The sequence below is a fragment of the Odocoileus virginianus genome, chromosome 24 (genome assembly GCF_023699985.2).
Source record: "Odocoileus virginianus isolate 20LAN1187 ecotype Illinois chromosome 24, Ovbor_1.2, whole genome shotgun sequence".
Lineage (NCBI taxonomy): Eukaryota > Metazoa > Chordata > Mammalia > Artiodactyla > Cervidae > Odocoileus > Odocoileus virginianus.
Window position 1 is genome coordinate 28,798,532 of NC_069697.1, and position 71,590 is coordinate 28,870,121.

The following is a 71,590-nucleotide window of genomic DNA, read 5'->3' on the forward strand; positions in this document are numbered from 1 at the left end:
TTGTAACACTCTTTGGGCAGGTAACAATACCTAATATGGACTAGAGATTCTGGGGAGGAAAGAAAAAGTGGGGTGAAATTACTAAAGGAAGCTAGCAGGCTCAATGTTTCTTTGTTGGTTTGGCTGGCCTCTCTCGTCATCCTCTTCCTGGATGTAAGGCTTGATGCCAGGGCCCCTGAGGCTTTTTCCACAAATAAAAGGAGGTGAGCAGTGTGGTGACCCCATTTCAGGATCTTGGGGGGTAACCAAAATGATGTCCTTTGTCTCTCTGCTCCTGGTGGGCATCCTATTCCATGCCACCCAGGCTGAGCAATTAACAAAATGTGAGGTGTTCCAGGAGCTGAAAGACTTGAAGGACTATGGAGGTGTCAGTTTGCCTGAATGTGAGTACACTGCTATTTTGCTTTGTCACATAATTCATCTTCTTCACTCTTTCCCTCCATTCTCTTCATCCTCTTTCTTCCCCTCTACTTTTAATTTGATTATTGAACAATTCTCTTATTTGTTTACTCTTTTGTCACATTTATTTATCTATCTCTCCTTTTCCCCATTGTCTGATCCTTTGGAACTCTTTTCACCTTATCAAGAGATACTCTGTGGTCTGCCATATTTGGAGATTGGTTGGAAAGCCTTTTTCGGTCTGGGAATACAGGTCCCCATTTATGCTATACATGAACATCCTTGTGAAATCTCTTTTTCATCTTTCTTTCAGGGGTCTGTACCGCATTTCATACCAGTGGTTATGACACACAAGCCATAGTACAAAACAATGACAGCACAGAATATGGACTCTTCCAGATCAATAATAAAATTTGGTGCAAAGACGATCAGAACCCTCACTCAAGCAACATCTGTAACATCTCCTGCGACAGTGAGTGACTTCTTTTTACCCTGTTCCTATGTTTTTCTGGAACCTACTCCTGGGATAACCTTTTTTTTTGGTGTCAAGTACGCTTCTGGCTTCACTGCCTTGGACTCCAAATTAACTGTGGGACTTGACAATACCAAGTAAGAGGCTCTTAGAATTTTTCAGTAACATCAAATTCCCAGACAGTTTCTTAAAGTTCATGGGTAGGTGACCTGAGCTGTTTGGGGATCTTGATGTATTTTCAGACTAAATTGGTTGATGAAGTTGGTAATTCCTAAGGCGCTGCCCCAGAGAAGTGAAGGGAGTCCTTACCTAGGGCTAGGCATTACTGTATTAGATTTCTCACATAAGCCTCTAGTTCAGAGAAAACCAGAGAAGAGGGAAATTCATTACCTTTCTGGGTAATACTTAGTTCTCTCATTTTTTCCACCTATAACTCCTGCCAGAGTTCCTGGATAATGACCTTACTGATGACATTATGTGTGTCAAGAAGATTCTGGATAAAGTAGGAATTAACTACTGGTGAGTCACCTTTCTGTTTTCTACTTAATCTTTCCCCTCTTTCTTCTCAGTCCTTTCATCCCAGCACTATACCCCTTTCTATTTCCTGGTCTTTTAAACTAGAATGTAATCTTCAAAACAAAAATCATCAAGTAGACTCAGGTTTCCAATTTTGAAGCTTCACTTACTTCACTCCTGTTAGCAATTTTTCTACCTAAGGTTCCCTAATAGAGGGCGGAGATGCAGGATTTCCTTCACCAGGACTTGAGCATATAATTCTGCTTGTTCAGTCCTACATCCTAAGGCATGCCTTTTATTCCACTGCCCCACAATTTTCTTGGAGTTTTAAAAAATGGACCTTACTCCACTAAGTGGCTCAGTGCCTCTAGCCATGTGGCTAGGAAAGTCTGTCTGTAATTTTGACTCACAATCTTCCACCTCAGCCTTCCTGGGGATAAAGCTATTTGTAAATCTAACCAAGATCCTGTCAGTCAACTTGCCTTGTCTCCTTCTTCATGATCAGGTTGGCCCATAAAGCACTCTGTTCTGAGAAGCTGGATCAGTGGCTCTGTGAGAAGTTGTGAACACCTGCTGTCTTTGCTGCTTCTGCCCTCTTTCTGTTCCTGGAACTCCTCTGCCCCATGGCTACCTCGTTTTTCTTCTTTGTACCCTCTTGAAGCTAACTCATCTCTGAGCCTTGGGCCCTGTATGACAATGGACATGTAAGGACTAATCTGCAGGGATGCATGAATGGTGCTCTGGACTTTTGACTCTTGCTCAGTGCCCTTGATGGCACTTTTAATACCACAGTGCATTCCACTTCTGTCCTGAATAAAAGGCTTGATTTTGAGTGACTGGCTGTATTTTCTTCCTGGTGGGAGAGGGAGGAAATAGGGTGAGTAGGTAGACCTGGCCATGCGTCAAAGACACCTTCACCTTTACTAAAGAAGAGATAGACTGAACTTATAACAACTCAAAGATGGAGATTACTTTCTGTATTAAATCAATTCAGCAGAGTTTTATTGATCACCTAGCATAATTCAAAGTACTATGGAGGGGATCTAAAGTTGACTAAAAGCATCTCTTGCCACAACTAGTATAATACAAACATTAATAAATAATTATAATACAAGATTCAATGGACATGGACTTGGGCAAACCCTGGGAGATGGTGGGCTGCAGTATGGGATCACAAAGAGTCAGACATGACTTAGTGACCGAACAGCAACAACAACGACAACATAATACAAGATACAGTGTCATGAGGATCATTAGAGAGGTTAGAAAAGTGTCAATATCTTCTAATTCCCTCCTCTTACCTCTGGGGCTTTTGGCATTCAGACCATATTTGTCTTGTCTCAGAGACTAGCAGCTCCCAAATGAAGCTGCCATAATCTGTTTAGGGACATATAGGCCCTGGCAAGCAGTGAACAGGACATCTTTCTCTTACACTTAAGAAAACAAACTCTCAGGAAATAACTTAGTATTCATCATACGATTTTAGTCTGAATTTGAACACAATGTGACACATCTCCCAGGGGTACTGCATGCTATTCCTTCACTAATTATGGGACAAAATGCTTTTCCCCAAGTCTACAAGGTTTTAAGAATAATCCCTGTTCACAGTTGTATGTGGAAGGGCAGGATTGAATGACCATTCCTCCCACCAAACTCACACATCTCCTTACTATTTGCTTCAGTTACAGTCTCAGGAAGGCATCAAGTCAGTTCAGTTCAGTCACTCAGTCGTGTCCAACTCTGCAACCCCATGAATCGCAGCATGCCAGGCCTCCCCACCCATCACCAACTCCCGGAGTTCACCCAAATTCATGTCCATTGAGTCGGTGATGCCATCCAGCCATTTCATCCTCTGTTATCCCCTTCTCCTCCTGCCCTCAATCTTTCCCAGCATCAGGGTCTTTTCCAATGAGTCAGCTTTTCCCATCAGGTGGCCAAGTATTGGAGTTTCAGCTTCAACATCAGTCCTTTCAATGAACAACCAAGACTGATCTTTAGGATGGACTGGTTGGATCTCCTTGCAGTCCAAGGGACTCTCGAGTCTTCTCCAACACCACAGTTCAAAAGCATCAATTCTTCGGTGCTCAGCTTTCTTTATAGTCCAACTCTCACATCCATACAGGACTACTGGAAAAACCATAGCCTTGACTAGATGGACCTTTGTTGACAAAGTAATGTCTCTGCTTTTTAATATGCTGTCTAGGTTGGTCATAACTTTCCTTCCAAGGAGTAAGCGTCTTTTAATTTCATGGCTGTGATCACCACCTGCAGTGATTTTGGAGCCCCCAAAAATGAAGTCAGCCACTGTTTCCACTGTTTCTCCATCTATTTGCCATAAAGTGATGGGACCATGATCTTAGTTTTCTGAATGTTGAGCTTTAAGTCAACTTTTTCACTCTCCTTTTTCACTTTCATCAAGAGGCTCTTTAGTTCTTCTTCAGTTTCTGCCATAAAGGTGATGTCATCTGCATATCTGAGGTTATTGATATTTCTCCTGGCAATCTTGATTCCAGCTTGTGCTTCTTCCAGCCCAGTGTTTCTCATGATGTACTCTGCCTATAAGTTAAATAAGCAGGCTGACAATATACAGCCTTGATGTACTCATTTTCCTATTTGGAACCAGTCAGCTGTTCCATATCCGGTTCTAACTGTTGCTTCCTGATCTGCATACAGGTTTCTCAAGAGACAGGTCAAGTGGTCTGGTAGTCCCATATCTTTCAGAATTTTCCAGTTTATTGTGATCCACACAGTCAAAGGCTTTGGCATAGGTCAATAAAGCAGAAATAGAAATGAATGATTGCTAGAGGTATTGTGACAGCTGATGATGCCACAAGACCTCTCTGTGTCACTGTAATTTTGTGAATAATTCCCTTGGGTTTCTCGCTTAAAAAAACTCTGGGAAAAACAAGTGGTTTCTAAAATCCATTTCAGCTTAGAAATTCTAAGGTCTAGTGGCCGAGACTCAGCAATCCCAATGCAGGCAGTCTGGGTTCAATCCCTGATCACGGAACTAGTTCCCACATTCTCTAACTAAAGATCTGGAAAGTCACAAAACAAAGGCTGAAGATCTTGCATGCTGCAACTGAGACCCAGTGCAGCCAAATAAATAAACAATAATAAATATTTTTAAAAATTTGGGGACAACATTCCTTAGGTTTCTCTGTTACTAAATGGAAGCCCTCTCCCTTTCTGTGTCAACACAAGCAGAATTGGCACAGGAGTAGTCTGGTTTCATGGAAGCCAGGCAAGAGGAAGCCCTTAAATGGGAGGCAAGGGCTGTGCACATCAGTTACTCAAGGGCTTCTGTGAATTTATAACGTCCACTGTTTGCACTATAACATCAGAACTTAATATTAGAGCCCAGGAAGACCATACTATTCTCTGAGTTGGTACTAGGGATTTGGATGAAGCCAAGTCAAATTTGGACCACTTCCTGTGCATAACAGAGATGGAAGAAGGAAAAAAAAAAGCAAAGGAAAAGACTGTACAGAACACCTGATAAAATAAAAAGTTAGAGGGTTTAGTATAGAGCAAAGGAATGTAGCATGGTCACCCCTCCCCCCTCGAAGGGTAACAGGAGGGTGGTGCATGAGGATGTAGTTACTATTTATGGCTTGTACACTCACAAGTTCCCAGAGTGGATAGTCTCCATTGGCCCAGCGTGGCAGTTAGGAGGGGGAGAATCAAGGGTTATTTCAGCTAGCTCCTCCTGAGTTATTATGGTGCTAGTGGATAACTTAGCAGTGGTTTTGCTAGAGTGTGGTGGTTTTCTTCTCCTGGGCAGCAGAAGGTTTTCTCACTTGTTTTTCAGGCTCTGGAGTGGCTGGATTTCACTGATCCATGTCTGAATTAGCAGTGTCGGTCTGTAGCTACAGTTGAACAGGGTTGTCTGCAATAAACATTTAATACATATTTCCTCAAGAACCTATATTGCAATATTTTTGAGAATTTTACCCAGATGAAGAGTATCTAGGACATAGTTATGTGTAGGCATAGTTTGATCAAATACTCATGACTTGGAGAGGTTGCTGGTGGCTTAGCTGGTAAAGAATCTGCCTGCAGTGCGGGAGACCTGAGTTTGATTCCTGGGTTGGGAAAATCCCCAGGAGAAGGGAAAAGCTACTCCAGTATTCTGGCCTCAAGAATTCTATGGTCTGTATAGTCCATGGGGTCGCAAAGAGTCAGACATGACTGAGTGACTTTCACTTTCACTGGAGAGGTTGCAGCTTTCACTGTAATCCTTGTGGGTTTCTCTATCACAAAATACTTGCCAACTGACTAATATTTGGTCATCTATCAGGTGTGGAGTGTCATCTCTTTGCTGTTTTAAATTATGACATTAATAACTAGTGAGTTTGAGCATTTCCCTACACATTTTTTCCATTACCATTTATCATAGGATATTGAATATTGTTCCTTGTGCTGCACAATAGGACTTTGTTGTTATCTATTCTCTTTATAATCTGCATCTGCTAGTCCCAAACTCCCAATTCGACTCTCACCCCGCTCCTACTTCTTGGCAACCATAAGTCTGTTCTCTATGCTTGTGAGGCTGTTTCTGTTCCATCCCTTCTGTAGTCACATGCGTTTCCTTTTATAGGAGTATATGCATCATATCATTTGGTGTCACACTTAGAACAGCAGTGTGTATCCCAATTTTATGCTCATATTTCCTATGTTTAAAAATCTCATTTTGTATATCTCATCTGTAATGCATCTGAACTCCTCTTTCAAGTAACAAAAATGCTATTTCAGATAAAAATAAAAATAAAAATCAACCAGTTACTTCTTAAAATATGTGGACAGACACAAAAAGCCACATTTTAAATCATTTCATTTATAGGAAACATTGAGAATAGGTAAAGAAACAGAGAAAGAGGAATTCCCTGGTGGTACAGTGGGTAAGAATCTGTCAATGCAGGAGACACTGGTTTGATTACCTGGTCTGGGGAGATTACACAGGCCAAGGAGCAACTAAGTCCAAGCACCACAACTACTGAGTCTGTGCTCTACAACCCACAAACCATAACTACAGAGCCTGTGTGCTGCAGCTGCTGAAGCCTGCAAGCCCTAGGGCCTGTGCTCCACAAGAGAAGTCACTGAAATGAGATGCCTGTGCATCACAATGAAGAGTAGCCTCCACTCACTGCAGCTGGAGAAAGCCGGTACAGCAGTGAAAGCTCAGGGCAGCCTAAGATAAATAAATGACCCAGGAATCCCATTGCTGGTCATACATACTGAGGAAATCAGAATTGAAGGAGACACGTGTACTCCAATGTTCATCGTGGCACTGTAATAGCCAGGACATGGAAGCAACATAGATGCCCATCAGCAGATAAGTGGATAGGAAAGCTGTGGTACATATACACAATGGGATATTACTCAGACATTGAAAAGAATACATTTGAATCAGTTCTAATGAGGTGGATGAAACTGGAGCCTATTGTACAGAGTGAAGCAAGCCAGAAAGTAAAACACCAATATAGTATACTAAAGCACATATATGGAATTTAGAAAGATGGTAACGATAACCCTGTATGCGAGACAGCAAAAGAGACACAGATGTATTGAACAGTCTTTTGGACTCTGAGGGAGAGGGTGAGGGTGGGATGATATGGGAGAATGGCATTGAAACATGTAAATTATCATATGTGAAACGAATCACAGTCTAGGTTCGATGCATGAGACAGGGTGCTCAGGGCTGGTGCACTGGGATGACCTGGAGGGATGGAATGGGGAGGGAGGTGGGAGTGGGGTTCGGGATGGGGAACATGTGTACACCCATGGAGGATTCAAGTCAATGTATGGCAAAACCAATACAATGTTGTAAAGTAAAATAAATAAATAAATGAATTAAAAAAAGAAACAGAGAAACAAAGAGGATTATGATTGTCAGAGTCTGGGAGAGGAGGAATTGGGAGCTGCATTCTTTGGATATAGGGTTTTATTTGGGGAATAAAATGTAGAAACTAGTAACCAGGCAGTGGTGATGGTTGCACAGTATCATGAGTGCATTTAATGCTCCCGAATGGCAATATGCAATATTAAAAAGGCTTAAATTGTATTATTATAAACTTAAAACACAAAATCTACAATGTGTAAATAATATGAAAGACAAAACAATAAAAACTGTAACACAAACAATGACCGGAGACGGAAAGTAAAGTTGGGCAATGGTTCCTGACCTGGCCCAGAGTCTCCTGCAGGAGCCAGAGCAGGATCCCCTGCAGCAGTGGTGAATCCACATGGGTCTGCTGCAGGAGCAGTTTTCAGTCTTCAGGGGTGAAGGTTCCTGATGTGGCTCTGCAGGGCAGGAGCAGCTTCTCCATGAGGAGTTCTATACCCTGACCTGGTCTGCGTCTCCTGCAAGAGCAGGAGCAGGTTCAACCTACCCGGGTGTTGCTTTCTGACCTGACTCTGTTCTCTTCAGGAGCAGCTGTAGGTTCAATCTGCGAGGATCTTGGCCCCTGACCTGACTCTGGATTTCCTATAAAAGCAGGCACTTGTTGGTTTCTGACATGACTCTGGGTCTCCTGCAGGAGATGATGTAGATTCTATCTACTAAAATTCCACTGTTTCTATCACATCCAGGTTATCTACAACACTGATGCCTTTCCTGTATGGCTTCTTTCACTTGGGGTGTTTTCAATGTTCATCCATGTTGTAACATGTATCAGCATTTCTTTCATTTATTTCATTGTGCCTAAATATACAAACATATACTATCCAAACCATTTAAAATATACAGTTCTTTGGGTTTAATTACATTAACATTGTTGTACAACCATATCCCCCAACAACCATGTTCAGAGCATTCCAATTTTCACTAGTGAAACTCTGTAGCCATTAAACACTAATTTCCAGAGTCCCTGGGACTGACATTCTACTTTCTGTCTTTGAGTTTGACTTCTGTGGATACCTCATGCAAGTGGATTCATATATTTTTGTCATTTTGTGACAGGGTTATTTCACTTATCATAAAGACTTTAAGGTTAATATACATCAAAGCATGTGTTGGTGTTCCCTTTGTTTCTGAGGCTGAATTATATTCCTTTGTGAATGCCACATTTAGGTTACCCATTCATTTATTGATGGATGCTTGGGTTGCTTCTACTTTTTGCTCTTGTGGTTAATGCTGCTATGAATATGAGTGTACCCATTCTGTTCCAGTCCCTGCTTTCAGCCTTTTATGTATGTACCCTGATGTGAAATTGATGGATCATTCATTAATTCTATATTTAAGCTTTTGAAGAACTGCCTTAGTGTTTTTCACAGAGACTTTATTCTTTTATTTTACTCCTCCTATGGTGAATAATACGTCTGTTTACAGATCTACACAATTTTGTTTATTCATTTACCCGCTGATGGACTTTTGCATTATTTTTGTCTGTTGGCTATTGTGAACAGTGCTACTGTCAATATATGTGTACACCTGTTATCAATTCTTTGGGAGTATATTTCTAGGATGGAGTTGTTGAACAATATACTAATTATATCATTATATTGTAAATGTGAACTTCCTTGGGGGTAAGCCCATCTTCTCAGATGGTAAAGAATCTGTCTGCAATGCAGGAGACCTGGGTTTGATCCTTGGGTTGGGAAGATTCCCTTTAGAAGGGATTGGCTATCCAATCCCGTATTCTTGGCTGGAGATTGCCATGGACAGAAGAACCTGATGAGATACAGCCCATAGGGTCACAAAGGGTCGGAAGTGAATGAGAGGCTAACACATCACATTGTAACTATAGGTTGCACCCTTTTCTATTTTTACAAGTAATGTTTAAAGGTTCCAATTTCTTTACATTGTTGTGAACCATTGTTATTTTTAGATTTCTTTATTTTAACCATTTTAGAATATGTGAAGGAGTTGCTGTATTGTGGTTTTAATTTGCATCTCCATCATGACTAATGATCTTTGACATGGTTTCATGTGCTTGGTGACCATTTGTAAGACCTGTGTGGAGAACAGTCTATTGAAGTCATTTATCCATTATTACAATTATTTTTTTGGTCTTTGTGTTGGTGAGTTGAAAACATTCTTGAGATACTTTGGATAATGATTTATCAGCTATATAATGTGCAAATATTTTCTTAAATCCTGTATGCTTTAAATGAACTCTAGAAATGTGAAGCCTGTGGATATTGGATGTTGACTGTAATTTCACTTCTTACATTTAAGCCTTTTATGCATTTTGAGTTATGTTTTGTATGTGGAAGGAGGAGAGAGTCCAGTTTCATTGCTATGCATGTGGATAACCAATTGCTTAGCACTGTTTGTTGAAAACACCATTTCCCCCCCCAATTTAATGTTGTTGGGTATTGTCTAAAATGAGTTCACCTCAGATGGTTGGGTTTATTTCTGTGATCTCCCTTCAATTTCATTCATCTCTTTGTATATCTTTATGCTAGTCTTATAGTGTTTTATTTAGTGTTTTTTGTATTAACGTGTAAGAATGAGAAGTGTGAGCATCTGTAGGAGATAGCAAATTAGCCAAGATGGTGGTCAGTCTCTCTTGCCCCACGTTTGGTAAACACCTGGTTATGGTGCTCGCTTCGGCAGCACATATACTAAAATTGGAACGATACAGAGAAGATTAGCATGGCCCCTCGGCAAGGATGACATGCAAATTCTTGAAGTGTTCCATATTTTTTGGAATTTAAAAAGATGGTAATGATAACCCTACTTGCAAAACAGAAAAAGAGACACAGATGTGCAGAACAGACTTTTAGACTCTGTGGGAGAATGTGAGGGTGGGATGTTCTGAGAGAATAGCATTGAAACAAGTATACTATCAAGGGTGAAACAGATCACCAGCCCAGGTTGGATGCATGAGACAAGTGCTCAGGGCTGGTGCACTGGGAAGACCCAGAGGGAGGGGATGGGGAGGGAGGTGGGAGGGGGGATCGGGAAGGGGAACACATGTAAATTCATGGCTGATTCATGTCAATGTATGGCAAAAACCACTACAATATAAAATAAATAAATAAAATTAAAAAAAACACATGGTTATGTAACAGCTGAGGTCATTTATAGCACTGTACATGCGTGTCACTGTACACTTGGCTACTTTGTGCAATATGCCTATAGAAGCACCATCTGAGAAGTCCTTGAGGCCGCCTTATGGCTCCGTGTGACTGCCTATGGTTATGTTGCTGGATCAGCCATGAGAGGAGAGAATACAGTGTATCTGCTGCCACGGCTGCTGCGCAGCCAGGAGAGAATGAACGTGTCTGCAGTTCCTCTAGCTCCTTGAGTTTTCTTCCAGCTTCCCGGCTCACACCTTGCCTACCATGGGTTCAGCGAACAGTGCACATCGTGAAATGCAGTGAGACAGCATCTGACTTTGATCTTCTTTTTTAAGATTGCCTACTTCCGGGATAAATTCTTTTTTTGGGGTCAGGCGCACATCTGGCTTCACTGCCTAGGACTCCACATCAAGTGTGGGACTTGAACTGATATTATTAAGAGGCTGTTAGAAATTTTCATTATCACCAAATCCCCAGGCAGTCCCTTAAAGTTCATGGGTAGATGATCTGAGTTGTTTGGGGATCTTGAAGTCTAATACTCTGCATTTTCAGAGGAAGTCAGCTGATAAAGTTGATAATTCCTCCAGAGATGCCCCAGAGAAGGGAAGGGAGTCTTTACTGAGGGGGAGGCATTACTGTATTGGATTGCTCACATGAAAGGCAACAGGCTTAAGCGTCTAGTTCAGAGAAGGACCAGGGAAGAGGGAAACTCATTACCTTTCTGGGCAATACTTAGCTCTCTCATTTTTTCCACCTATAACTCCTGCCAGAGTTCCTGGATGATGACCTTACCGATGACATTATGTGTGTCAAGAAGATTCTGGATAAAGTAGGGATTAACTACTGTGAGTCTCCATTCTATTTTCTATTTTACACTTCTTCTCCCTCTTCTCAGTCCTTTAGTCCCAGCACCATACCCCTTTCTCTCTCTTTCCTGGTTTTAAGCTAGAATATAGTTTCCAAAACAAAACTCATCAGCTGACTCAGGTTTCCAGTTTTCAAGCCCCACTTACTCCACTGCTGTTTAGCAACTTTCCTAACAAGGATTCCTTAGTAGAGAGCTGAGTCCCAGGATTTCCTTCACCTGGACTTGAACATCTAATTCGACTTGTTTAATCCTACAAACCCTTGTTACCACTGCCCTACAATTTTCTTGGAGTTTAAGAAAATGGACCTTATTCTGCTAGGTGGCTCAGTGTCCCATGCTACCTGGCCAGGAAAGTCTTTCTGTCTGTAGTTTTCACCCACACTTCCACCTCAGCCCCCCTAAGGATAAAACTGAATGGGAGTTTGAGCTAAAATCCAGTCAGTCAACTTGCCTTGTCGCCTTCTTCATGATCAGGTTGGCCCATAAAGCATTCTGTTCTGAGAAGCAGGATCAGTGGCTCTGTGAGAAGTTGTGAACACCTATTGTCTTTGCTTCTGCCCGCTTTCTGTTCCTGAAAATTCCTCTGCCCTCTGGTTACCTCATTTGGCTTCTTTGTACCCCTTGAAGCCAATTTGTCTCCGAGATGCGGGCCCTCCAGTGGTATTGTTGGACATACAAGGACTATTCTCCAGGGACGGGTAAACAGTGCTCTGAGGCTTTTGACTCATGCTCAGTGCCCTCAATGGCACTTTCACTACAACAGTGTCCTGTGTCCTAAATAAAAGGCTTGATTTTGAGTGGTGGCTGTTATTTTCTTCCTGGAGGGAGAGGGAGGAAACAGGCTGAAAGGTGGACATGGCCAAGGGTCATAGCCACCTTCATCTCTACCAAAGAGGAAATAGGCTGAACTTACAACAACTCAAAGATGGAGATTCCTTTCTGTATCAATTTAATTCAACCAAATTTTATTGATTACCTAGCATAATTCAAAGAACTTTGGAGGGACTCTAAAGCTGGCTAAAAACATCACTTCCCTCATGGACTAGTTGGACTCATAAGATAAACATTAATAAATACTTATAATATAAGATATAGTATCATTAATATTATGAGAGGTTAGAAAGGTGCCTTGAGCATTGATAAGAGGAAAGATAATTTATATTTGGTGGGAGGCTGTGAGAAAAAGGGCTCAAGGAAAGATTCATGACAAGAGTGAATTTAAGCTCATTTTGAAGTGTTGGTGGGATTTTGACAGGTAGAGCTGTGGAGTGGGAAAAGGACAGGAAGAGCAGGGGCTCCAAGAATCTGAAATGGGTGACTTGAGGGGGGTTGAGGTACTTCCTTACCCCTAAGATAAGAAAATACCCTTCACAAATTGGTTACCATCTAGATGTACCATACCTTCTTTATCTGTTTCTCTGTTGATGGAAATTTAGGTTGCTTTCATGTCCTGGCTTTTGTAAATACTGCTGCTATGAACATAGTGGTGCATGTGTCTTTTTGAATTATGATTTTCTCTGGGTGTATGCCTAGGAGTGGGATTGCTGGGTCGTATTTTTGCTAGTTCTATTTTTAGTTTTTTAAGGAAACTCCGTATTGTTTTCCACAGTGGCTCTATCAATTCACATTAGCACCAACAGTGTAAGAGTTTCTCTTCTCCACACCCTCTCCAGTGTTTATTGTTTGCAAATTTTTTGATGATGGCCATTCTGACGTGTGTAAGGGTGCACTTTACAGTAGTTTTCTAGTAATTAGTGATGTTAAGCATCTTCTCATGTGTTAGTCATCTAGAAAAATGGTATAGATGACCTTATTTCTGTTGCTGGCCAAAATCTTGACTTTCTCTGTCTACCAAAGCTGAATAAAAAATACGGAGACAGTTTGGAAATAGAGAGTTGATTTAATTCTCAGCTGGCAGAGAGGGGAATATAGTAGGTTCATGCTCCCACTCCATGAAGATTCTAGAGGCTTATATTCTAAGATGAGGGTTCCCAGTCAGGAATCTATGATGAGGAGCAAGGATTTTAGGATCTTGTCAAAAGCAGCCATAGGCTGGCGCACCTGTAACGCAGCAACTGAGTGTGGCAGTTCAGTGGCTCTGTGGCCTTCTTTCTAATATTTAACTACAAGGGGAAGGGTGTTGTAAGGGTAAACACCTAAATATTCAGGATGTATTGAGCACAGAGACAAAGGAAAATAGGTGCGAAGTGTAGCTCGTGCAGAGTTAGGGGCAGAAAAACAAACTTAGTTATAGACATGCAGAATTAGGAGCAGTTAAAGTGAAAAAAACAAAACAAAACACTAGAAATGTTCAGTCCTGCTCACTGTTCTCTTTATCTTCTCTGTTCTCAGGAAAGAGAAAGAAAAAAACTCCTTCTCTTTTTTTTTTTTTTTTCTTTTCACTGCCACATTTCCAAAGCAGAAATAGAGACTTAGAGAACAAATGTATGGAGATCAAGGGAGGAAAGGGGTAGGGTGGGAATTGGGAGAATGGGGTTGACACATAAACACTTTGGATACTGTGTACAAAATAGACAAAAGATGGGCACATTTTGTATAGCACAGGGTACTCCAATTAATGCACTGTGGTATCCCAAATGGTGAAATCACAAAGGGAAGTGATATATGTGTATGTAGGCTGATTACTTTGCTATGGAGTAGAAACTAACACAACATTTTATAGGAACTATACTGCAATAAAAATTAATTAATAAAAATAAATAAAAAGAATAGATTAAAACAGCTCAGTAACTGAAGAATCTGGACACTTAGGGCCTTTTGGTTGGGACCCTGCACACTATTACTCATCCTTGCTGCTTCTCTGATTTATAGGAGGATGTTTGCAGAGCTTTATTCTAATTTGATTATAAGGAATGTGAAAGATGGGGAAGCAGGAGATATGAGTCCTAAAGTCTGTTTCTGCTTCTTACTGATGGTCTAAACCTGGGTAAGTCATCTTTGTCTCTGTGGCTCACTTTCATCATTTTTAAATGAAGGTTTTGGTCTAGTGATTTTTATGAGATCTTTTCCTGCTTTGACAATCCAGCCTACCAAAACTTCAATTTAAATTATCCCATTTCTGTATTAGCCAAGTTATATTTTCTAATTCCCTTTTCCTACCCTGTATACCCAATAGGGCTTTTGGCATTGACCATATTTCTCTTGTTTCAGAGTCCAGCAGCTCCCTAATGAAGTCCCCATAGCCTGTTTAGGGACATATAGTACTAGGCAAGGGGTGGCTAGGACATTCCTCACCTGTTTTTAATGAAAACTAAGACTCAGAAAACAACTTGGTATTCATCACATAATTTTAGTTTGAATTTGAACCCAGTGTATTCCCATGCTTTTCCTTCCCTAATTATGGGACAAAAGGCTTTCCCCCAAGTCAACAGGGTTTTAGGAATAATCCTTGTGTGTGTTTGTATGTGTGCGGCCAGGATTAAATGGCCATTCCTCCACTGATCTCACACATCTACATATTATTTTGCCTTAGTCACAACCTCAGGAAGGCATATGCTCTGGAAAATGTAAAGGACCAGCTTCACCAAGTGTGCAGAGCAGAAATGCTGCTGAAGCTGGGACTGTTTGGCTCAGTTCCACATCCCTGGCCTTCATCTCCAGAGAAATAGCCTCATCTTGGAAATTTCTCCTGTGAGTGTACCACATATGAGGCCACGATTTTCAGAGGGCTTTGCTGAAGGAAACAATTGCAGAGAGGATCTTAGCCTGAGGGTCAAAGGATCAAGAACAGATAGAATTCAGGGAGCTGGCATGGAAGTGGTCTTGGCTGATGTGACCTGTCAGTTTTTGGGTAGAACAATTGCTGCTGTCTTTCTGAGAATTCTCTTGAGAGCTGAATGGGAGATGGGGTGGCAGCTGAGCATTTGTTCTGCATTCTCTAATTCCTTCTCCTTCTTCTATGCCTGGAACAGGTCTTGAACCAAGTCAGGGATCAGAAATGGTTCAGGGTCAGATAGGTGATGGAGAGACTCTGGGCAAGGGGTCAGAGTGCCCATGTTTTAGCAAGCTCTTGTGATAATGACCTTGGGTGGTGAACTGAAATTTGGACTCTTATCTCTTTAGATCCCGATCTCTCCTATAGTACTTCCCTCTGACATATGTATTGTCATGAAGGACACACATTTTTTTTTTTCATATGCTCCTTCTCTCACCCCCTTCTCTCTAATTCATTCTTTTTCTTTGCACACTATTCCCTGGTAGCCCAGCTGGTAAAGAATCTACCTGCAATGAAGGAGATCTGGGTTTGATCCCTGGGTTGGGAAGATCCCCTGGAGAAGGGAAATGCCACCCACTCCAGTACTCTGGCCTGAAGAATTCCGTAGACTGTATAGCTCATGGGGGTTGCAAAGAGTCAGACAGGACTGAGAGATTTCACACTTCATTAACACTAACGGAACGTACTAAACATTGAAGATACAGAGTCTGTTAGACAAGGTTTTAAAGGAGGATATGTGCATATGTGCTAATTCGCTCAATTGTGTCTCTTTCTGACGCTATGGACTATAGCCTGCCAGGATCCTCTGTCCACGGAATTCCCCAGCAAGAATACCGGAGTCGGTTGCCATGTCCTCCTACAGGGGAATCTTCCCAGCCCAGGGGTTGAACTCACATCTCCTGTGCCTCTTGCATTGACTTTACTACTAGTGCCACCTAGAAAGTCCTTAGAGGAGGATGCTGCTGCTGCTGCTGCTGCTAAGTCACTTCAGTCGTGTCCGACTCTGTGCAACCCCATAGACGGCAGCCCACGAGGCTTCTCCATCCCTGGGATTCTCAAGGCAAGAACACTGGAATGGGTTGCCATTTCCTTCTCCAATGCATGAAAGTGAAAAGTGAAAGTGAAGTCGCTCAGTCATGTCCGACTCTTCGGGACCCCATGGACAGCAGCCTACCAGGCTCCTCTGCCCATGGGATTTTCCAGGCAACCCAGGAGTGGGGTGCTATTGCCTTCTCCGTTAGAGGAGGATAGTCCCTCCTATTTCCTAGGACCATATAAGAGAATGGACTCCTCAGACAGGTCCACTATTCATTCCTTCATTCATTCCATAATCAACAAATAGTTATTGAGGATTTACTATTTGCAGTGTTCTACTTCATGTGTTACTTATTAAGGACAAAGACAAAAGGAGACATTGATTTTATTTCATTTCTTTCCAAGTTACTCTGGAGCTCTAGATTTTGCCAGGCAGTTTTTGGTATGGGAACAAAGAAGTTCTCAGTACTGAGATGGGACTCTCACGGAATGAAGTGGGGTATTTACTAGTGGTCAGATTTCTACTTTGTGCATAGACAAAAGTAAAACAAGTGAGGGAGAGGCAAAGAGGAGGTGTGGAAAGGGCAAGAAATAGGAGAAAAAGCAAAAACTGTGGAAATGGCTGATGGGATTGTAAAGATTGTTTTTACCTTTCCCCCCTAGTTTTATGGAGAGATAATTGACATAAATTAATGTGTAAATTCTAGGCTTACAGCATGATCATTTTATAGATATATATATATTGGAGGAAGAACTGGCAATCCACTGCAATATTCTTGCCTGGAGAATGCCATGGACAGAGGAGCCTGGTGGGCCACAGTCCATAAGCTTGCAAAGAGTTGAACACGACTGAAGCGACTGAGCATGCATGCACATATATATATATATATATATATATATATATATATATATATGTATATGTATATATATGCATTGCAATAGGTTTAATTAATATGCATCATCTCAAAACAACTAATTGGGAAAATCCTGAGAGTTCTCTCAGATGTAGAACATTTTCACACATTGAGGTAAGGGGAAGTTTTTTTGGTCCCTACATGGTTCAGCCTGAATTTTGCTAAACTGGAACAGCCTGTCAAACTCACAGAGCATATCTGTTTTAACCACTGAGATAAAGAATGTCTGTTTTGAAAATAAAGATAATAAACTCCCTTCACATGACATACACATTAACATCCTCAAAAATATGGTTCCATTCCCAGACACTAGGGTCCTGCTGTCTCGCTCTATGTGGACTATAACTGTCTCTTTTTGGACACTTGAGGAATATACCCCTGTTATGTTTGATGTATGTTCTTTGTTCTGATAAGGTAGGTGATCATGCTAAAAATCATGCTTCAGTGGGGAAGTTTCTCAGAGTTATCTGAGAGGCTGTCTCCTGGGCTATAGTCCTAAATTTGGCTCAAATAAAACTCCCCTATTCCTAAAAAAAAAAACCCACTGTCTCATAAAGATATCATATAAATAAAAGAAAGAATAAAGAGGAAAATCTTTTCTCTTTGTGATGAGACCTCTTAGGATTAACTCTCTTAACAGATTCCCTGTATATCATACAGTGGTGTTAATTATATTCACCATGTTGTGTACATCCCTAGTACTTATTTTAGACTGGAAATTTGTACCTTTTGACCACTTTCCTCCCACCCTCCATTCCTGATAACTACATGTCTGATATCTTTTTCTATGGGCTTGGTTGATCTCTAGGTTCCACATGTATGTGACACCATATTGCATTTGTCTTTCTATGTCTGACCCATTTCACTCAGCATAATGCCTTCAAGGAACTTCCACATTGTCACAAGTGGTAGAATTTCCTCATTTTTAAGGCTGAATAATATTCCATTGCTTTATCCATACCTTTTTTTAATCCATTCATCCATACCTTTTTTAGTCCATTCATCCATACCTTTTTTTATCCATTCATCCATTAATGAACACCTAGGTTCTTCCCATGCCTTGGATACTATAAATAATGCTGCTATGAACTTGGGACTTCCCCCATGGCTCAGTGATAAAGAATTTGCCTGGAATGCAGGAGGCACAGGAGACAGGGGTTTGATCCATGGGTTGTGAAGATCACTTGGAGGAGGAAATGGCAACCCACTCCAGTATTCTTGGGTGGATAATCCCATGGACACCCTAGATAATATACATGTTTTGATGCGGACCTGGTGCACTGGGAAGACCCAGAGGAATCGGGTGGAGAGGGAGGTGGGAGGGGGGATCGGGATGGGGAATACATGTAAATCCATGGCTAATTCATGTCAATGTATGACAAAAACCGCTACAATATTGTAAAGTAATTAGCCTACAACTAATGAAAATAAATGAAAAAAAAATAAAGTAACTCACACACACACACACACAAAATCCCATGGACAGAAGAGCCTGGAGGGCTACAGTCCATAGGGTCACACAGAGTCAGGTGTGACTGAGCATGCATGCATCAACATGGGAGCTCATATATTTTAAAAAGATATTTATTATATATTTACTTATTGGCTGTGCTGGGTCTTTGTTGTGGCCCCTAGGCTCAGGGAGTTGTGCAAAATTTCTCTAGCTGAGGTGGCTATGGGTGTATTTATTTGCCCTACACAGGCTTCTCTCACTGCCCTCCAAAGGCTTCTTGAGGGGCCTGGTTTCATGGGCTCTAGAGTGTGCAGGCTCAGTAGCTGTAGCTTGTTGACCTAGTTGCTCCTCTGTATGTGGGATCTTAGTTCCCTGACCAGAGATAGAACCTACGTCCCCTGCATTGCAAGCAGATTCTTTACCACTGGAGCACCATGGACGTTCTTGCATATATCTTTTTGAGTTAGTGTTTTCAGTTCCTTTGGCTCTATTCCCAGGAGTGGAGTTGCTGGGACATTTGGTGGTTCTATTTTTCACTTTTTGAGAATTCCTCTATATGGTTTTTGAGAAAATTTTCTTGTGTAGTGACTGGGTCACCTGTGGATGGATGCCATCAATTTTGTGGAGGTTCTTCCATCTCACTTGACTAGGGGACGGCACAAGGATCAGAGGAACTAAGACTTCCGTTTGGACAAGAATTCATGCTGAGATATCTAAGAAATGAAGCTATCTCCTCTTCCTTCTCTTGATTTTTCCTCCAATTATGAGGAGGCAGTAAAGCCTGGCTTAGAAGGTAAGCCTGGGCTTCCTGGCCAGCATCCTTCTTAGAGCTGCCTTCACCTCCTGGTTCTTCAAACTGTAGATAAGGGGGTTCAGTAGCGGGGTCACCACACTGTACTGCACCGATAGAACTTGCTCCAAGGCTGAGCCAGAAGCTGGAGTCATGTACCTTGAAGGGAATTGCACAAAGGCATAAAATGAGCTCAGGACAATGGACACATGTCTGTAAGCAGCCAGGGTCCATCCCATCCCAGACTCTGCAAAGAGGGTCCTCTGGGCTGAGTCACTATCACTGGTAGAAGCATCTAGAAGTGACTGTATTATCATGAGAAGTCAGTCATTTCTGCCTTCAAATGCCTCCATACATGAGTGATCTTATGCTGAACATTATAAGAGCTGCCCTGAGGAGAAAAAGGAAGTTGTGCAGCATATGAAGTGTTCCAGGTTAGAATAGAACTAAAAATGATGTCATGCATTTCTATAGTACTTCATACTTTTCAAAGCATCTTCCCTTAGTAGTTATGTAGAGAATATGAGGAATGTTTTTTCTTTTTTTTAATATATACAACTGTATGTTCCCATCTTGTCATGATTGTTCCTTACAAAACTATATGCCAGTCCAATAATGCTGCCACTTCCCCCAACATTTATGGCTCTTGGAATTACCCCAGAATGACAGCACATTATTTTTCTAATGCTCAGTGGAACAAATATTTGTCCTTTTTGGAACATTTATCAAATTTGGCTTAGAAAAGAAGCCAAGATCTGGAAATAAAGTGCAAAATAAAACTGTGTTTAGTATGATATGAATGCTAAATGATTATGAATCCAATAATGGTAAGCTAATTGTGCAAATCCATCTCCAAATTCACTAGTAGAGAGTACAGGCCAGTAGTAACTCTATTTCCTGGGAACCAAGCTCTCATCAACCAGAGCTGTTTATGTTTGAGAGAAACATGGTAGAAAAGAGCTTGAGGTTTTCAAGCCAGTGAGACTCAGTTTATATTTTGCCTCCATTCTTAGCTTGTTCTGGCAACTTTGATAAAGCACCTGGTTACTCCTGAAACTCAGTTTTTTTTTAAATCCAAAAATGAGGTTAATAACATTTATCTTGTGGTATGACACATACTAAAATTGGTCTTGATTGTGCAAAGCAGTTGTTGTAAGTAGCTGCCTAATCAATAGTTACAGGACAAATAGGCTTTGGATCTTTCAGTGGGAAAGAGAAATGGCATCTGTTTCAAGTATGATATATTTTATATGTATTTTGTCCAACTCTGAATAAAAGCCTACTAACGTCTCTCTGATTTCCTTCTGAAACTCCAAAATCATAGGTTAATGAAATTAGGAAACCCGTTAGTCCTTGTATAAGCTTATTTTTCAGAGTTAGACAATTGAGGTCTCAGAAAGAAAATAAATTTTTAATACTTCACATCAGAGCCAGAACTAGAGCTCAGGGCTTCCGAATTCTTGTGCAGTTCTTTTTTTACAACTTTGCAGTGCTCTGTTCTACAGATCACCATTGATTTCAAGTGAAAAATATCCTACATCCAAATTCCAGAGGTATAGCAATGACATACCTGAAAACGCCTGAGCCATAAAAAATGGTGACCACAAGGAAATGAGATGAGCAGGTAGAGAAGATCTTGTTCTGACCTGAGGCAGAGTTGATCCCCAAGGCTGTCATGATGATATGGGTGTAGGATCCCAGGAGTAGGACAAGGGTGCCAAGGCCCAAGACCACCATGGTGGTCAGGATGGAGGCAATGCTAATGTAGGGGTCAGAACAGGCCAACAGGAGCACTGGAGGAAACTCACAGGCAAAGCTGCGGATGAAGTTGGGGCCACAGAATTGCTGTTCAGCCAGGAGAATGGTGTTAAGTAGGCCAGTTCCCATTCCTATGGCCCAGGAGGCTCCCACCAGGCCAGCACACACCTTCTTGTTCATAATCACCACATACAACAATGGGTGGCACACAGCCTGGTACCGGTCATAGGCCATGACTGAAAGGAGGCAAGCTTCAGTGGCCCCAGCAAATATGACCAAGGCAATCTGGGTGAAACATTCAAGGAAGGATATAGTCTTCCACTTGGAAAGCAGGTTCTCTAGCAACTTAGGCACAATGACTGAGGAATAGAAAGCATCCAGGAAGGAGAGTTGACTGAGGAAAAAGTACATGGGGGTGTGGAGGTGGGAATCAGTCCTGATCACCAGGAGCATCAGCAAGTTCCCTGTGAGGGTCAGGAGGTAAATCACCAGGAATGTTACAAATAGTACTATTTGGATGTGAGGGTTGTTGGATAGTCCTTGGAGAACAAACACAGTGACTCTGGTTGTGTTGCCAGCTTCCATGGATCATTAGAGAGTCCCTTCAGTGGGACAAGAACAGAAAAGAACGCTCCAATGTGCTATGAGTCTCAGAGAATGTCTGGAGATGAGATGCTATGAATAAAGCTTCAGCAGAGGCAACCTTGCCATGTCAGACCTCATCACGCCTGCCCAGCTCAGGGCAGTAATCTACTGGCTAAGGTGGAGATGTGGGAAAGAAATAAATAGAGAATCAAACCTAGAAAGAAAGGAGAAGAGAAAAGAGTTCATACAGGCTGAAGAAGGAAATGAAGGGAATGGAAATAGACTCCAATGCCCTGAGAATTACCATTCTCCAGTTTCAAAAGGAACAGAGTTCAAACAACTGGAAGGCCCACTGGCATAGTGTGTATGCAATAAAGATATTGACCGATCATCTGGCTGATAGTCTATGATGCATGTATGAATGACTGGCAGAGGTATTGTGACAGCTGTTGATGGCACAGAACCTTTCTCTATCACTGTAAGTTCATGAATAAGTAACTTGGGTTTCTCATTAAAGAATAATCTAGGAAAACTAGATGGTTTCTAAAGTTCTTTCCAGCTTAGAAATTCTAAAGAATGGGGGATAATCTTTGGGTTTTTCTAGTACTAAATGGAAATTCTCTCCCCTTTTGTGTCAACACAAGCAGAAGCAGCACAGGAATAGCCTCATTTCACAGAAACCTGGTAGAAGGAAGCCCTCAAATGGGAGGCAAGGGTTGTATATTGCAGTGACTCCAAGGGCTTCCCATTCCAGGATTTTTGTGAATTTATAATGTCCACTCTTTGCACTGTCATCTCTGTACTTAACATGAGAGTTCATGAAGACTGTGCTATTCTATGAGTTGGTACTAGAAGATTTGGATGAAGCCAAGTCAAATTTGGAGCACCTTCTGTGCATCACAGAGATGGTAAAAGAAAAAAAGAGGAGAGATAAAAGGCCACCTAGAACATGTGGCTAAGTGGAGAATTAGAGCATTTAGTATAGAGCAAAGCAAGATATATTTACTTTTCTCCCCTTGAACTCAGGAGGAGTTGTGACTCAGGAAGGTGATAAAGGAGAACCTGATCTCTATTTATGCCTTGTACAGTCATGAGTTCTCAGAATGGAGAGTTTTAAGATAAGATGGAGCTGAATGAGAATAATATTTGTCTTTACCTGGGCCCCCTAGGCCAACAAGAGATGCTCTCAGTGGAGGGCACCTGATTGTCATTCTTTCCAACACTGGAGCAAAAGCCCCAGATATGGCTAGGGCTTCATGGAGGGCACCTGATTGTCATTCTTTCCAACACTGGAGCAAAAGCCACAGATATGGCTGGGGTTTCATGAGCTTCCCTGAACTTTGTCCTTCCTTTAGAAGATGCAGAGGTGGTGCTTCTGAGCAAGGAAATATCCCTATAGTCCTGTCCAAGGGGAAGTTTTCTTGACTTTGCCTCTAAAATAATGACCAGTGGGACTTGATTTCAGCTCTAGACCTTGGAGAGTGTTGGTGGTCCCTGGAGAGGCCTTTAAGCAGGAGGCATGTTCTCCAGAGCCAACGTTCCTTCCCTGTGTTATTCTTGTTTCAGTGAGTTGCATCATCCAGGAGTTACCCTTGAGTGGCCAATAATTTCTAAAAATAAAAGTATATATAGAGTCCTAAGTTTTCTTAGTTCTAAACCTTGGAATTCCTTCTCCTCTTCCCTCCCTCCTTTCTTTCCTTCTCTTTCAATACACACACACACATTTATTTGTTTAAATTTATTTTTGGTTGCAGTGGGTCATTGTTTCTGAGTGTGTGCTTTCTCTAGATGCAGAGAGTGGGGGCTACTCTTCATTGCTGTGTGGCTTGCAGGCTCTAGAATGAATACTCAGAAGTTGTGATGCAGGAACTGAGTTGCTCCCTGGCATGTGGAATATCCTGAACTAGGGATAGAACTCATGTCCCCTTCATTGGCAGGCAGATTCCCATTCATTGCACCACCAGGGATGTCCTCTTTTTTCCAAGTTTAAATAATATTTATGATATAGAAATATAATGATAATATCTATAATAGGAGAAAAGATATTTTAGGTATTATAAAATTGAATAAGCATACTAAAGATATTTTCATGATAGCAAGAGAAAGTACAAATTTATTATGCTACCCAAAATTAATTCTTTTATTTATTGCAACTCAGAAAAATCCAATAGATTAAAAATCATAAAACTGTTTTGGGTTAGCAGATGCAAAGTAGTATGTATAATATGAATAAACAACAAGGTCCTACCGTGAGCACAGGGAAGTATTGTCAATATACTGTCATAAACCATAATGTAAAAGAATATAAAAAAGAATATATGTATGCATAGCTGAAGTTTTTTTATGTACAGCAGAAATTAACTCAATATTTTAAGTCATCTAACTTCAATTAAGAAAGGAAAAAAAACTTAATGTTTTTTTAACTGTGATAAAAACTTTTTATTATGGAAAAATTTAAATGTATTAAAATAAAAAGAATACTATAATAATCCTTCTGTATCCATTATCCAGCTTCAACAATTATCAACTCATTGACTATTATCCATCTTTGACCACATGGACTGAAAAATGTGATCTCTAGCTATATGAACAGTCAAGCATCTAAACATGGACTTGTTCAAAGGAAGAAGGGAAGGATAGGTATTGAAGAGCCATTATCAGTCTTCGCCATGGATAAGGACCTAATGGTGGTTGACTGAATAAATCCCTAGGAGATCAGTTCAGCTTAGCTCAGTCACTCAGTCACGTCCAACTCTTTGTGACCTCATTGACTGCAGCACGCCAGGCCTCCCTGTCCATCACCAACTCCAGGAGTTTACTCAAACTCATGTCCATTGAGTAGGTGATGCCATCCAGCCATCTCATCCTCTGTCGTCCCCTTTGCTTCCTGCCTTCAACCTTTCCCAGCAACAGGGTCTTTTCAAATGAGTCAGCTCTTTGCATCCGGTGGCCAAAGTATTGGAGTTTCAGCTTCAGCATCAGTCCTTCCAATGAATACTCAAGACTGTTTTCCTTTAGGATGGACTGGTTGGATTTCCTTGCAGTCCAAGGGACTCTCAAAGAGTCTTCTCCAACACCACAGTTCAAAAGCATTAATTCTTCAGCCCTCAGCTTTCTTTATAGTCCACCTCTCACATCCACACATGACTACTGGAAAAACCAAAGCTTTGACTAGACAGACCTTTGTTGGCAAAATAATGTCTCTGCTTTTTAATATGCTGTCTAGGTTGGTCATAACTTTTCTTCCAAGCAGTAAGTGTCTTTTAATTTCATGGCTGCAGTCACCATCTGCAGTGATTTTGAGCCCCCCCAAAATAAAGTCAGCCACTGTTTCCACTGTTTCCCCATCTATTTGCCATGAAGTGATGGGACCAGATGCCATGGTCTTAAGTTTTCTGAATGCTTAGCTTTAAGCCAACTTTTTCACTCTCTTCTTTCACTTTCATCAAGAGGCTCTTTAGTTCTTCACTTTCTGCCATAAGGGTGGTGTCATCTGCATATCTGAGGTTATTGATATTTCTCCCGGCAATCTTGATTCCAGTTTGTGCTTCATCCAGCCCAGCATTTCTCATGATGTACTCTGCATGTAAGTTTAATAAGCAGAGTGACAATATACAGCTTTGATGTACTCCTTTGCCTATTTGGAACCAGTTTGTTGTTCCATGTCCAGTTCTAACTGTTGCTTCCTGACCTGCATACAGGTTTCTCAAGAGGCAGGTCAGGTGGTCTGGTATTCCCATCTCTTTCAGAATTTTCCACAGCTTATTGTGATCCACACAGTCAAAAGCTTTGTCATAGTCAATAAAGCAGAAGTAGATGTTTTCTGGAACACTCTTGCTTTTTAATGATCCAACAGATGTTGGCAATTTGATTTCTGGTTTTTCGGCCTTTTCTAAATCCAGCTTGAACGTTCGGAAGTTCACGATTCACATGCTATTGAAGCCTGGCTTGGAGAATTTTGAGCATTATTTTGCTAGCGTGTGAGATGAGTGCAATTGTGTGGTAGTTTGAGCATTCTTTGGCATTGCCTTTCTTTGGGATTGGAATGAAAAGTGACCTTTTCCAGTCCTGTGGCCACGGCCAAGTTTTCCAAATTTGCTGACATATTGAGTGCAGCACTTTCACAGCATCATCTTTTAGGATTTGAAATAGCTCAACTGGAATTCCATTGCCTCCACTAGCTTTGTTTGTAGTGATGCTTCCTAAGGCCCACTTAGTTCACATTCCAGGATGTCTGGCTCTAGGTTGGTGATCACATCATCGTGATTATCTGGGTCTTGAAGATTTTTTTTGTATAGTTCTTCAGTGCATTTTTGCCACCTCTTCTTAATATCTTCTGTTTCTGTTATGTCCATACCATTTCTGTCCTTTATTGTGCCCATATTTGCATGAAATGTCCCTAGGAGATAATAAAGAACAGTATAGAAGGAACTTGGATTTTTCACTCTGGACTATCAGGTACATGTCTGGGGTTAAGAGAAAAATAATCTTTCATTTTGTTTGATACACTTTATTTTGGAATCTCTTCTGTAATAGCTTAAGTCTTTATCTTTCTAAAACAGATTTCCTAACTGACCAATTACCTCCAACTTCCCACTACAAAAAATAAGGTTGCATTTTTTTTTAGTGTCTATTATGAATAGACACTAGAAGCAAGTCTATTATGTTTGAGAGGTACATTAGATGCTCTATTAAGCTACAAGGATAGGTATTGAAGAGCATATTCAAAGTTGGGATGCTCTGGATTTGACTTTCTGCTGGGCTTCTCCTGTCACCTATGTGTATGTGCTCATTCTTTAGATCAGCCAGGAATGAGTGCACATGTGAGCAGCTTCAGCCAGGAACACCCTTACTTCACACATGATTGAAGCTGGATGTGCTCAACTGGGCAGCTGATTGGTGGTGGTGGCAGTGATGGTTACAGCCTGCAGTAGGGAGCTCAAGGAGAACCAGGAAAAGCTGGCAGAGATTGAGTAGGAGCCCAGGGCAAGCCTGTGAGGCATGGGTGGTGGCCGAAGGAGGAGCACAAGCAGTCTTGTAAAATATTATGATACAGGAAGATGCTGGAACCCACCAAAAAAAAAAAAAAAAAAACCCCAACATATCCAAAGAGAAAGGAGAAGCTGAAATGAGACCATAGGAGGGGTTTAATCATGTTAAAATCAAATCCTTTTCTAGTCAGGTGGGCGACCCACAAATTGGAGAATAATAATACCAAAGAAGTTCTCACACTGTTGTGAAGGTTCTGAGCCCTATGTCAGGCTTCCCAGCCTGGTGATCTGACAGAGGGACTGAGAATCCCCAGGGAATCTGACTTTTAAGGGCAGCAGGATTTGATTACAGAACTTTCACTAGACTGGGGGAAACAAAGACTCTTGGTGGGCACAAACAAAACCTTGTGTATGCCAGGATCCAGGGCAAAAAAGTAGTGACCACACAGGAGACTGAGGCAGACCTGCCTGTGAATGTGTGAGGGTCTCGTGCAGAGGTGCAGGTCAACAGTGGCCTGCCACGGGGACTGGGGCACTGAGTTCTTCAATAGCCCTACTATAGAGCCTGTAGACTCTGTAGACTGGGTTGCCTCAGGACAAAAAACTAACAGGGAGGGAGCACAACCCCACCCATCAGCAGACAATTAGACTAAAACTTTACTGAGCATAGCTCTGCCCACCAGAAGAAGATTCAGCTTTTTGCACAGCCAGTCCCTCCCATCCTGGAAGCTTGCATAAGCCTTGAATTCTCATCCACCAGAAGGCAGTTAGAAGAAGCAAGAACTACAATCCCACAGCCTCCATGATAAAAACCACAATCCCCGAAAGCTAACCAAAATGATCACATGGATCACAGTATTATTGTGGCAAAGGGACTTGTGTAACTCAATGAAGCTATGACAAAACATGGTTCACTGGAGAAGGGAATGGCAAACCACTTCAGTATTCTTGCCTTGAGAACCCCATGAACTGTATAAAAAGGTAAAAAGATATGACACCAGGAGATGAGCCTCCTAGGTCAGAATGTGTCCAATATACCACTGGGGAAGAGTAGAGAAATAGGTCCAGAAAGAGAACTGGGCCAAAACAGAAATGACACACAGTTGTGCATGTGTCTGGTGGTGAAAGTAAAGTCCAACACTATAAAGAGCAATATTGCATAGAAACCTGGACTATTAGGTCCATGGATCAAGGTAAATTGGACATGGTCAAGCAGGATGTGGCAAGAGTGAACATCAACGTTTTAGGAAACAGTGAACTAAAATGAACAGGAATGGATGAATTTAATTCAGATGACCATTTTATCTATTACTGTGTGCAAGAATCCCCTAGGAGAAATGGAGTAGCCCTCAACAAAAGAGTCTGAAATGCAGTACTTGGGTTCAATCTCAAAAATGACAGAATGATCTCAGTTCGTTTCCAAGGCAAACCATTTAATATCACAGTAATACAAGTTGATGCACCAACACTAGCGCTAAAGAAGCTTAAGTTGAATGGTTCTATGAGGACCTACAAGACCTTCTAGAACTAACACCAAAAAAGATGTCCTTTTCATCATAGAGGGTTGAAATGAAAAAGTATATAGTCAAGAGATACCCAGTATAACAGGCAAGTTTGGCCTTGGAGTACAAAGTGAAGCAGGGCAAAGTTTTGCCAAGAAAACCTACTGGTCATAGCAAACAGCCTCTTCCAACAACACAAGACAACTCTATACATGGACATCAGCAGATAGTCAATACTGAAATTAGACTGATTATAGTGTCTGCAGCTGAAGATGAAGAAGCTGTATATGGTCAGCAAAAAAAAAACAAGACCTAGAGCTGACTGTGGTTGAGATCATGAACTCTTTATTGCAAAATTCAGACTTAAATAGAAGAAAGTAGGGAAAACCACCAGAGTATTCAGGTATGATCCTTATGATAATATTATCAAATATCTTATGATAATACAGTGGAGGTGACAAATAGATTCCAGTGTTGTTGTTCAATTGCTATGAAGTATCTAACTCTTTGTGACCCCATGGACTGCAGCATGCCAGGCCCCTCCGTTCCACTGTCTCCCGATGTTTGCTCAAATTCATGTCCATTGAGTTGGTGACGCTGTCTAACCATCTCATCCTTCACTGCCCCCTTGTCCTTTTGCTTTCAGTCTTTCCCAGCATCAGGGTCTTTTCCAATGAGTTGGCTCTTCACATCAGGTGGCCAAAGAATTGGAGTTTCAGCTTCAGCATCAGTCCTTCCAATGAATATTCAGGGTTGGTTTCCTTTGGGATTGACTGGTTTGATCTCTTTGCAGTCCAAGGGACTCTCAGGAATCTTCTCCAGCACCACAATTAAAAAGCATCAATTTTTCAATACTCAGGTTTCTTTATGGTCCAACTATCATATCCATATATGACTACTGGAAGAACCATAGATTTGAATATATGGATCTTTGATGACAGAAAGTAATGTTTCTGCTTTTTAATACACTGTCTAGGTTTGTCATAACTTTCCTTCCAAGGAGCAAGCAACTTTTCAAAAAATTTTTTTAATTGAAGGATAATTGCTTTACAGAATTTTGTGGTTTTCTGTCATATATCAACAAGAATCAGCCATAGTACACCCATGGCTCCTCCCTCCTGAACCTCCTTCCCATCTCCCCACCCATCCCTTCAGCCTGTCACAGGGTCCCTGTTTGACTTCCCTGAGTCACACAGTTAATTCTTAGGCTATCTATTTTACATATGGTATTGTAAGTTTCCATGTTACTCTCCCTATTCATCTCATCTTCTCCCTCCTTCCTTCCCCCATATCCATAGGTCTATTCTCTATGTCTATTTCTCCATTGCTATCCTGAAAATAAATTCATCAGTGCCATCTTTTTAGATTCCATATATATATATCTATGTGTCAGAGTATAATATTTATATTTCTCTTTCTGACTTACTTCACTCTGTGTAATAGGCTATAGGTTCATCCATCTCATTAGAACTGACTCATGTGCATCATTCCTTTTTATAGCTGAGCAGTATTCCATTGTATAGATGAACCACAGCTTCTTTGTTGATGGACATCTAGGTTGGCAAGTAATTTCTAATTTCATGGTTGCAGTCGTTGTCTGCAGTGATTCTGGAGCCCAATAAAATAAAACCTTTCACTGCTTCCACTTTTTCCCCATCTGTTTGCCATGAAGTGATGGGACAAATGATCTCAGTCTTTTGAGTGTTGAGTTTTAAGACAGTATTTTCACTCTCCTCTTTTACTCCATCAACAAACTATTTAGTTCCTCTTCATTTTCTGCCATTAGAGTGATATCATATGCATATCTGAGATTGTTGATATTTCTTCTGGCAATCTTGATTCCAGTTTGTGATTCACCCAGCCCAGCATTTCACATGATGTACTCTGCAAAGAAGTTAAATAAGCAGGGTAACAATATATAGACTTGATGTTCTGTTCCCAATTTTGAATCGGTCTGTTGTTCCATGTCTGGTTCTAACTGTTGCTTCTTGACCTGCATACAGGTTTCTCAGGAGACTGGTAAGGTGATCTGGTATTCCCATCTCATTAAGAATTTTCCATAGTTTGCTGTGATCCACACAGTCAAAGGCTTTAGCATAGTCAATGAAGCAGAAGTAGATGATTTTCTGGAATCCCTTTACTTTCTCATGATTCAGTGAATGTTGACCATTTGATCTCTGGTTCCTCTGCCTTTTCTAAACCAGCTGGTACATCTGGAAGTTCTCAGTTCACATACTGCTGAAACCAAGCTTGAAGAATTTTGAGCATAACCTTACTAGCATGTGGAAGGAGCAAAATTTTACAGTAATTTGAACATTCTTTGGCATTGCCCTTCGTTGCGATTGGAGTGAAAGCTGACCTTTTTGAATCCTGTGGTGACTGCTGAGTTTTCCATATTTGCTGACATATTGAGTGCAGCACTTTAACAGCATCATCTTTCAGGATTTGAGATAGCTCAGCTGGAATTCCATCATCACCTTAGATAGAGGGAATCTAAAGTTGGCTGAAACCATTTCTTTCCTCAAGGAATAGTAAGAAAGATAAGATAAACATTAAGAATTAATTAAAATGCAAGCTATAGTGTCATAAGTATCATGAGAGAGGTTAGAAATGTGCCCTAAGTGTTCTTAAGAGGAAAGCTAATTTATATTTGGTGGGGGAGCTGTGGGAAAAAGCGCTCAAGGAAAGATTCATGAGAGGAGTGACATTTAAGCTTGCTTTGAAGTATTGGTGTGGGATTCTGACAAGTAAAGATGTGTGATGGGAAAAGGACAGCCAGGGCAGGAGTTCAAAGTATTTGAAATGAATAACTTGAAGGGGGTTTGAGTTATTTCCTTACCTCTGAGGTAAGAAAATACCTTTCACAAATTGCTGTGGGAGGAACTCTTTCTGAAAACAATAGAGGAGGAGAGCTGAGCAATGGAAGAATCTGGACCCCTGGGGCCTTGCTGCTGAGACTCAATTTCATTACTCCTACTTCTTGGTTGATCATTAAGGAGGATATTTCCTTTATTCTAATTTGGTTATAAAAAATGGGAAAGAAGGGTTATCAGGAGATTTGAGTCCTAAATCTGTTTCTGCTTCTCACTGATGGTCCAAAGCTGGGCAAGTCATCTCTGCCTCTGTGGCTCAGTTTCCTCGTTATTAAATGAAGGTTTTGGTCTAATGATTTTTTCTCAGATCTCTTCCTGCTTTGACATTCCAAAACAAGTATTCCAAAGCTTCCATTTAAATTGCCCATTTCTGTATTAGCCAAGTTATATTTTCTAATTCCCTCTTCTTACCCTATATACCCACTCGAGTTTTTGGTATTTAGACCATATTCCTCTTGTCTCAGAGCCCAGCAGCTCCCTAATGAAGGCCCCATAGCCTGTTTAGGGACATATAGGGCCAGGCAAATGGTGGGCAGGACATCTCTCTCCTATACTTAATGAAAACTAAGTCTCAAGAAATAACTTGGTATTTATCCTATGATTTTAGTCTGAATTTGAACATAATGTGACACATCTCCCAGAGGGTACTGTATACATTTCCCTCCCTAATCATGGGGTAAAAGACTTTCCTCCAAGTCGACAGGGTTGTAGGAATAATCCCTGTATGTGGTTGGGTTGTATGTGAAGGCAGGATTGAATGGCCATTCCTCCCACTGATCTCACACATCTACTTAACCTTGCCTCAGTTTCAGCCTCAAGAAGGCATATGCTCTGGAAAATGTAAAGCACAAGTTTCTCCAAATGGTCAGAGCAGAAATGCAGCTGAAGCTGGGACTGTTTTGCTTGGCTCTACATCCTTGGCCTTCATCTACAGAGAAATATCCTCATCTTGGAAATTTCCCCTGCGAGTGTACTACATATGAGGCCATGATTTTCAGAGGGCTTTGCTGAAGGGACCTGACAACTGAGGAGGGGATCTTAGCCTGAGGGTCAAAGGATCAAGAACAGATAGAATTCAGGGAGCTGGCATGGAAGTGGTCTTGGCTGATGTTGACCATCAGTATCTGGCCAGTATCTGGATGGAACAATTGCTGTTGTCTTTCTGAGGACTCTCTTTGGAGCTGAAGGAGAGATGGGGTGGAAGCAGAACATTTGTTCTGCTCTCTCCAACTATTTCTCCTTCCTGTAGGCCTGAAAGAGGTCTTGAACCAGTCAAGGATCTGAAGTAGTCCAGGCTCAGGTGGGTGGTGGAGAGATTCAAGTCAGGGGTTGTCACAGTGCACAGGTTTCAGCGAGCCTTTGGAAAGAATACCCAGGATGATGTCTCAAAATATGGACTCTTTTTCTTTCTTTCTATCCAGATCTCTCCTCCATGCTACTTTCCTTTGACATCTGTATTGTCGTGAAGGCAGCAGTTTTACTAAACAAAATTAAATGTTTCTTTTCATATGTTCCTTCTCTCTTATTCTTTTTTTTTTTTTTTGCACACTAATTGTTAGCCAATTAAGTAACCGGACCTATTAGACACTGGGAATACGGAAGGCTTAGACATGGCTTTGCTCTCAAGACTTACACTTCATTTAAAAATTTTATTTATTTATTTAGGTAAATTTGTTTATTTTAATAACATCAATCTCAATTTACATTAATTTTCTGGATATTAGTTCCTTGTTTAAAATGACTGTGATGAGACAGAACTCTATTAGACCTTTTGTGCCATGTGTTTCTCTCTGATTGCTAAATATTGCACCTCTGTCTGCTATATTCCAAGGCTTACAGGTAGATAGTCCCTTCTATATCCTAAGATCATACAAGAGAAAGGACTCCTCAGACTGATCCACCATTCATTCCATCATTCACTCCATAATCAACAAATAGTTATTGAGGATTTACTGTTTTCTATGTTCTACTTTCAGTTCAGTTCAGCTCAGTTGCTCAGTCGTGTCCGACTCTTTGTGACTCCGTGAACCACAGCATGCCAGGCCTCTCTGTCCATCACCAACTCCCGGTGTTTACCCAAACTCATGTCCATTGAGTCAGTGATGCCATCTAACCATCTCATCCTCTGTCGCCCCCTTCTCCTGCCTTTAATCTTTCCCAACATCAGGGTCTTTTCAAATGAGTCAGCTTTTTGCATCAGGTGACCAAAATATTGGAGTTTCAGCTTCAACATCAGTCCTTCCAATGAACACCCAGGACTGATCTCCTTTAGGATGGACTGGTTGGCTTCCATTGCAGTCCAAGGGACTCTCAAGAGTCTTCTCCAATACCACAGTTCAAAAGCAGCAAGTTTTTGGCACTCAGCTTTCTTCACAGTCCAACTCTCACATCCATACATGACCACTGGAAAAACCATAGTCTTGACTAGATGGACCTTTGTTGGCAAAATAATGTCTCTGCTTTTTAATATGCTGTCTAGGTTGGTCAACTTTCCTTCCAAGGAGTAGGAGTCTTAATTTCATGCCTGCATCACCATCTGCAGTGATTCTGGAGCCCAAAAAAACAAAGTCAGCCACTGTTTCCACTGTTTCCCCATCTGTTTCCCATGAAGTGATGGGACCGGATGCCATGATCTTAGTTTTCTGAATGTTGAGCTTTAACCCAACTTTTTCACTCTCCTCTTTCACTTTCATCAAGAGGCTCTTTAATTCTTCTTCACTTTCTGCCATAAGGTTAGTGTCATCTGCATATCTGAGGTTATTGATATTTCTCCCAGCAATCTTGATAACAGCTTGTGCTTCTTCCAGCCCAGCATTTCTCATGATGTACTCTGCATATAAGTTAAATAAGTACGATGACAATATACAGCCTTGATGTACTCCTTTTCCTATTTGGAACCAGTCTGTTGTTCAATGTCCAGTTCTAACTGTTGCTTCCTGACTTGCATAAAGTTTTCTCAAGGGGCAGGTCAGGTGGTCTGGTATTCCCATCTCTTTCAGAATTTTAACATTTATTGTGTTCCACAGAGTCAAAGGCTTTGGCATAGTCAATAAAGCAGAAATAGATGCTTTTCTGGAACTCTCTAACTTTTTTGATGATCCAGTGGATGTTGGTGACTTGATCTCTGGTTCCTCTGCCTTTTCTAAAACAAAGTTTCTCTGGAGCTGTAGGTTTTGCCAGGGAGTTTTTGGTAAGGGAACAAAGGAGGAGCTGGCTCTCAGTACTAAGATGGAATTCTCCCAAAATCAAGTTGTAAATTTTCTAGTGGTCAGATTTCCACTTTGTGTATAGACAAAATAAAGGAGTGAGGCCGAGGCAAAAGGGAGGGGCTGAATAGGCAGGAAATGAGAGGGAAAAGCAATAGCTGTGCAAACAGCTGGGGATCTGTGAAGATAGTCTTTACTCTCCTGACCCCCTGTTTTATGGAGAGATAATTGACATACATTACTGTATAAGTCTGTATAATTTCAATGCATATAGCACGATGTTCTTATATACATATATAAATGAGTATTACAATAGGTTCAGTTGATATCCGTCATCACAAAACTCCAAACTGGGAAAACCTGAAAATTCCCTCTGATGGAGAGAATTTTTACACATTGAGTTTTGGGGAAGTCATTTGGACTAATATATTGTTCAGCCTGAATTTTATGTGGCGAGCCTGTCAGTCATACATGGCATATCTGCTTCAATCATTAAGGTAAAGAATGTCTGTTATGAAGACAGGGATAAAAATCTCCCTCCTCCTTCTGACATCCATATTAACATTCCCTGAAAGATAATGTTCCATTTCCAACATGACCATCATGCTGTCTCACTCTATCTTTACTAAACTTCTCTCTTTTGGAAACTTGAAGGAATATACTCCTGTCACATTTGATGTATGTTTTGTGCTCTGATAAGTTATATTACTATTAAAAAAAAAAAGATTCAACTGACCAGTTTCCCAGAGTTATCTGAGAAGCTGTCTCCTGGGCTACAGTCCTCATTGGGACTCAAATATAACTCTTCTATTCCTAAAAAGTCCATCATGTCCTAAAAATAAATATATAAAAAACAGAAAAGCCAAAGCAGAAAAAAGACAAAAAAATTTTTTCCTTGTGATGAGAACTCTTAGGATTTACTCTCTTAACACATTTCCTATGTATCATCAGTTCAGTTCAGTCGCTCAGTTGTGTCCGATTCTTTGTAACCCCATGAATCACAGCATGCCAGGCCTCCCTGTCCATCTTCAACTCCCGGAGTTTACTCAAACTCATGTCCATCGAGTTGGTGATGCCATCCAGTCATCTCATCCTCTGTTATCCCCTTCTCCTCCTGCCCCCAATCCCTCCCAGCATCAGAGTCTTTTCCAATGAGTCAACTCTTTGCATGAGGTGGCCAAAGTATTGGAGTTTCAGCTTCAGCACCAGTCCTTCCAACGAACACCCAGGACTGATCTCCTTTAGGATGGACTGGTTGGATCTCCTTGCAGTCCAAGGGACTCTCAAGAGTCTTCTCTAGCACCACAGTGCAAAAGCATCAATTCTTCGGCCCTCAGCTTTCTTCACAGTCCACCTCTCACATCCATACATGACCACTGGAAAAATCATAGCCTTGACTAGATGGACCTTTGTTGGCAAAGTAATGTCTCTGCTTTTTAATATACTCTCTAGGTTGGTCATAACTTTCCTTCCAAGGAGTAAGGGTCTTTTAATTTCATGGCTGCAATCACCATCTGCAGTGATTTTGGAGCCCAAAAAATGTATCATTCAGCGGTGTTAGTCATTATGTTGTACATTACATCCCTAGTACTTACCTTACGCTGAAAATTTGTACTTTTTTATCACCTTCCTCCAATTCCCTTTCTTCCTACCCTCCACTCCTGGCAACTACATGTTTATTTTCTATGAGTTTGGTTTTTCCCTAGGTTCTGCACGTGAGATCGTATAGTGTTTGTGTTTCTTTGACTTATTTCACTGAGTATAATGCCTTCAGTGTCCATCCATGTTGTCACAAATGGTAGAATTTCCTCATTTTTATGGCTGAATAATATTCAGTTGCTTTTCCATGCCTTCTTTATCCATTCACCCATTAAGAAAACCTAGATTCTTTTCCATATGTTGACTATTATAAATAACGCTGCTATGACATAGGTGTGTAGATATCTTTTTAAGTTAGTATTTTCATATCCTTTGAAAATGTTTCCAGAAGTGGAATTGCTGGGACATAGGGTGGTTCTATTTTTAGTTTTTTGAGAATTCCTCTGTATGGGTTTTGAGATTTTCCTGTGTGGTGACTGGGTCCTCTGTGGAGGAGTGCCATCAGTTCTGTGGAGGTTTCCCCATCTTGCTTGACTGGATGAGGGCACAGGGGTCAGAGGAACTAAGACTTCTGTTGTGGAGAAGAATTCATGCTGAGATAGCTTAAAAGTGAAGTTCTCTATATCTCCTCTTCCTTCTCTTGACTTTTTCTTCGATTATGAGGAGGCAGTAGAGGCTGGCTTAGAAGGTAAGCCTGGGCTTCCTGGTCAGCATCCTCCTCAGAGCTGCCTTCACCTCCTGGTTCTTCAGACTGTAGATAAGCGGGTTCAGTAGTGGCGTCACCACACTGTACTGCATGGATAGCACTTGCTCCAGGGCTGAGCCAGAAGCTGGAGTCATGTACCTTGAAGGGAATTGCACAAAGGAATAAAATGAGCTCAGGACAGGGGCCACAATGCTATTGCCAGTCACAGTCCATCCCATCCCAGACTGGTCAAGAGGGTCCTCAGAGCTGAGTCAACTATCATTGGTAGAAGCATCTAGAAATGGCTGTATTATTAGTGAGAAGTCAGTTATTTTTGCCTTAAATGCCTCCATACATGAGTGATATTATGCAAAATGTTAGAGGAGTTTCCAAAGTAAAAGGAAGTTCTTCAGCATATCAAATGGCACAGACTAGAACTAAAGAAAATTTCAGGTATTTCTATATCACTTCACAGTTTTCAACGTGACTTTCCTTAATAGTTATGATGGTAATATGAGGATTTTTTCCCTCTTCTTTTCCCTATATATGCATGTTCCAATCTTGTGATGATTGTTCCTTACAAAACTAAATGCTAGTCCAATAATGATATCATTTTCCTAATATTTATGACTCTGAGAAATACCCCCGAATCACAGCACATTATTTTTCTAATGCTTAGTAGAACAATAATTTGTCCTTTTAAGTACGTTTGTCTTTGGCTTAGAAAATAATCCAAGCTATGTAAATAAAATGAAAGATAAATATGTGTTCAGCATGAGATATGAATTCAAAATAGTAATATTAAAATTTTTAGTGTATGTAAGTGTCACAAGGAGTATTTCCCAAAGAAGCATTAAATTTTTTTTTTTTTTTTTTGCAATTGTGCTGTTTTCATTGGAATGGTCTTTGTGGGTTTTGCATGCTAAGTTAAAAATATACTCATTTTATTCTCATTTTTTATCTTTTAGTTTATTCCTCCAAACATTTCTGTGAAGTGGGTGGGAGTAATTTTATTACACCTTTATGGCAAATGAGGAAACTGAGACAAGGAAAGCTGGAGAGATTTGCTCTCAGGCTCAAGTGAACTCTTCTAGATCATTCCTTATTCTTTCCCACTCCTGAGTTCCCTCCAAGTAACAACCAGATGAGGAAAGTATGGAGTAATTTGTGCAAATCCATTTCCAGTTCACTTGGAGAGAGCACAGGTCACTAGTTACTTTGTTTCCTTGGATTTTTAAGGATTCATCAGCTACAGCTGTTTATGCTTGAGAGAAACTTGGTAGAAAAGGGGTTGAGGTTTCAAGTCTGTGAGACTTGGTTTATATTTTGATTGGATTCGTAGCTTGTTCCGACAACTTTGATTAAGTACCAGGTTACTTCTGAAACTCAGATTTCTAATTGGAAAATGAGGTTAATAATATTTCTTTTGTGATGTAATACATATTAAAATTGAGCTTACCTGTGCAAAAACTCAACTCTCAGAAAGAAAATCGATGTTTTATAATTCACACATCTAGTCCACAAAAGAGCCATTAATAGGACCCAGGACTTCTGAATTCCAGTACAACTCTTTTCCTGCTACTTTGCAATATTTTGTTCTGTAGTTCAAGATTACCTTAGAGTGAAAAACCAGCATTTACATTCCTGAGTTATAACAATGACATACCTGAAAATTCCTGAACCATAAAAGATGGTGACCACAAGAACATGAGATGAGCAGGTAGAGAAGATCTTGTTCTGACCTGAGACAGAGGTGATCCCCAAGGCTGTCATGATGATATGAGTGTAAGAAACCAACACTAGAACAAAGGTGCCAAGGCCAAGGACCACCATGGTGGTCAGGATGGAGGCAATGCTCATGTAGGGGTCAGAACAGGCCAACAGGAGCACTGGAGGAAACTCACAGGCAAAACTGCGGATGAGGTTGGGGCCACAGAAATCCTGCTGAGCCAGGAGAATGGTGTTAAGTAGGCCAGTCCCCATTCCTATGGCCCAGGAGGCTCCCACCAGGCCAATACATATCTTCTTGTTCATGGTCACCACATACAGCAGCGGGTGGCACACAGCCTGGTACCGGTCATAGGCCATGACTGAAAGGAGGCAGGTCTCAGTGCCCCCTGAAAATATAACCAAGGAGATCTGGGTGAAACACTCAAGGAGGGATATAGTCTTCTGCTTGGAAAGCAGGTTCTCTAGCAACTTAGGCACAATGACTGAGGAATAGAAAGCATCCAGGAAGGAAAGCTGACTGAGGAAGAAATACATGGGTGTATGGAGTTGGGAATCAGTCCTGATCACCAGCAGCATCAGCAGGTTCACTGTGAGGATCAGGAGGTAAATCACCAGGAATATTACAAAGAGTACCACCTGGATCTGAGGGTTGTTGGATAGTCCTTGGAGAACAAACACAGTGACTCTGGTTGTGTTGCCAACTTCCATGGAGCATTAGAGAGTTCCTTCAGTGGGACAAGAACAGAAAATAATGTTCCAGTGTGCTATGAGTCTCAGAGCATGGCTGGGGATGAGGTGTTATGAATAAAGCTTTAGGACTGACCAAGGACAGTTCATGTAGCAGGGGCAACCTAGCCATGTAAGATCTCATCAACCCTGCCCAACTCAGGGCAATAATCTGTTGGATAAGGTGGAGAAGGTGAGAAGGAAGAGTGTAGAGAATCAAACCTAGAAAGGAAGGAGAAGAGAAAAGACATTATTCAGACTGGAAGGAAACGAAGGGAGTGGAAATAGTCTCCAGGGCACTGAGAAGTGCTGTTCTCGTTATGAAAGCAACAGAGTTCAAACCACAGGAAGCCTCACAGGCATAGTGAGTAAGCAATAAAGATTTTGGCCAACCATCTGGCTGATAGTCCATGATGCATGTTGAATGATTAATAGAAGTATTGTGACAGTTGATGATAGCACAGAACCTTTCTCTGTCACTATAAGTTCATGAATAAGTCACTTGCACTTCTTATTTAAAAAAAAAATCTTAGAAAACTTTAGATTGTTTCTAAAGTCCATACCATCTTAGAACTTCTGAAGAATGCAGATGAACTTCCCTAATGGGCCAATGGCTGAGACGCTGCACTCCCATCGCAGGTAGCCAAGGTTCAAACCTTGGTCAGGTAACTAGATCCTACTTGCCTCAACTAAGTGTTCTCATACCACAACTAAAAATCCCCCATACCACAAAACAAAGATTGAAAATCTTGAGTGCCACAACTGAGATCCAGGACAGCCAAGTAAATAAATAAAAATAAACAAATATTTAAAAAAAACAGATTGGAGACAATCTTCCTTGGATATCTCTGGTACTAAATGGAAATTTCTCCCCTTCTGTGTCAACCCATACAGAAGTGGCACAGTCATAGTCTGGTTTCATGGGAGCCAGGCATGAGGAAGCCCTCAACTTGGAGGTGAGGGCTGTGCACATCAGTTATTCCAACAGTTTCCCATTCCAGGATTTCCATGAATTTATAATGTTCACTGTTTGCACTGTAATTTCAGGGCTTAATGCTAAAGTCTATGAAAACAATGAATTCTCTGAGTTGGTACCAGAGGATGTGGATAAAGCCAAGTCAAATTTGGACCACCTCTGTGCATCACAGAGACAGTAGTGTGATAGTAAAAAAAAAGAGCAGAGAAAAAATACTCCCTAGAATACCTGGTAAGATGGATAGTGAGAGGGGTTAGTCTAAACCACAGGAACACCAAGTGATGGCCTCTCTCCTCTTGAAGGCTAACCAAGAGGATGATGAATGAGGATCCAGTTCCTATTTGTGGCTTGTACACTCACAAGTTTCCAGAATGGATAGTTTTAGGAGAAGATGTAGCTGAATGAGAAGGATATTTTTCTTCCCCTGGGTTCCTTAAGCCAACAAGAAGATGTTCTCAGTGGAAGATACCTGAAAGGCATTCTTTTTAACACTGGAGCAAAGCCACGGGTATAAGTAAGGTTTCATGTGGTTCCTTCAACTTTCCCTTAGAAGATGCATAGGTGGGGCTTCTGAGCAAGGAAATATTCCTATAGTCCTTCTGTCAAAGGGGTGACTTCTGACTCTGCCTCTAGGATAACAATGGCTAGAGGGACTTTATCTCAGCTTTAGACCTTGGAGAGTGTCTAAAGGGATCCCTGGAGATGCCCTTAGGATGGAGGCTTGCTCTGATCTGAATGAGTTCTCCAGGGCCAGCTATTTCTTCCCTGTATTAGTCTCGTTTCAGAGAGTTGCATCATCTAAGAGGTACCCTTGGGTGGCCAATAATTTTTAAAGAAAAAATATAATAGAGTTCTAAGGTTTCTTATTTCAAAGCTTGGAATTCCTACCCCTCTTCCCTCCCTCCTTCCATTCTTTCTCATTTTGTTACACTTTAATTTTGTTTTTTTCATTTATTTTTATTAGTTGGAGGCTAATTACTTTACAATATTGTAGTGGTTTTTGTCATACATTGACATGAATTAGCCATGGATTTACATGTATTCCCCATCCCGATCCCCCCTCCCACTGCCCTCTCTACCCGATCCCTCTGGGTCTTCCCAGTGCACCAGGCCCACGAGCACTTGTCCATGCATCCAACCTGGGCTGGTGATCTGTTTCACCCTAGATAATATACATGTTTCGATGCTGTTCTCTTGAAACATCCCACCCTCACCTTCTCCCACAGAGTCCAAAAGTCTGTTCTGTGCATCTGTGTCTCTTTTTCTGTTTTGCATATAGGGTTATCACACACTTTAAATAATATTTATGGTTATAAAAATAAAATGATGAAACATTTAAGATGAAAAAAGGTATTGAAGTTCTTTTATACACTTCTATATAACCAAGAGATCACTGAACAAATTTAAAAAAAAATAAAAAAATACCTAGAAGCAAATGACAATAAAAACATGATGACCCAAAGCCTCTGGGATGCAGCAAAACACTTCTAAGAGAGAAGTTGATAGCAACACAATCCTACCTCTAGAAATGAGAAATACATCATACAAGCATCCTAACCTCACATCTACAGCATCTAGAAAAAGAAGAATGAAAACCCTCCTACAGTTAGTAGAAGTAAAGCAATCATAAAAGTAAGAGCAGAAATAAATGAAATAGAAATGAAGAAAAAGAAAACAAAGATCAATAAGACTAAAAGCTAGTTCTTTGAGAAGATAAGCAAAATTGATAAACCATTAGCCAGACTCATAAAGAAAAAAAAGGAGAGGACTCAAATCAATAAAATTAGGAATGAAAATGGAGAAGTTATAGCAGACAATGCAGAAATACAAAATACCCTAAGAGACTACTACCAGCAACTATATGCTAATTAAACGGGCAACCTTAAAGAAACAGACAAATTCTTAGAAAAGTACAACCTTCTGAAATGAACCAGGAAGAAACAGAAAATATGAGCAGATCAGTCACAAGCACTGAAATGGAAACTATGAAAAAAATCTTCCAACAAACAAAGGCTCAGGGTCAGAAGCTTTCATAGGTGAATTCTATCAAAAGTTTAGAAAAAAGCTAACACCTATCCTTAAACTCTTTCATTAAATTACAAAGGGAATAACACTCCCAAACTCATTCTACAAGGCCACCGTCACCCTGATATCAAAACAAGACAAAGAAACCACAAAAAAAGAATTACAGGCCCGTATCACTGATGAACTGGATATAGAACAAAGGACTGGTTCAAAATGGGAAAGGAGTATGCCAAGGCTGTATATGGTTAGCCTGCTTATTTAACTTATATGCAGAGTACATCATGCTAAATGCTGGGCTGGATGAAGCAGAAACTGGAATCAAGATTGCTGGGAGAAATATAAAAAGCCTCAGATATGCAGATGACACCATCCTAATGGCAGAAAGCAAAGAGGAACTAAAGAACCTCTTGATGAAGGTGAAAGAAGAGAATGAAAAAGCTGGCTTAAAATTCAACATTCAGAAAATGAAGCCCATGGCATCTGGTCCCATCACTTCATGGCAAATAGATGGGGAAACAATGGAAAGTGACAGACTTTATTTTCTTGGGCTCCAAAATCACTTCAGATGGTGACTGCTGTCATGAAATTAAAAGACGCTTGTTCCTTGGGAAAAAACTATGACAAATCTAAACAGTGTAATAAAAAGCAGAGACATCACTTTGCCAACAAAGGTCTGTCTAATCAAAGCTATGGTTTTTCAAGTAGTCATGTACAGATCTGAGAGTTGGACCATAAAGAATGTTGAGGGCCAATGAATTGATGCTTTTGAACTGTGGTGCTGGAGAAGATTCTTGAGAGTCTCTTGGACTGCAAGGAGATCCAACCAGTCAATCCTAAAGGAAATCAGTCCTGAATATTCATTGGAAGGACTGATGTTGAAGCTGAAACTCCGATCCTTTGGCCACCTGATGGGAAGAGCTGACTCATTGGAAAAGACCCTGATGCTGAGAAAGATTGAAAGCAGGAGAAGACAGGGGAAAACAGAGGATGAGGTGGTTGGATGGTATCACTGACTCAATGGACATGAATTTGAGCAAACTCCAGGAGATATTGAAAGACAGGCGTGCTGCAGTTCATGGGGTCGCAAAGAGTTGGACATGACCTAGCAACTGAACAACAACAATCACTGATGACCACAGATGCAAAAATTCTTAACAAAATACTAATAAACTGAATCCATCAACACATTAAAAGGATCATATACCATAATCAAGTGGGATTTATGCCAGGGATGCAAGGATTCTTCAATATATGCAAATTAATCAATGTGATATACCATATTAACAAACTGAAAGATAAAAACGATATAACCTCATTAAATGCAGAAAAATCTTTGGAAAAAATCCAACACCTATTTATGGTTGCTTCTGTTTTTAAGGTTGAATTACGTTACTTTGAGTATATGCCACATTTAGCTTATACATTTGCTCCTGTGGTTAATGCTGCTATGAATATAAGTGTACCTATATCTTTTCTAGTCCCTGCTTTAAGTCTTTTGAGTATATACCCTTATGTGGAATTGATTGATCATACTTTAATTCTTTGTTTAAGTTTTTCAAGATTGGCCATACTATTTTCCACAGTGGCCGAACCATCTTACTTTATTCCTTCTATGGTCAATAATATGGCTATTTATGGATGTATTCCATTTTGTTTATCCCTTTATCCATTGATGGACATTTGCCTTGTTTCTACCTATTGGCTATCGTGAACAGTGCTGTTATCAATATATCTGTACGTCTGTTATCATTTCTTTGGGGGTATATATCTAGGAGTGGAGTTGTTGAACCATATGTTAATTGTATACTTATAGTCTTAACCTAGGCTGCATCTTTTCCATTTTTTCAAATAATGTTTAAAGCTTCTAATTTCTGCACACTGTTGCCAACCTATGTTATTTTTAGATTTCTTGATTTTAACCATTATAGAATATGTGAAGGAATTGTTGCATTGCTGTTTTAATTTGCATTTCCATCATGACTAATGTTGTTTGACATGTTTTCTTGTTGACTATTTATATGTCTTGTGTGGAGAATGGTCTATTGAAATCATTTATTCATTTTTAAACTTGGATTGTTTGTCTTTATGTTGACAAATTGCAAAAGTTCTTGATATACTCTGGATAATCATACATCAGATAAATAATGTGCAAATACTTTCTTAAATACTGTGAGCTATATTTTCACTTTCTGATTTGTAACTTTTGATGCAAAAAGGTTTTTAATTTTGAGGAAATCCATTTTATCTATTTTTTCTTTCATTGCTTGTGCTTTGCTCTCAAGTCTAAGAAGTCACCACTAAATTCAGGATTCATCCCAATGTTTTATTGGAGCATTTATAGAGTCATCCTTTGGTATCTGTGGAGCATTGGTTCAAAGACATCCAGGCACATCAAAATCCATGTGTGCTGAAGTCTCTTATGTAAAATGGTATAGTATTTCCATATAACACAGGCACATCTTCCTATTTGCTTTAAATAATTTCTGGATTACTTATGCCAGCTAATATAATGTAAATGCTATATAAATATTATAATTACAATGTAAATACTATGTAAATATTTGCTGGTAAATGGCAAATTCTAGTTTTACTTTTTGAAACATTGTAATTTCTTTTTCCTAATATTTTCAATCTGGAGTTGGTTGAGTCCATGGATGTGGAACCTGTGGATATGGTGTGTTGGTTGTCATTTTATTTATTAACGTTCAAGCTTTTTATGTATTTTGAGTTACTTTTTGTATATGGTAGGAGGAAAGGGTTCAATTTCATGTGGATAGAAAATTGCCCAGCACTATTTGTTAAAAACACCATTTTCCTACAAGTTAATATTGTTAACTGTTGTCTAAAATCAGTTCACCATAGATGGTGGGTTCATTTCTGGGATCTCCAACCCATTTCATTCATCTATATGTATGTCTTTATGCCTCATAGTCTCCTAGTGTTTTATTTGCTATTGCTTTGTATTAACACGTAAAAATGGGAAGAGTGAACCTCCAGGTTTGATTTTCTTTTTGAGAGTGCCTACTCCTGTGACAATCTTCTTTTTTGGTGTCAAGCACACCTCTCGCTTCATTGTCTTGGATTCCACATCAACTGTGGGACTTGATAATACTGAGCAAGAGGCTGTTAGAAATTTTCATCATCACTAAATTCTCAGATAGCTTATTGAAGTTCACAGGGAGATAGTCTGAGCTCTTTGGGGATCTTGAAGTCTAATACTCTGGCGTTTTCAGAGTAATTCAGTTGATGAAGATGGTAATTACTCTGGTGATGCCTGAGAAAAGCGAAGGGAGTCCTTACCTAGGGGGAGGCATTATTGTATTGGATTTCTCATATGGAAAGACAACAAGCACAAATCTCTAGTTCCGAGAAGGACCAGGGAACAGAGACACTCATTGCCTTTCTGGGTAATACTTAGCTCTCTCATCCCCCCCTGTAACTCCTGCCAGAGTTCCTGGATGATGACCTTACTGATTACATTATGTGTGTCAAGAAGGTTCTGGATAAAGTAGGAATTAACTCCTGCAGAGTCCCCGTTCTGTTTTCTCCTTTACCTTCCTCTCCTTCTTCTGAGCTCTTTAGTTCTATTACCATAGCCCTTTTTCTTTATATCCTGGTATTTTAAGCTAGAATGTAGTCTTCTAAACAAAAAATCATCAAGCAGACTCAGGTTTCAAATTTTCAAGCCTCACTTTCTCCACTTTTGTTTAACAATTTTCCTAACAATGATTCCCTAATAGAGGACTGAAACCCAGGATTTCCTTCAACAGGTCTTGCACATTTAATTTGACTTGACCTAAACCCTAAGGCAAGCTCTTTGTACCACGGCCCTACTATCTTCTCAGAGTTTAAAAAAAAAAACAAAATGGAGGTGGCTCAGTGTCTGTTGCAATCTGGCCAGGAAAATCTTTTTGGTTTTAATTTGCACCCTCACTCTTCCACCTTAGCTTTCCTGGGGACAAAGGCAGATGGAAGTCAAGCTAAGATCCTGTCAGTCAACTTGCCTTGTCTCCTTTTTGATTAGGTTGGCCCATAAAGCATTCTGTTCTGAGAAGCTGGATCAGCAGCTCTATGAGAAGCTGTGAACACCTGCTGTCGTTGCTGCTTCTGCCCTCTTTCTGTTCCTGGAACTCCTCTTCCCTACGGCTACCTTATTTTGCTTCTTTGTACTCTCTTGAAGCTAATTTGTGTCTGAGCCCTGGGCCCTGTAGTGACACCATTGGACATGCAGGGACTATTCTCCAGGGATACATTACTGGTGCTATGACTTTTGATCCTTGCTCAGTGCCCACAGTGGCACAGGAATGAATTTAAGGTTGTTCTGAAATGTTGGTGGGATTTTCACTGGTAGAGATGTGGAGTTGAAATAGGACAGGAAGGGCAGGGGCTCCAAGAATCTGAAATGGGTAACTTGAAGGGGGTTGGGGTATTTCCTTACCCCTGAGATAAGAACATACGCTTCAGAAATTGCTGTGAGAGAAAATCTTCCTAGCAACAGTAGATGTACCACATCTCTTTATCCACTCCTCTGTTGATGGACATTTTGGTTGCTTCCATGCTGCTGCAGTAAACATTTGGGTGCATGTGTCATTCTGAATTATGGTTTTCTCTGGGTAATGCCCAGTAGTGGGATTGTTGGGTCAGATGGTAGTTCTATTTTTAGTTTTTTATTAAAAACATTTTTTATTTTTAGTTTTTTAAACAATTTATTAATTAATTTTAAATGACCCTTTTGGCTTTTAATACCACTGAATCAATGTAGAGATGGTACCTTATGTCCAGATCTAACTCTCTAAAAGGCAGTCATGTGGTTATTTGGAAACAATAAGAAATGTTGGCATAGATAACCAAGTACGGCTACCTCAGTCTGAGAGAAAAGTATGTGAAGCAAAGGTTATCAATAATTCACCAACATCACTAAAACATTGAAAGCAGAAATCTGTATTTCACTCTATGGAATGTGAGGATAGTTTGTGTGAGCCATTTCATGCTGATCTGGTTGGCCAGGCTTCCATTTCTCTCTCAGTAATCCATGACTCACTTGAAGAAAAGAATCTCAGATAGTGTGTGTGCACTAAGTCACTTCACCTGTGTCTGACTCTTTGTGACAGCTATGGACTGTAGGGTCCCCCCTTTCCCATGCATTCTAAGATCAAGGAAAACCAGGAGAATGTCTTCTACCCACTTATATCTAATAATTCATACTGCCGTTTCTTGCCTTGGTTGGACTGTAGCCTGTCAGGCTCCTCTGTCCAAGGGATTCTCCAGGCAAGAATACTGGAGTGGGTTGTCATACCCTTCTCCAGGGGATCTTCCTGACCCATGGATTGAACCCATGTCTCTTATGTCTCCTGCAGTGGCAGGCGGGTTCGTTACCGCTAGCACCACCTGGGAAGCTCTCTCAGAGAGTAGAGTATTGTTGAAAAATTATTTATTGTTTTTGCCTGTGTTGGGTCTTCACTGCTGCACATGAGCTTTCTCTAGCTGTGGTGAGTGGGGACTAATCTTTAGTTTCAGTATGTAGGCTTGTCATTGTGGTGGCCTCTTTGCTGGAGAGCACAGATTGTAGGGCACGTGGGCTTCAGTAGTTTTGGCACACGGGCTGAGTTGCCCTGTGGCACCTGGAACCTTCACAGAACAAAGATCCAACCTGTGTTCCCTATTGGCATGCCCAACCACTGGACCATCAGTGAAGTCTTATTTTTAGTTTTTTAAGGAACCTCCAGATAGTTTTCCATAGTGGTTGTATCAGTGTACATTCCCACTAACAGTGTAAAGTTTCCCTTTTCTCCACACCCTCAGTAGCTTTATTGATTGTAGATTTTTTGATGATGGCCATTCTGACTGGTGTGAGGTGATACCACATTGCAATTTTGATTTGTATTTTTCTAATAATTAGTGATGTTGAGCATCTTTTCTTTCGTTTCTTGGCCATCTGTATGTCTGTTTTGCAGAAATGTGTATCTAGGTCTTCTACCCATTAAAAAAAAATTTTTTTTTTTTCGATTTTGAACTGCATGGGTTGCTTTGATATTTTGGAGATTATACATTGGGCTATTACCCATAAAAAGGAACAAAATTATTTCTTTTGTAGAGACATGGATGGACCTAGTTAGTCCAGAGTGAAGTAAGTCAGAAAGAGAAAAACAAATATCATATATTAATGCATATATGTGGAATCTAGAAAGATGGTATCAGTTCAGTTCAGTTGCTTAGTTGTGTCCAACTCTTTGCGACCCCATGGACTGCAGCATGCCAGGCTTCCCTGGCCATTACCAACTTCTGGAGCTTACTCAAACTCATGTCCATTGTGTCGGTGATGCCATCCAACCATCTCATCCTCTGTTGTCCCCTTCTCATCCCAACTTCAATCTTTCCCAGCATCAGGGTCTTTTCCAGTGAGTCAGTTCTTCACATCAAGTGGCCAAAGTATTGGAGTTTCAGCTTCAGCATCAGTCCTTACAATGAATATTCAGGACTAATTTCCTTTGGGATGGACTTGTTGGATCTCCTTGCAGTCTAAGGGACTCTGAAAAATCTTTTCCAACACCACAGTTCAAAAGCATCAATGGTATAGATGACCTTACTTGCAAGGCAGAAATAGAGACACAGTGTACAGAAGAAATGTATGGATACCTAGGGGGAAAGGGTTGGAGTAACTGGGGGATTGGGATTGATACATACACACTACTGATGCTGTGTATAAAATAGACAACTGATGGGAATGTTAGGTAGTTAGAATAGGGAAAAAGAGTCCAAAATGGCGGTGGCTAAAAGACCTGGAAGGGAAAGCCAGCGAAAATAGAACAAAGGAAGGTCCGAGGACCGGAGTGAGAACCTCAGGTAAAACCAACAACACTCCTGGCCGGCCCAATTTACATAAGACAGGCCCAGGGACAGAAACATATAAAAAGAGGAGCCAAAGCCCTCTTCTCCCCTTTTGCTCCCTCCCTCTCCCCCACGCGATGGGGCGATCTTCTCTTCACGTCTTTGGATCAACATGCCCTCACGCCTCAAAGATGGATTTTCCTGCTATTATCTAAATAAATAGAGCTGTAACACTGAGCTGTAACACTGATTTATTTAAGAGCTATAACACGGTCCGTTCGAGACCTGAGAGCTATAACACGGTCTGTCCTCCGAGAGCTGTGACCCGCCAAGGGGCTTTAATGTCCGTCACTCCAAATGTTCGTTGTGACAAAGAACCGAGGACCATACACTCGCATGACAGGAACATACTGTAAAACACAGAGAACTCCTCTTGATGCACATAAAGTGGTATCCTAAATGGGAGGGAAACCTAAAAGGGAAGATATATATATGGCTGATTCATTTTGCTGCGCAGCAGAAGCTAACAGCCTTGCAAAGCAGCTATGTGTGTGTGTTAGTCACTCAGTCAGGTCTGACTCTTTGTGACCCCATGGACTGTAGCCCACCAGGCTTCTCTGTCCATGCAATTCTCCAGGCAAGAATAGTGGAGTGGATTGCATTCCCTTTTTCAGAGGAACTTCCCAACCCAGGGATTGAACCCTGGTCTCCTGCCTTGCAGGCAGATTCTTTACTGTTTGAGCTACAGGGAAGCAGCTATACTGCCATAAAAATTAACTGATATATATATATATATGACAGCAACTTAGCAATTGAAACATTTGAACACCTGGGGCCTGTGGTTGGGACCCTGGACTCCGTTACTCTTCCTTGCTGCTTTACTGGCCTTTAAAGGGTGGGTTTGCAGAACTTTATTGTAATTCAATCATGGGAAATGTGAAAGAAGGAAATTAGATCTAGTCCTAAAGTCTGTTTCTGCTTCACACTGATGGTCCAAATCTGGGCAAGTCACCTCTGTCTCTGTGGCTCAATTTTTTTTTTTTTCCATTTATTTTTATTAGTTGGAGGCTAATTACTTTACATCATTACAGTAGTTTTTGTTATACATTGAAATGAATTAGCCATGGATTTACATGTATTCCCCATCCCAGTCCCCCCTCCCACCTCCCTCTCTACCCGATCCCTCTGGGTCTTCCCAGTGCACCAGGCCCTAGCACTTGTCTCATGTACCCAACCTGGGCTGGTTATCTGTTTCACCCTAGATAATATACATGTTTCAATGCTGTTCTCTTGAAACATCCCACCCTCGCCTTCTCCCAGAGTCCACAAGTCTGTTCTATACATCTGAGTCTCTTTTTCTGTTTTGCATATAGGGTTATTGTTACCATATTTCTAAAGTCCATATATATGTGTTAGTATACTGTAATGGTCTTTATCTTTCTGGCTTACTTCGCTCTGTATAATGGGCTCCAGTTTCATCCATCTCATTAGAACTGATTCAAATGAATTCTTTTTAATGGCTGAGTAATATTCCATGGTGTATATGTACCACAGCTTCCTCATCCATTCGTCTGCTGATGGGCATCTAGGTTGCTTCCATGTCCTGGCTATTATAAACAGTGCTGCGATGAACATTGGGGTGCATGTGTCTCTTTCAGATCTGGTTTCCTTGGTGTGTATGCCCAGAAGTGGGATTGCTGGGTCATATGGCAGTTCTATTTCCAGCTTTTTAAGAAATCTCCACACTGTTTTCCATAGTGGCTGTACTAATTTGCATTCCCACCAACAGTGTAAGAGGGTTCCCTTTTCTCCACACCCTCTCCAGCATTTATTGCTTGTAGACTTTTGGATAGCAGCCATCCTGACTGGCGTATAATGGTACCTCATTGTGGTTTTGATTTGCATTTCTCTGATAACGAGTGATGTTGAGCATCTTTTCATGTGTTTGTTAGCCATCTGTATGTCTTCCTTGGAGAAATGTCTGTTGAGTTCTTTGGTCCATTTTTTGATTGGGTCATTTATTTTTCTGGAGTTGAGCTGGAGGAGTTGCTTGTATATTTTTGAGATTAATCCTTTGTCTGTTGCTTCGTTTGCTATTATTTTCTCCCAATCTGAGGGCTGTCTTTTCACCTTGCTTATAGTTTCCTTTGTTGTGCAAAAGCTTTTAAGTTTCATTAGGTCCCATTTGTTTATTTTTGCTTTTATTTCTGAAATTCTGGGATGTGGGTCATAGAGGATCCTGCTGTGATTTATGTCGGAGAGTGTTTTGCCTATGTTCTCCTCTAGGAGTTTGATAGTTTCTGGTCTTACATTTAGATCTTTAATCCATTTTGAGTTTATTTTTGTGTTTGGTGTTAGAAAGTGTTCTAGTTTCATTCTTTTACAGGTGGTTGACCAGTTTTCCCAGCACCACTTGTTAAAGAGGTTATCTTTTTTCCATTGTATATCCTTGCCTCCTTTGTCGAAGATAAGTTGACCATAGGTTCGTGGATTTATCTCTGGGCTTTCTATTCTGTTCCATTGATCTATATTTCTGTCTTTGTGCCAGTACCATACTGTCTTGATGACTGTGGCTTTGTAGTAGAGTCTGAAGTCAGGCAGATTGATTCCTCCAGTTCCATTCTTCTTTCTCAGGATTACTTTGGCTATTCGAGGTTTTTTGTATTTCCATACAAATTGTGAAATTATTTGTTCTAGTTCTGTGAAAAATACCGTTGGTAGTTTGATAGGGATTGCATTGAATCTATAGATTGCTTTGGGTAGTATTGTGGCTCAATTTTTTCATCATTAAATGAAGGCTTTGGTCCAGTGATTTTTCTGAGATCTCATCCTGCTTTGACAATTCACCTTGCCAAAATTCCATTCAAGATACTCCATTTCTGTCTTAGCCAAGTTATTTATTTTCTAATTCTCTCTTCCTACACTCTGTACCCACTGGCACTTTTGGCATTCAGACCATATTTCTCTTGTCTCAGGGAATAGCATCTCCCAAATGAAGCCTCCATAGCCTGTTAAAGGACATATAGGCCCTGGCAAGTGGTGGACAAGACAGCCCTTTCTTATACTAATGAAACCAAACTCTCAGGAAATAACTTGGCTTTCATAACATGATTTTAATCTGAATCTGAACACCATGTGACACATCTCCCAGGGATATTGCATGTATTTTCTTCCCTAATTATGAGATAATAGTCTTCCCCAATCTATAGGGTTTTAGGAATAATTCTTGTGTGTTGTGTGTGGGTGGGGAGGATTGAATGGCTATTCCTCCTACTGATCTCACCATCTGCTTATTATTTTGCCTCAGTTACACCCTCTGGAAGGCATATGCTCTGGAAAATGTAAAGCACCAGCTCCACCAAGTGTGCAGAGCAGAAATGCTACTGAACCTGGGACTGTTTTGCCGACTCCTCAGCCCTGGCCTTCATCTCCAGAGAAATATCCTCAGTTTGGAAATTTCACCTGTGAGTATGCCACATATGAGGTCTTGATTTTCAGAGGACTTTGCTGAAGAAAACTGACAATTGAGGAGAGGATCTTAGCCTGAGGGTCAAAGGATTGAGAACAGATACTAGTCAGGGAGCTGGCATGGAAGTGGTCTGCTATTGTCTTTCTGAGAACTCTCTTGGAGCTGAATGGGAGATGAGACGGCAGCTGAACATTTGTTTTGCTTTCTCCAACTTCTTCTCCTTCCACTAGGCTTGGAACAATTCTTGAACCCGTCAGGGATCTGAAGTTGTCTGGACTTAGGTGGGTGATGGAGAGACTCAGGATAGGGGGTCAGAGTGCACGTGTTTCAGCAACCTCTTGTGAAGATGACCCTGGATGGTGTCCCAAAATAAGGACCGTTTTTCTTTTTTTCTATCCCGATCTCTCCTCCATGCTACTTTCCTCTGACATCTATATTGTTATGAAGACAGGAATTTTATTGTACTAAATTAAATGTTTCTTTTCATATGTTCCTTCTCTCACTCCCTTCTCTCTCATTCATTTTTTTTTTTTTTTTTGGTGTTCTAATTGAGAGCCTATTAAGTAATAGGAACTACTCGACACTGAGGATACAGAATCTGTTAGATAGGGTTTTACTCTCAAGACTCACATTTTAGAGGAAAATATTCCCTGTTCTTTCCTAGGATCATGCAAGGGAAAGGACTCCTGAGACAGACTGATCATTCATTCCTTTCAGTCAGTTCAGTTCAGTTCAGTCGCTCAGTTGTGTCCGACTCTTTGTGACCCCATGAACTGCAGCACACCAGGCCTCCCTGTCCATCATCAACTCCCAGAGTTTACTCAAAGCCATGTCCATCGAATCAGTGATGCCATCCAACCATCTCATCCTCTGCCGTCCCCTTCTTCTCCTGCCCCTAATCCCTCTCAGCATCAGGGTCTTTTCCGAGTCAACTCTTTGTATGAGGTGGCCAAAGTACTGGAGTTTCAGCTTCAGCATCAGTCCTTCCAATGAACACCCAGGACTGATCTCCTTTAGGATGGACTGAGAAATAGATTTAAGGGACTAGATCTTATAGACAGAGTGCCTGATTCATTCCTTTATGCACCCCTTTATTAACAAATAGTTATTCAGGATTTATTATTTGCTATGTTCTACTTTAGGTATTGCTAGTTAAGAATAATACAGTTGGAAACATACTTATTTTTATTTTATTTCTTTCCAGGTTACTCGGAAGCTGTAGATTTTGCCAGGCAGTTTTCTGTATGGGAACAAAGGAGGAGCTGGGTCTCAGTACTAAGATAAGACTCTCCCAGAATGAAGTGGGAAATTTGCTAGTGGTTGGATTTTTGCTTTGTGCATAAACAAAAGTAAAAGATGCAAGGAGAGGCAAAAGAGGAGGAGTTGAAAGGGTAAGAAATGAGAGGAGAAAGATAATGGAAATGGCTATTGGAGCTGTGAAGCTTTTCTTTACTGTTTTTCCCCCAGTTTTATGGAGAGCTAATTGACATACATTAATGTGTTAAGTTTAAGGTGCACAGCTGAGAGTATAAATACACACACACACACACACACACACACACACACACACATAAATGTGTATTGCAATATGTTCAGTTAATATCCATCACCTAAAAACTTCTAATTGGGAAAATCTTGAAAGTTAGCTCTGATTGAGAAAATTTCACACATTGATTTTTGAGGAAGTCATTTTGGCTTATACATGGTTCAGCCTGGAGTTTGTGTGAACCCGAAGAGCATGTTAAACACACACAGCAGGTCTTCTTCACCATTAAGGTAAAGAATATCTGTTTTGAAGATAAAGATAGAAAACTCTCTTCTTATGACATCTGTGTTTAACTCCCTTGAAGAAAGGTTCCTTTCCTAGACACCAAGGTCCTGTTTTCTCATTCTATATCTACTTATCCTGTCTCTTTTGGAAGCTTGAAAGAATATACCCGGGTAATGTTTGATGTATTCTGTGTTCTGATAAGGTATATGACTATGCTAAAAATCATGCTTCAATGGAGCAGTTTCTCAGAGTTATCTGAGAGGCTGTCTTCTGGGCTATAGTCCTCAGTTTGGCTCGTATAAAGCTCTTCTCTATTCCTCAAAAAATTCCATCATCTCATAAAGTCATAATATAAAGAATAGCAAGAAGAAGAGAAAAAGAAAAAAAAAAACTTTTCTCCTTGTGATGTTACTGGTTAGGATTTACTTTCTTATCAGATTTCATATATATCATACAATACTGTTAACTATAGTCATCATATTCTACATTACACCTAATATTTACCTTACACTGGAAATTTGTACCTTTTAATTACTTTCCTCCAATTGACTTTCCTCCTACCCTCCATCTCTGATAACCATATATCTGACCTTTTTTTCTAAGAGTTTGGTTATCCCTAGGTTCTGCATGTATGTGAGATCATATTGCTTTGTCTTTACTTGTCTGACATTTCACTGAGCAAAATGCCTTCATGGTTCATCCGTGTCATCACAAATGGTAGAACTTCCTCATTTTTACAGCTGAATAATATTCCACTGCTTTATCCATGCCTTCTTTATCCACTCATCCATTAAGGAAACCTAGGTTCTTTCTATGTGTTGGGTGTTGTAAATAATGCTGTCATGAACATGGGGGTGCAGATACCTTTCTGACTTATTGGTTTCATTTCCTTTGAATGTATTCCCAGAAATGGAATTGCTGATACATATGGTGGCTTCATTTTTAGTTTTCTGAAGATCCTTCATATGTTTATTGAGAAGAGTTTCTTGTGTGGTCACTGGGTCCTCTGTGGTCTAAACTAAACTAAACTACCTTTACTTTTGTGGAGGCTTTTCCATTTTGTTTGACTAGGGGAGGGCACTGGGGTCAGAGCAACTAAGGCTTCTGTTTTTCATGCTGAGATAGCTTTGAGATGAAGGTTTTTCTGTCTTCTCTCCTTTCTCATGACTTTTACTCCTTTAATGAGGATGCAGTAGAGCTTGGCTTAGAAGGTAAGCCTGGGTTTCCAGGACAACCTCCTCCTGAGAGCTGCCTTCACCTCCTGGTTCTTCAAACTGTAGATAAGTGGGTTCAGTAGTGGGGTCACCACACTGTACTGCATGGATAGCACTTGCTCCAGGGCTGAGCCAGAAGCTGGAGTCATGTACCTTGAAGGGAATTGCACAAAGGAATAAAATGAGCTCAGGACAGGGGCCACAATGCTGTTGGCAGCCAGGGTCCATCCCATCCTAGATTCTGCAAAGAGGATCCTCAGGGCTGCGTTGGCTATCACCGTTTGAAGCATGTAGAAATGACTGTATTATCAGTGAGAAATGTGTCATTTCTGCCTTCAAACACTTCCATACATGAATTAGCTTATGCAAAACATTATAGGAGCTACCCTGAGGCAAAAGGAAGTTCTGCAACATATGAAGTGCTACAGGTTAGAATAGAACTGAAAATGATTTCATGCATTTCTGTTGCACTTCATACATTTCAAAGTGTCTTTTGTTAATAGTTATGATGAGGAGGAGGATTTTTTTCTCTTTTTTTCCCTCATATACACAACTGTATGTTCCCATCTTGTGATGATAGTTCCATTGTTGGACTAACATATGCAAAACTATATGCTAGTCCAATAATGTTGTCATTTCCCCCAAACATTTATAAGGAATTAACCCAGAATCACAGCACTTTATTTTTACAATGCTTAGTGGAATAAAATTTTATCCTTTTAACATATTTGTCTTTGGCTTAGAAAAGAAGCCAAGCTTTGTAAATAAAGTGAACTATAAAACTGTATTTAGCATGAGATATGGTTCCAAAATAGTAAGAATTAAAATTTGGATGTACTTTGTTAAGTATCACAAGGAGTATTTCCCAAAGAAGCATTAGAAAAAAATTTTTTTTTGCAATTGTTCCATTATCATTGGAAAATTCTTTTTTGGGTTTGGTGTGCTTGATTAAGAAAGATATTAATCTTACTGTCATTTTTTTATCTTTTAATTTCACTCTCCTAACATATCTGTGAAGTAGGTGGGAGAAATCTCCTGCCTCCTCGGGAAAATGAGAAAACTGAGACAAAGAGAGCTCAAGAGATTTGTCCACAGGCTCAGGTGAGCTCTCCTAGACCATTCCTTATCCTTTCATACCTTATAACTTCTGTCCAAAAAAAAAAAAAGCAGGTGAGAGAAGTTTAGAGCAGTTTTTGTAAATCCATCTCCAGTTCACTAGTAGAGAGCATAGGCCATTAGTTACTCTATTCCCTGGGAAGCAAATACTCATCAGATATTGTTGTTTATGTTTGAGAGAAATGTGGTAGAAAATAGCTTGAGGTGTCAACTCAGTGAGACTTGGTTTTTCTTTTGGCTTCATTCCTAGCTTGTTCTGGAAAGTTTTGTAGGGTACTTGGTTACTCCTAAAAATCAAGTTTCTTATCAGAAAATGAGATTAATAATATTTCTTTTTTGGTGTGGTGTGATGTATACTAAAATTGAGCTTGATTATGTAAAGCAGTTGTTATATAGTAAAGGCCTAATAAATAGTTAAGACAGAAATAAGCTGTGGAGACATCAATTTCCAGTAGGAAAGAGAAATGACATCTGTTGCAAGGATGATATAATTTATTTATTTTTTGTCTAGCTCTAATAAAAGTCTAGCAAAAGGCTGTATGATTTTCTTTTGATGACTCTGAAATAGGTTAATGAAAGTAAGAAAGTCTTTACTTCTTGTATAAACTTATTTTGCAGAGTTAGACAATTGAAGCCTCAGAAAGAAAATGGATTAAAAAAAAATAATTCATGCATCAGGTCCACAGCAGAGCCAGAACCTAGGCTTACTGATTCCAGTATAATTCTTTTCCTGCTACTTTACAATGCTCTGTCTACAGGGCAAGTTTACTTAGTGTGAAAAACACATTGTACTTGCAGGCAAAATTTTAGCAATGACATACCTGAAAATTCCAGAACCATAAAAGATGGTGACCACAAGAAAATGAGATGAACAGGTAGAGAAGATCTTATTCCAACCTGTGACAGAGTTCATTCCCAGGGCTGTCAGGATAATACGGGTGTAAGAACCCACCAGTATGACAAAGGTGCCAAGGCCCAGGACCACCATGGTGGTCAGGATGGAGAACACACTAACGTAGGGGTCAGAACAGGCCAACAGGAGCACTGGGGGAAGCTCACAGGCAAAGCTGCAGATGAGGTTGGGGCCACAGAAATCCTGCTGAGCTAGGAGGATGGTGTTAAGTAGGCCAGTCCCCATTCCTATGGCCCAGGAGGCTCCCGCCAGGCCAGCACACACCTTCTTGTTCATGGTCACCACATACAGCAGCGGGTGGCACACAGCCTGGTACCGGTCATAGGCCATGACTGAAAGGAGGCAGGTTTCAGTGGCCCCAAGAAATATAACCAAGAAGATCTGGATGAAACATTCAAGGAAGGATATAGTCTTCCACTTGGAAAGCAGGTTCTTCAGCAGCTTAGGCACAATGATTGAGGCATAGAAAGCATCCAGGAAGGAGAGGTGACTGAGGAAGAAGTACATGGGGGTGTGGATGTGGGAATCAGTCCTGATCACCAGCAGTATCAGCAGGTTTACTGTGAGGATGAGAAGGTAAATCACCAGGAATATTACAAAGAGTACCATCTGGATCTGAGGGTTGTTGGATAGTCCTTGGAGAACAAACACAGTGACTCTGGTTGTGTTGCCAGCTTCCATGGAGCACTGGAGTTTCTTTTTAGAAGGACAAGAACAGAAAAGAATGTTCCAGTGTGCTATGAGTCTCAGAGAATGGCTGGGGATGAGGTGTTATGAATAAAGCTTCAGGGCTGACCCAGGACAGACTGTGTAGCAGAGGCAAACTTGCTCTGTCAGAACTCATCAGTCCTGCCCAGCTCAGAGCTATAATCTATTGGCTGCAGCGGAGATGGTGGGAAGCAAGATGTAGAAGCTCAAACCTAGAAAGGAAGGAGAAGAGAAAAGAGATTATTCAGACTGGAGAAGGAAAGGGAGTTGTAAGAGCACTGAGAAGTGCTCTTCTTCAGTTCCAAAAGTAACTGAATTCAAAGCACAGGAAGACTCACTGGCATAGCGAGTAAGCAATAAAGATTTTGGCTGACCTAAGGCTGATAGTCCATGCATGTTTGACAGCTGATGATGGCACAAAACCGTTCTCTGTCGCTGTAAGTTCATGAATCAGTCACTTGGGTTTCTCATTAAGGAAAAAAACCTGAAAAAACTAGACATTTTAAAATCTGTTCCAGCTTAGAAATTCTACAGATTGGGAGTCAATCTTCCTTGGGTATCTGGTACTAAATGGAAACTTTCTCCCCTTCTGTGTCAACAGAAGCAGAACTACTCCTGGCACAGGAGTAGTTGTTTTCACGGAAGTCAGGCAGGAGGAAGCCCTCAAATGGGAGGCGAGGGCTGTATGCTTCAGTTACTCCAAGGGCTTCCCATTCCAAGATTTCTGTGAATTTATAATGTCCACTGTTTGTACTGTAATCTCATCACCTAACATGAGAGTCCCCGAAGACTGTGCTATTCTCGGAGTTGGTACTAGAGGATTTGGATGAAGCCAAGTCAAATTTGGACCACCTTCTGTGCCTCACAGAGACAGTAAAATAGAAGAAGAAGGGAGACAAAAGATCACCTAGAACATGAGACAAAATGAACAGAGGATTCATTCAAAATGAGTCAGAGGATTTAGTGCAGAGCAAAGCAAGATATTATTTTTCCCTCTCTCCCTTTGAAGGGTAACTCAGGAGGAGGATAAATGAGAATCTGATCTCTATTTATGGTTTGTATACTCAGGAGTTCCCAGATTGGATAGTTTTAAGATAAGATGGAGCTGAATAAGAAGGGTATTTGTCTTCACCTAGGTTTCCTAGGCCAACAAGAGACACTCTCAGTGGTGGATATTTGAGTGGCATTCTTTCTAACACTGGAGCAAAAGCCACAGATATGGCTAGGGCTTCATGGACTACCGACAACTTTGTCTTTCCTTTAGAAGATGCAGAGGTGAAGATTTTGAGCAAGGAAATATCCCTATAGTCCTGTCCATTGGGAAAATTTCTTGACTCAGCCTCCAAAATAATAATGGCCAGAGAGACTTGATCGCAACCCTAGACCTTGGAGAGTGTTGGTGGTCCCTTGAGAGGCCCTTAGGCAGGAGGCCTTCTCTGATCTGAATGAGTTCTCCAGGGCCGACATTCCTCCCTGTATTACTTTTGTTTCAGTGGGTTGCAAGAGGTACCCCTGGGTGGCTGCTGCTACTGCTAAGTCACGCCAGTCGTGTCCGACTCTGTGCAACCCCATAGACGCCAGCCCACCAGGTTCCCGTCCCTGGGATTCTCCAGGCAAGAATACTGGAGTAGGTTGCCATTTCCTTCTCCACTTGGGTGGCTAGGAGTTTCTAAAGATGAAGATAGAGTCTTTTCTATAAGAGACTCTATAAACAGAATCTCCCTTTTAAGGTTTAGAAACTTTAAAACTAAGGTTTCTTAGTTTTAAATCTTGTTATTCCTTTCCCTTTCCCCTCCCTCCTTCTTTTTCTTATCTTTTGGTTCAATTTTTTAAGAAACAGATATGTATTCATTTGTTACTTTTGGGTGCACTGGGTCTTCATTGCTTATGTGTGCTTTCTCTAGTTGTGAAGAGTGGGGGCTACTTCTCACTGCAGCGTTGCATGGGCTTCTCATTGCGGTGGTTTCTCTTGCTGTGAAGCACAGGATCTGTGTGCACACGGGACCTAGCTGCAGCACACGGGCTCAGTAGTTGCAGCACATGGACTCAGCAGTTGCTGCTTGCTGGCTCTAGGGTATATGGGCTTCAATAGTTGAGGCACAGGGACTCATTTGTTGCGGCTTGAGGGCTCACGAGCGTGTGCTCAGAAGTTGTGGCTCGTGGGCTGAGTTGCACTGTGGCATGTAGAATCTTCCTGGACCAGGGATGGAACGCATGTCCCCAGCATTGGCAGTCAGATTTCCATCCATTGCACCACCAGGGAATTCCTCTTTCTGTTCAATTTTAAATAATATTTGTGATTATAGAAATATAATGATAAAAGATATAATACGAAAAAGATATTTTAGGTATTTTAAAAATGAAAAATTATATTTAAATAACTTCATGATAACAGGCAAAAATACAAATTTATTATGCTATCCAATATTAATTCTTTAATTTTTGCAATTTGAAGAGATCCAAGTAGGTTAAAAACTGTAAAACAGTTTTGGGTTAGCAGATGCAAACTAGTGTATATAAGATGAATAAACAACAAGGTCCTACTATATAGCACAGGAAATTATTTTCAATATCCTGTCATAAACCACAATGGGAAAAAGAATGTATAAATGTTTTTGATGAACGTTTTTGATATATGGCAGAAATTAACCCAACACTTGAAATCACCAAACTTCAGTTAAAAGGGCTTCCCTAGTGGTTCAGACAGTAAAAAAATCTGCCTGCAATGAGGGTTTGGTCCCTGGGTCAGGAAGATCGTCTGGAGAAGGGAAAGGCTATTCATTCCAGTATTCTTACCATGGAGAATTCCATGGACTGAAAAGCCTGGCAGGCTATAGTCCATGGGGTTACAAAGAGTCAGACGTGACTGAGTCACTTTCACTTTCAGTTAAAAAGGTAAAAAAAAAACACACTTAAAATTTTAACTGTGGTAGAAACTTTTTATTACTGAAAAATTTAAGCATATATAGAAGTAAAAAGAACAGTGTAATAATCCTTCTGTATCCATCACCCAGCTTCAACAATTATCAACTCATTGACACTTTGACCACATGTGATTGAAAAATAATCTCTATATTACATGAACAGTCAAGTACTTAAAACATGAACTTGTTCAAAGGTCGGAAAGGACAGGTGTTGAAGAGCAATTATCAGTCTTTGACACAGATAAGGACTGAATGATGGTTGACTGAATAAATCCCTAGGAGATAACAAAGCAACAATACGCAAGGAACTTGGGTTTTTCACTCTGGACCATCCAATACTATTGAACTTCAAAAAAAAATAATCTTTTAATTTGTTTGATTCACTTTATTTTGGAACCTCTTCTGTGATAGCTTTATCCTTTATCTTCCTAAAACAGAGGTCCTAACTCACTCCAATTATTTCCAACTTCCCACCACCAAAAAAAGGTTGCAATTAAGCATTTTTTTGTGTGTGCCTTCAGAAGTAAGTCTATTATGTTTGAGATGTACATTAAGTGATCTCCGAGTTACAAAGGGTAAGAGGAAATATTACTACAGACAGAAGTAAAAAGTAAAACTTTTATTGCAAGAGTTTGAACTACATACTCAGAAATATTGTTGCTGTTGTTCAAGTTGCTCAGTCATATTGCACTCTTTGTGACTCCATAGACTACAGCATGCCAGGCTTCCCTGTCCTTCACCATTTCACCAAATTTGCTCAAACTCAAGTCCATTGTGTTGATGATGCCATTCAGCCACCTCATTCTCTGTTGCTTCCTTCTCCTTCTACCCTCAATCTTTCCCATGATCAGGGTCTTCCCCAATGAATCAGTTCTTTGCATCAGGTGGCCAAAGTATGGGAGTGTCAGCTTCAGCATCAGTCCTACCAATGAATATTCAGGGTTGATTTCTTTTAGGATTAACTGGTTTGATCTCCTTGCTACCCAAGTGACTCTCAAGAGTCTTCTCCAGCACCACAGTTTGAAAGCATCAGTTCTTCAGCACTCAACCTTCTTTATGGTTCAACTCTCACATCCGTACATTACTGGAAAAACCATAGCTTTGACTATATGAACCTTTGTTGGCAAAGTAATATCTGTCTCTCCTTTTTAATAAACTGTCTTGGTTTGTCATAGCTTTTCTTCCAAGGAGCAAGCATCTTTTAATTTCATGGCTGCAGTCACCATCCACAGTGATTTTGGAGCCCAAGAATATAAAGTCTGTTGCTGTTTCTGAGTGACTCAGAAATATATCTGCATTTTAATACAAATTACATAGTTTGTAGTCTTTTATGACTTCATACAATAATGAATTAGGCTAAAATTCATTATCTATGTGAAGTTATAAGACTGTCCAAGTGGGATCAGAGTGGTGTCCTGGTCTGGGCTAGTCCACTCTGGGCCTCCCTGTGTTACCTTTGGGTCCCTCTAGGCAAATAGCCATAGGTGTCTGGGGTGAGACCTGACCCAATGTCGGCAGTGTCAGTGAAGGCTCTCACTATGGGTTCTCCTAAGGCCACAACCTCGGAACATTGGGACACAGCAGAACATGTCCATTTGAGAGTTTTCAAGTTAGCTGGGTAGGGAGCATCTTTGGATGTGGTTGCCTTGTTACTTAGGTTCCAAGATTGTTGGTTTTGTTGCCAGGGAAATAAGGTCACTTCATGGGGTCCCCTTACCTGGGCTTCCTTCTTTCACAAAGCTCCCCAAAGGCATCTTTGAGCTGATGACTGCATGCCATGTCCACACACAGTGATACCAACACAACCCACTCCAAAGCTTCAGGGAGGCCTGGGTGTGGTAAGGGCCCCAACTTTGAGGATATAGCTGGATTCAGACCTGGCTCCTCCTTTTCAACAGTGATGTGACCCTCAGCAAGCCATGTACCTCTCAGGGTCCCCCAGTTCCCCATCTGAATAGTGGGGGTCATTCTGGTGTCTACTTTCTAGGGAGATCATCAGGAAATCATCAGACCTTATATACCTATATTACCTGTAAAGTCCATAGGCTCGTATCACACATGGCTCATGGACAGACTTAGCAAAGGAAAGATTGCATTTATAAAGGGCTGCTGTAGCACAGAATACACCCGCAACAAGCCTGGGTCTACTCTGAGATCAAGGGAAAGTCACTCTCCTCCCAGCCTGTTTCCCATAACCCCCTGGAAAGGTTGAAATTAAATGAAATTCAGACATTGTCCCTTCTGGCATACAGCCTTCCAGGTCCTCTTGTTATGTATGTTTAGATTCGAGTCTAAGTGTTTCATCTTGGTCTATGTGGTGGACTGACCCCTTTATGGCTCCCAGTGTTCCTGGCTCCTGGTCATGCATCCTTGTGTAATCCCCACCCCTCCAAGTGGATGGACATTGCAACTGGATTATAATATACAGGACTGATTTATGAAAAGTCTGTGACTTATACTCATCCCCTCTCTCTTGTGTTCATTTTTTCTCTCTCTCAGTCTTTCTATCTCTGTCTTTACCTCTCTATTTTTCTGTCTGTATGGGTGTATGCGTGTATGTATATATGTATGTAAAATATCCTTTCCCTTCCTCAACCCCCACTGATGATGTCCTGCCTCCCTAGAAGGAGGGATGACATCATTATCAGGGACAGAAAATTGAAAATGAGAGAGTTCTGTACAAATAGACCTCATTCAACATCATTGTTACCACCCTTAGCCTCCCCACATAGTGTAGTTCCTTTCCTGGAATCACCTCTCTTTTTTCAAGCCAATAGAAAAACATTTAGGTTTTGTCACTTCTCTTGGTCTTTCTTCATTTCCTTAGGAAGGTGCACTGTGTCACATACAACTTATGGGGAATATACATGTATGCTTCTCTCCTGTGAATATGTCTTGTATCCATTTAATTCTCAGGACCAGCTTTCAACTCTAAGAAGGTGGAGGTAAGGTTTTTGTCTTAGAGTCATCTTTCTAGCTGGCATCTATAATTCTACCCCTTCCTTGTCTTGAGTCTTCAGGAGGCAGACATGCTCTTAGTTACCATCTTCAGAAACTCTGTGAATATGGGCTGTGTCTTTTGAAATGAGATACATTCTTACAATACAATCCAGCCCTCAAAGTACTTGGAATCAAAGGACCCAAATGCGTTGAATGTTTACAGCTAAACAAAAAGTGCACTGGAACATTTACAGCAGCTTTCTTCTTAAGTGCCCGAATTTAGAAGCAATGATGATTTCCTTCAGGAGGTGAGTGGACAAATAGACTTGGTTATATCCATGCAACAGAATGTTTTTCAGCACTGAAAAGGAATGAGAGAGATAGGGAGCCATGGGGAGACAGATAGGATACCTGAAGTGCATATTACTCACTGGAAGAAGTCAATTTGGAAAGGTGGCATACCATAGAGTACCAACTATGTATGACATTTAAAGGCAAACCATGGACAGGGTGAAAAGATCAGTGGGAATGTAAGGGGCTCATGGTAGGGTTAAAGGGTGAGGAAAGATAAATACGCTGGGCACAGAGGATTTTAAAGGCAGTGAAATTATTCAGTAGGCTGTATTCATGGTGACATACATTTGTGAAAACCCATAGAATGTACAACACCAGGTGTGAACCTTAAAGTAAACTCTGGACTCTGGTGATCATGATATGTGACCACCACACAGGATGTTGATAGGAGAGTTTGGATGTGGAAGGCTCTGAGCACCCATAGAGGGTGATGCGAGAATCAACCAGGTCACAGCAGAGGGCTTATGGGAACTCTTTGTACCTTACCCAATTTTGCTTTGAACTCAACACTTCTTTACAGATGAGATGGTTGGATGAGATCATGGATTTAATGGGTATGAACTTGGGCAAACTCCAGAAGATTGTGAGAGATAGGAAGGCCTGGTGTGCTGCAGTCCATGGGGTCACAAACAGTCAGACACGACTTAGCAACTGAACAACAACAATACTTCTTTAAACAGATAATAATGTTTATTTAAGCAAAGATACAAGCAAGTTCTCTAGTAGTGTCAAATGTCCTTACCTCTTTGAGTCCTTCAATTTATCTGGGCTACTTGAGAGCTGAATTTCAGCGTATATGGTCTCTTCAACACACATCTTTTCACAGTTTCATCTGACATTTGCTTTTTACCTCACTGCACTCTTTCTTTTCTAAGATAGTATTTTTTCTTCTTTTTTTGATTGACATATAATTGACTGTCAATATTATATTAGCTTTCTGGAATACAACATAGTGGTTCAATATTTTTATACACTACAAAATGATCATCAAGATTTGTTTAGTTATCATTCATCACCATACAATGTTTTTACAATATTATGGATTGTATTCCATATGCTGTACATTACATTCTTATGACCTTTGTTTTATAATTGGAATTTTGTACCTCTTAATCTTTCTCACCTATTGCAGCCATCCCCCTACCACTCTTTCCTAGCAACCATGAGCATATTCTTGGGATTTCTGCATCCATTTGCTCATTTTGTAGATTCTATACACATATAAATGACATCATAAGGTATTGCTTTTTCTCCATTTGACATATCTCACTTAGCATAATATCTTCTCGGTCAATTCTTCTTGTCACAAGATTTCATTCTCTATTTTTGCAAATATTTTCTCATGTTCAGTATGGTAACTTTTTGTTTTGTGAGTGGTTTCCTTTGCTGTTCAAAAGCTTTTCAGTTGGATGGATTCCCAGTGGTTTATTTTCCTTGTTTGAGGAGAGAGATCTCCCCAAAATATTGCTAAGACTCATGTCAAAGAGCATACTGCCCATATATTCTTCTAGGAGTTCCATGACTTCAGATCTTGTATTGAAGCATTTGATTCATTTTGAGGTTTGGTGATGGGCAGGGAGGCCTGGTGTGCTGTAGTCCATGGGGTTGCAAAGAGTTGGACACGGCTGAGTGAAAGGTTGTTGCTGAACACGCAAAGATGCTGGGATTCTTGGCCTCTGGAGGAGAAGAATTCAATCTGGAGCCAGAGACAAGGCTTCATCGCTCAGAGCTTTTGTGTAATAAAGTTTTATTAAAGTATAAAGGAGATAGGTCCGTCTAGTCAAGGCTATGGTTTTTCCAGTGGTCATGTATGGATGTGAGAGTTGGACTGTGAAGAAAGCTGAGTGTCGAAAAATTGATGCTTTTGAACTGTGGTGTTGGAGAAGACTCTTGAGAGTCCCTTGGACTGCAAGGAGATCCAACCAGTCCATCCTAAAGGAGATCAGTCCCGGGTGTTCATTGGAAGGACTGATGCTGAAGCTGAAACTCCAATACTTTGGCCACCTCATGGGAAGAGTTGACTCATTGGAAAAGACCCTGATGCTGGGAGGGATTGGGGGCAGGAGGAGGGGATGACAGAGGATGAGATGGCTGGATGGCATCACCGACTCAATGGACATGAGTTTGAGTAAACTCTGGGAGTTGGTGATGGACAGGGAGGCCTGGAGTGCTGCAGTTCATGGGGTCACAAAGAGTCAGACACGACCGACCGACTGAACTAACTAAAGGAGATAGAGAAAGCTTCTGGCATAGGCATCAGAAGGGGGCAGAAAGAGTACCCCCTTGCTAGTGTTAGCAATGGAATGATATACTGTCTAATTAGTTATTACAGTGAATCAAAAGAATGTCTGGAGTTTGTGAAGACCTCACTAGACCTACTTAATTTACACCTTAATATAACAGGATTAGCCAGAAGGATTTTTTCCAGAGACTGTCCTCAAGCAGGATATATTATTGTTATATAATCCTAAGGAATGTAGAGGGACAGAAAATTTGTCCTTTCTTCCTCCTTGAGAATTCCAGACCCTTCTCTCCTTGAGGACCCCTAGACTTCTAATCAACCTGCCTAGGAACTGACTCTCTCATGAGTGACTGAACTGAACTGAAGTTACTTTTGTAGATGGCATGAGAAAGGATTCTAGTTTGATTCTTGTGCATTCAGCAGTTCAGTTTTTCCAACATCATTTATTATTGAAGAGGCTTTCTTTTCTGCATTGTATATTCTCACCTCCGTTGTCATAGATCACTTGACCATATAGGTGTGGGTTCACTTCTGGGCTCTTTATTCTGTCCCATTGATCTGTGTGGAACTTTTCTTTGTGCGTGTGTGTGCCAATACCATATGACTGAGTATTCCAGGTCTGTAGTATAGTTTGAAATCAGGGAGCATGTTATGTTCAGCGTTGTGCTTCTTTCTTAAGGTTGTATTGACTATTCAGGTTCTTTTGTATTTCTGTATACATTTTAGAATTCTTTGCTCTACTTCTTTGAAATATTCCATTGGTATTTTGATAAGAATGACATCAAATCACTAATTGTCTTGAGGTGTGGAATCATTTTAATAATACAAATTCTTCAAATCCATGAGCACAGTATATCTTTCCATTTGTGTCATCGTCAATTCTTTCATCATTGTCTTCCAGTTTTCTGAGTACAAGTCTTTTACCGCTTTGGTTAGATGTATTCTTAGGTATTTTATTTTTATTAATCTCATTGTCATTGGGATTGTTTACTTAATTTCTCATTCTGAGAGTTTGTTATGAGTGTATAGAATTAAGACAGATTTCTATAAGTTAATTTTGTATTCTATAAGTCAGCTGAATTTTCTGATGAGTTCTGTTTGTTTTGGGGTGTTGTCTTCAGGATTATCATGTCATATCATGATATTATCATATCATGACATAGAATATCATGTCATCTACTATCAGTGAAAATTTTAATTCTTCCTCTCCAGTCAGATTCTTTTTATTATGTTTTTCCATCTAATTACAATGGCTAAGACTTCCTAGACCATATTGGATGAAAATGGTAAGAGTGATTAGGGTTTTAGTGAGGTTTAAGCATAACTATCTCTCTTTTCCTTCCTCCCTCTCTGTCTCTCTACGGCCTCTGGGGAGGGTAGAACTACTTCAGGGTCACACTTAACTCAGGGAATTTAGCTGGACCATTATTTTCTGCCCCAGCCCCCTCAGCCCAATCCTTGGTATATTTCTGTGTATAATCTGTCTATCGTCTTTAGCCAGGTGTCCATTCAGATATTTACCTATTTTTAATGGGATTACTTGTGTTAGAATTCTTTGTATTTTTTGAGCCAAATCCCTTACTAGATATGTGTTTGCAAATATTTTTCTCCCAGTTTGTGACTTGGCTTTCATTTTCTGAATGAGCTCTTTCGCATAGTAGAAATCTTTAATTTTTAGAATGCTTATGGTATGACTTTTCTTTGTGGATTGCCTTTTGTGTTTTGAGTGTTAAAATTCAGAGCTAATGACCTACAAACCCAAGCTCATGTTGATTTTCTTCTTAAATTTTGAGTAGTTTTGCATTTAAAGTTTGTCTATAAATAATTTTGAGTGAATTTGGAGTTAAGTTATAAAGTTTATGTGTACATTCATTTCACTGTATATAGTTTCCAATGAATTGTTCCTTAAGTGTTTTTGGAGAAGTTATCGGGTGTTGGATTACATTTTAGTTTGAATTTCAACAGCTGAATGAGTTCAGAGAACAGTGAGCAAAACGCGGTCTACAATCCCTGTACCAACCACAGAGGGCGCTGAGCTCACTTCTCTGACCTGCCAGCGCATGCACCTTCCTCTGTGAAATTGGCTCCGTGTGCAGCTGAAAGTAGGCTGCCGTCTATGGGGTCGCACAGAGTCGGACACAACTGAAGCGATTTAGCAGCAGCAGCAGCTGAAAGGATGTGTCTCCTCAGGCACCACCAGGGCTAGAGCTTTGGGAGGCGCCGGGCAAGTGTCCATGCAACAGGAGTTCAGTCTCTGTAGGGCTCGCCAATATTTGGCCTTTAGGACAACTTGAAGTTGCGTCTGTGCTGACAGGTCCTCGGTTTCCTCAGGATCTGCCTGTAGAAGCACCATTGGGAGAAAAGGTGAGAAGTGAGTAGAAGCTTCCTGTGTATGACTGTGGTAGTGGATGGGGGAGGGTCCACCTTCAGCTGATGTTGCAGGGGCTTGTTGTGAAAAACTGGTTTTTAGTCAATTTTCTATGCAAAGTAGATGGTGTCTGATGTAGTTCTTTGATGTGTGGTGTCCAGTTTTCAAGCAGTGTTTATTGTGAAGACTGTCCTTCCCCCTTGGTGTGTTCTTGGCTACTTTCTCCTAAGTTAACTGACCGCATTCACATGGGTTTAATTCTGGGGTCTCTGTTGCCCTCCTCTGGCCCTAGAGCCTGTTTTTATGCCAGTCTATATTTTGGATACTGTAGCTGTGAGATGCCTTCAGCAGGTTCTCCTTTCTGAGGATCACTTTGGCTATATGGGGTCCTTTGTGGTTCCACAAATATTAAGATGATTTGCTCTATTTCTATAAAAAATACCATTGGAATTTTGGTATGAATTGCATTTCACTATATCCTTTAAGTAGGATGGATCTTTTAATATTATAGTAATTCTTTCATTCTTTAAGTGTGGGATATCTTTCCATTTATTTGTATCTTCCTCAATTTCTTCATCAGTGTGTTTAAGTTTTTTTGTGTGCAGGTCTTTCAAGTCCTTGGTTAAAGTTATTTCTAGATATTATGTTCTTTTTGATATAATTATAAATTGGATTGTTTTCTTTCTCTTTCTAATGGCTTATCGTGGTTTAGAAATGTAATTGATTTTTGTGTATTGATTTTGTAACTTCACTGAATTCATTTATTAGTTCTATTAATTTTTTGGTGGAATGCTGTAGAAAATTGGAATTAAAAAAGCCCATTCCTTCTGTTACATCCAGGTCCCCCACAACACTGATGACATAGTGGCTCCTAATATCTTCCCACGATGCCTCTCAATTACAGGTGGATTCCTATATGAGCAATTAGGTTCATGACTTTGTATGAACTGCATCTGAGTAAGGCTTGGCCTCTATAAGGAAGTGTCATGTTTTCTCTTTCAAGCATAGAAAAAAATTGCAGTAGTAGTGCAAAGTACTGTTATCTCTTAGATTCTCTAGCCATCTTTACTTTAACTCATTTGCCACTCACATGAAATATTCTAGTGTGTTTTCTCCACAACAAGGACACTCTCCCAGGGAACCAGCATGCAACCTCCAAATGAGGACATTAGTGTGGTTACCACATTATAATCCAATCCACAGGCCCACTTCCATTGTCAGCTGGCCCAACACTAAGGACATGTCTTTTTTCATTCTGTCTACTTTTCTTTTTTTGGAACCATTACTTATACTTTCCCTCAGTTTCGTAACCTTGATGGATTTAAAGCTCACTAGATGAATATGATCTGGCTGCCCTTTTCTGTATGGCTTCTTTCCCTTTAGGATGTTTTCAATGTTCATCCATGTGTTTGTGCCAGCATTTTATTCACTTTTTTCATTGTACTTAAATATAGAAACATTCACCATTCAAGCCATTGTAATTGTACAGTTCTATGGCATTAACTACATTCACATTGTTGTACAAATATCCTCACCATCCATATTGAGAAATTGTCAGTCTTCACTAGTGAAACTAGCCATTAAACTCAAATTCCCCTCAGCCCCTGGCAACCACATTCTCCTTTCTTTCTTTGAATTTGACTTCTCTGGATACTTCATGTAAGTGGAATCATATAATTTTTGTCCTTTTGGAACTGGAGTTATTTCATGTATCATAATGATTTTAAGGTTAATATACACTGTATTAATAGTATATGTTGGTATCCTTAGTTTTTAAGACTGAATTACTTTGTGTATATGCCACATTTAGTTTATCTATTCATTCATTGATGGACACTTGGTTTGTTTCTATCTTCTGTTTTTATGGTTAATGCTACTATGAATATGAGTGTACCCATATCTTTTCCTGTCCTGCTTTCAATCTTTTGATTATATACCCTCATATGAAATTGGTGGTGTGTGTGTGTGTGCTAAGTCACTTTCAGTTCAGTTCAGTTCAGTTGCTCAGTCGTGGCCGACTCTTTGCGACCCCATGAATTGCAGCATGCCAGGCCTCCCTGTCCATCACCAACTCCCGGAGTTTACTCAAACTCATGTCCATCGAGTCAGTGATGCTATCCAGCCATCTCATCCTCTGTCGTCCCCTTCTTCTCCTGCCCCCAATCCCTCCCAGCATCAGGGTCTTTTCCAATGAGTCAACTCTTCGTATGAGGTGGCCAAAGTACTGGAGTTTCAACTTCAGCATCAGTCCTTCCAGTGAACACCCAGGACTGATCTCCTTTAGGATGGACTGGTTGGATCTCCTTGCAGTCCAAGGGGACTCTCAAGAGTCTTCTCCAACACCACAGTTCAAAAGCATCAATTTTTCGGTGCTCAGCTTTCTTCACAGTCCAACTCTCACATCCATACATGACCACTGGAAAATCCATAGCCTTGACTAGACGGACCTTTGTTGGCAAAGTAATGTCTCTGCTTTTTAATATGCTATCTAGGTTGGTCACTTTAGTCATGACCAACTCTTTGTGACGCTATGCACTATAGCCTGCCAGACTCCTCTATCCATGGGATTCTTCAGGCAAGACTACTGGAGTGGGTTGCCATTTGCTAAGCCAGGGAATCTTCCTGAATCAGGGATCGAACCTGCATCTCTCTCTTACATCTCCTGCATTGGCAAGAGGGTTCTTTACCACTCTCATAACCTGGGAACTTGGTATGTTTATATCTTTTGCTCTTGTGGTTAATGCTGCTGTGACTTTGGGTATACCCATATATTTTCCTGTCCCTGCTTTCAATCTTTTGATTATATACCCTGATGTGAAATTGGTGGATCATCTATTAATTCTGTTTAAAGTTTTGAAGAACAGCCATGTATTTTC

General features: G+C 40.6%; 4 protein-coding genes and 1 non-coding gene across 5 annotated transcripts; 2 read left to right on the forward strand and 3 right to left on the reverse strand.

Annotated features, from left to right (window-relative positions):
• The first annotated feature begins 250 nt into the window (after positions 1-250).
• Positions 251-2,079, forward strand: LALBA (lactalbumin alpha). The gene is made up of 4 exons (XM_020901385.2): positions 251-383; positions 713-871; positions 1,315-1,390; positions 1,893-2,079. The coding sequence occupies exons 1-4, from the start codon at positions 251-253 to the stop codon at positions 1,951-1,953; spliced, it is 429 nt and encodes a 142-aa protein (XP_020757044.1). The 3' UTR covers positions 1,954-2,079.
• A 7,852-nt stretch (positions 2,080-9,931) lies between these two features.
• On the forward strand, positions 9,932-10,038 carry LOC139030991 (U6 spliceosomal RNA). The gene has a single exon (XR_011483421.1). It is a non-coding gene; the product is annotated as a U6 spliceosomal RNA (small nuclear RNA).
• Positions 10,039-19,206: 9,168 nt separating this feature from the next.
• On the reverse strand, positions 19,207-21,553 carry LOC110142280 (olfactory receptor 8S1-like). Its single transcript, XM_020901395.2, has 2 exons — positions 20,781-21,553; positions 19,207-19,369 (listed from the first exon to the last, which is right to left on the reverse strand). Exons 1-2 carry the CDS (start codon positions 21,551-21,553, stop codon positions 19,207-19,209), a joined length of 936 nt encoding a protein of 311 aa, XP_020757054.2.
• Positions 21,554-36,405: 14,852 nt separating this feature from the next.
• LOC110142279 (olfactory receptor 8S1-like) lies at positions 36,406-38,848 on the reverse strand. The gene is made up of 2 exons (XM_020901393.2): positions 38,076-38,848; positions 36,406-36,568 (listed from the first exon to the last, which is right to left on the reverse strand). The coding sequence occupies exons 1-2, from the start codon at positions 38,846-38,848 to the stop codon at positions 36,406-36,408; spliced, it is 936 nt and encodes a 311-aa protein (XP_020757052.2).
• Positions 38,849-55,139: 16,291 nt separating this feature from the next.
• LOC110142278 (olfactory receptor 8S1-like) lies at positions 55,140-57,859 on the reverse strand. The gene is made up of 2 exons (XM_020901392.2): positions 57,087-57,859; positions 55,140-55,302 (listed from the first exon to the last, which is right to left on the reverse strand). Exons 1-2 carry the CDS (start codon positions 57,857-57,859, stop codon positions 55,140-55,142), a joined length of 936 nt encoding a protein of 311 aa, XP_020757051.2.
• Between the last annotated feature and the right edge of the window lie 13,731 nt (positions 57,860-71,590).

Excerpts from the sequence above, each read along its gene's own strand:
- LALBA (XM_020901385.2), top strand. The coding sequence starts at position 251 with ATGATGTCCTTTGTCTCTCTGCTCCTGGTGGGCATCCTATTCCATGCC. Across the intron at positions 384-712 it reads AGGTGTCAGTTTGCCTGAAT|GGGTCTGTACCGCATTTCAT; the intron begins GTGAGTACACTG and ends TCTTTCTTTCAG. Across the intron at positions 872-1,314 it reads CTGTAACATCTCCTGCGACA|AGTTCCTGGATAATGACCTT; the intron begins GTGAGTGACTTC and ends AACTCCTGCCAG.
- LOC110142280 (XM_020901395.2), bottom strand. The coding sequence starts at position 21,553 with ATGGAAGCTGGCAACACAACCAGAGTCACTGTGTTTGTTCTCCAAGGA. Across the intron at positions 19,370-20,780 it reads TATGGCTCAGGCGTTTTCAG|GTACATGACTCCAGCTTCTG; the intron begins GTATGTCATTGC and ends ATTCCCTTCAAG.
- LOC110142279 (XM_020901393.2), bottom strand. The coding sequence starts at position 38,848 with ATGGAAGTTGGCAACACAACCAGAGTCACTGTGTTTGTTCTCCAAGGA. Across the intron at positions 36,569-38,075 it reads TATGGTTCAGGAATTTTCAG|GTACATGACTCCAGCTTCTG; the intron begins GTATGTCATTGT and ends ATTCCCTTCAAG.
- LOC110142278 (XM_020901392.2), bottom strand. The coding sequence starts at position 57,859 with ATGGAAGCTGGCAACACAACCAGAGTCACTGTGTTTGTTCTCCAAGGA. Across the intron at positions 55,303-57,086 it reads TATGGTTCTGGAATTTTCAG|GTACATGACTCCAGCTTCTG; the intron begins GTATGTCATTGC and ends ATTCCCTTCAAG.